The 72089-nt window shown below is 38.1% G+C and overlaps 1 protein-coding gene across 1 annotated transcript; it reads right to left on the bottom strand.

The window, feature by feature from the left end:
- Positions 1 to 27289: 27289 nt before the first annotated feature.
- LOC102237751 (potassium voltage-gated channel subfamily G member 2-like) lies at positions 27290 to 71773 on the bottom strand. The gene is made up of 3 exons (XM_023344414.1): positions 71387 to 71773; positions 59205 to 60082; positions 27290 to 32437 (listed from the first exon to the last, which is right to left on the bottom strand). The coding sequence occupies exons 2-3, from the start codon at positions 59985 to 59987 to the stop codon at positions 31610 to 31612; spliced, it is 1611 nt and encodes a 536-aa protein (XP_023200182.1). The 5' UTR covers positions 59988 to 60082; positions 71387 to 71773; the 3' UTR covers positions 27290 to 31609.
- Between the last annotated feature and the right edge of the window lie 316 nt (positions 71774 to 72089).

Genomic DNA, 72089 nt, shown 5'->3' with positions numbered 1-72089 from the left:
CGCCAAAGAACGCCGCAACGTAACCAGTGGCACGCGGAGAACCACAAGAACGTTAAGCGAGGCGGACGTGCACCATTCAGTACGATTTAAAATGTTGTCAAGGCTTTTATTTTGGAAGTTTTGTTAAACTTCATTTCAAAGGGCCAAACTAATCCCATGCGTAATAGTCCTTGGGTTAAAATAGTTATATAATGCTCAAAACACAAGTAGCTGATGTAAAAATATTCAAGGCTTTTATTTTGAAATTTTCAGTATGCTCCATTTTAAAGTTCCGAACTAATCCCATGTGTAACAGTGCTTTGGATGAAAAAGTCATATACGGCCAAAAAAAGCAATTACGTCATGTAAAATATTCAAGGCTTTTATTTTGAAATTTTCAGTATGCTTAATTTTAAAGTTCCAAACTAATCCCATGTGTAACAGTGCTTTGGATGAAAAAGTCACATAAAGCCACAAACAGCAATTACGTCATGTAAAAATATTCAAGGCTTTTATTTTAAAATTTTCAGTATGCTTCATTTCAAAGGGCCAAACTAATCCCATGTGTAACAGTGCTTTGGATGAAAAAGTCAAATAATGCCAAAAAGAGCAATTACATGATGTAAAAATATTCAAGGCTTTTATTTTGAAATTTTCAGTATGCTCCATTTCAAAGGGCCAAACTAATACCACGTGTAACAGTGCTTTGGATGAAAAAGTCAAATAAATCCAAAAAGAGCAATTACGTCATGTAAAATTATTCAAGGCTTTTATTTTGAAATTTTCAGAATGCTTCATTTCAAAGGGCCAAACTAATACCACGTGTAACAGTGCTTTGGATGAAAAAGTCAAATAAAGCCAAAAAGAGCAATTACCTGATGTAAAAATATTCAAGGCTTTTATTTTGAAATTATTATTATGCTCCATTTTAACGTTCCAAACTAATCCCATGTGTAACAGTGCTTTGGATGAAAAAGTCATATAAAGCCAAAAACAGCAATTACCTGATGTAAAAATATTCAAGGCTTTTATTTTGAAATTATTATTATTCTCCATTTTAAAGTTCCAAAGTAATCCCATGTGTAACAGTGCTTTGGATGAAAACGTCAAATAAAGCCAAAAACAGCAATTACCTGATGTAAAAATATTCAAGGCTTTTATTTTGAAATTATTATTCTCCATTTTAAAGTTCCAAACTAATCCCATGTGTAACATTGCTTTGGATGAAAAAGTCATATACGGCCAAAAAAAGCAATTACCTGATGTAAAAATATTCAAGGCTTTTATTTTGAAATTATTATTATTCTCCATTTTAAAGTTCCAAAGTAATCCCATGTGTAACAGTGCTTTGGATTAAAACGTCAAATAAAGCCAAAAACAGCAATTACCTGATGTAAAAATATTCAAGGCTTTTATTTTGAAAATATTATTCTCCATTTTAAAGTTCCAAACTAATCCCATGTGTAACATTGCTTTGGATGAAAAAGTCATATACGGCCAAAAAAAGCAATTACCTGATGTGAAAATATTCAAGGCTTTTATTTTGAAATTATTATTCTCCATTTTAAAGTTCCAAAGTAATCCCATGTGTAACAGTGCTTTGGATGAAAAAGTCATATAAAGCCAAAAACAGCAATTACCTGATGTAAAAATATTCAAGGCTTTTATTTTGAAATTATTATTATGCTCCATTTTAAAGTTCCAAACTAATCCCATGTGTAACAGTTACTGAGTTAAATCAGTTATATACAGCCCATAGCAGCAGTAGTTCTAAAGGCCAGTTCTCAGTCCTGATCTGTTTCAACTGAGTATTCCACTATAGATAGAACTACAGTGATGCGTATTCGTAGTCCTAACCAGCAGCCAATAGCCTCTTGAGGTCCGTTGCTATGGCAAATAATGGTCTCAGCAGGTGTGAGCTCTGAGCTGTGAGCTCTCAAACACACAAGTGTGTTTGAGCAAACACACTTTACTGAAAAAAAGCATTGGAAACAAATCCTTCTTGTTCGGGAACCGTAATACATATTCGAAAAGCGTTTTAAGCGTATGACAGTTCAATGTGTCTTCTGCGATAGTCCCGAGATTCATATCTGTACCTCACTCAGAGCATTTACAGTGATGAGAGAAAGAAATGTTGTGCCCAGATATGAACCGAGATGGGCTGTCACTCTAATTTGAAGAAAAATGAGAAACTTTGGGTCGCTTAGAGGCAAATTGTGGACAAACCGTAACTGTTATCGACGAGCCGTCTTCACTTTCGAAGAGATCACAGACGTATCTACAAAATGAAATTTGAATGGCATTTCTACGTGAATTAGTGACGACACAGAAAATCCTCAAAAATAGGGTATTTCCAGGATTTTTCCCATTGACTTATAATGGGGTTTTTTTCGTAGTTTTTTGCGAATTATGTCGCCACGTTAAGCCCAAATCCCACCAAAAGTAATAGCAACAATGGCGTGAATTTTCTGCACGTTTTGATACCTCATTTGTAGGTGTGCACCCAGCGGTATGAGCCGCATTAACGGTTACGGAAGAAAAATAAAGAACTATAATAATAAAGAGACGCTTGTTGGGTGTAGAGTAATAGGTTCCTGCCATTGCTTTGCATGGCAGGCCCCAATAATACTTAAAGAGACGCTTCTCTCCGACAATAGTAATAGGTTCCTGCCATTGCTTTGCATGGCAGGCCCCAATAAAAAATTTCGGAAGAAATTTAGCCGGGGCCTGCCAAGGCGCGCCCGTCGGGCATGGGCCCGGCGTCGTCGCGCCACAAATCGGCGTCGACGCCAAAGGACGCCGCGACGTGATCAGTGGCACGCGGAGAACCGCAAGAACGTTAAGCGAGGCGGACGTGCACCGTTCGGTACGATTTAAAATGTTGTCGAGGCTTTTATTTTGGAAGTTTTGTTAACCTTCATTTCAAAGGGCCAAACTAATCCCATGCGTAATAGTCCTTGGGTTAAAATAGTTATATAATGCTCAAAACACAAGTAGCTGATGTAAAAATATTCAAGGCTTTTATTTTGAAATTTTCAGTATGCTTAATTTCAAAGGGCCAAACTAATACCACGTGTAACAGTGCTTTGGATGAAAAAGTCAAATAAAGCCAAAAAGAGCAATTACGTCATGTAAAATTATTCAAGGCTTTTATTTTGAAATTTTCAGAATGCTTCATTTCAAAGGGCCAAACTAATACCACGTGTAACAGTGCTTTGGATGAAAAAGTCAAATAAAGCCAAAAAGAGCAATTACCTGATGTAAAAATATTCAAGGCTTTTATTTTGAAATTATTATTATGCTCCATTTTAAAGTTCCAAACTAATCCCATGTGTAACAGTGCTTTGGATGAAAAAGTCAAATAAAGCCAAAAACAGCAATTACCTGATGTAAAAATATTCAAGGCTTTTATTTTGAAATTATTATTATGCTCCATTTTAAAGTTCCGAACTAATCCCATGTGTAACATTGCTTTGGATGAAAAAGTCATATACGGCCAAAAAGAGCAATTACTTCATGTAAAATATTCAAGGCTTTTATTTTGAAATTTTCAGTATGCTTCATTTTAAAGTTCTGAACTAATACCACGTGTAAGAGTGCTTTGGATGAAAAAGTCAAATAAAGCCAAAAAGAGCAATTACGTCATGTAAAAATATTCAAGGCTTTTATTTTGAAACTTTTGTTAAGCTTCATTTCAAAGGGCCAAACTAATACCACGTGTAACAGTGCTTTGGATGAAAAAGTCAAATAAAGCCAAAAAGAGCAATTACATGATGTAAAAATATTCAAGGCTTTTATTTTGAAATTTTTGTTAATATTCATTTCAAAGGGCCAAACTAATACCATGTGTAACAGTGCTTTGGATGAAAAAGTCAAATAAAGCCAAAAAGAGCAATTACGTCATGTAAAAATATTCAAGGCTTTTATTTTGAAATTTGCAGGATGCTTCATTTCAAAGGGCCAAACTAATCCCATGCGTAATAGTCCTTCGGTTAAAATAGTTATATAATGCTCAAAACACAAGTAGCTGATGTAAAAATATTCAAGGCTTTTATTTTGAAATTTTTGTTAAGCTTCATTTTAAAGGGCCAAACTAATACCATGTGTAACAGTGCTTTGGATGAAAAAGTCAAATAAAGCCAAAAAAGAGCAATTACGTCATGTAAAAATATTCAGGGCTTTTATTGTGAAATTTTCAATATGCTTAATTTTAAAGTGTAAAACTAATCCCATGTGTAACAGTTACTGAGTTAAATCAGTTATATACAGCCCAAAGCAGCAAGTAGTTGTAAAGGCCAGTTCTCAGTCCTGATCTGTTTCAACTGAGGATAGATAGAACTACAACGATGCGTATTCGTAGTCCTAACCAGCAGCCAATAGCCTCTTGAGTTCCGTTGCTATGGCAAATAATGGTCTCAGCAGGTGTGAGCTCTGAGCTGTGAGCTCTCAAACACACAAGTGTGTTTGAGCAAACACACTTTACTGAAAAAAAGCATTGGAAACAAATCCTTCTTGTTCGGGAACCGTAATACATATTCGAAAAGCGTTTTAAGCGTATGACAGTTCAATGTGTCTTCTGCGATAGTCCCGAGATTCATATCTGTACCTCACTCAGAGCATTTACAGTGATGAGAGAAAGAAATGTTGTGCCCAGATATGAACCGAGGTCGGCTGTCACTCTAATATGAGCAAAAATGAGAAACTTTGGGTCGCTTAGAGGCAAATTGTGGACAAACCATAACTGGTATCGACGAGCCGTCTTCACTTTCGAAGAGATCACAGACGTATCTACAAAATGAAATTTGAATGGCATTTCTAGGTGAATTTGTGACGACACAGCAAATCCTCAAAAATAGGGTATTTCTAGGATTTTTCCCATTGAGTTATAATGGGGTTTTTTTCGTAGTTTTTTGCGAATTATGTCGCCACGTTAAGCCCAAATCCCACCACAAGTAATAGCTCCAATGGCGTGAATTTTCTGCACGTTTTGATACCTCATTTGTAGGTGTGCACCCAGCGGTACGAGCCGCATTAACGGTTACGGAAGAAAAATAAAGAATAATAATACTTAAAGAGACGCTTCTCTCCGACAATAGTAATAGGTTCCTGCCATTGCTTTGCATGGCAGGCCCCAATAAAGAGACGCTTCTCTCCGACAATAGTAATAGGTTCCTGCCATTGCTTTGCATGGCAGGCCCCAACTAGAAAATTTCGGAAGAAATTTAGCCGGGGCCTGCCGAGGCGCGCCCGTCGGGCATGGGCCCGGCGTCGTCGCGCCACAAATCGGCGTCGACGCCAAAGAACGCCGCGACGTAAGCAGTGGCACGCGGAGAACCGCAAGAACGTTAAGCGAGGCGGACGTGCACCGTTCGGTACGATTTAAAATGTTGTCGAGGCTTTTATTTTGGAAGTTTTGTTAAACTTCATTTCAAAGGGCCAAACTAATCCCATGCGTAATAGTCCTTGGGTTAAAATAGTTATATAATGCTCAAAACACAAGTAGCTGATGTAAAAATATTCAAGGCTTTTATTTTGAAATTTTCAGTATGCTTCATTTCAAAGGGCCGAACTAATACCACGTGTAACAGTGCTTTGGATGAAAAAGTCAAATAAAGCCAAAAAGAGCAATTACCTGATGTAAAATTATTCAAGGCTTTTATTTTGAAATTTTCAGAATGCTTCATTTCAAAGGGCCAAACTAATACCACGTGTAACAGTGCTTTGGATGAAAAAGTCAAATAAAGCCAAAAAGAGCAATTACCTGATGTAAAAATATTCAAGGCTTTTATTTTGAAATTATTATTATGCTCCATTTTAAAGTTCCAAACTAATCCCATGTGTAACAGTGCTTTGGATGAAAAAGTCATATAAAGCCAAAAACAGCAATTACCTGATGTAAAAATATTCAAGGCTTTTATTTTGAAATTATTATTATTCTCCATTTTAAAGTTCCAAAGTAATCCCATGTGTAACAGTGCTTTGGATGAAAACGTCAAATAAAGCCAAAAACAGCAATTACCTGATGTAAAAATATTCAAGGCTTTTATTTTGAAATTATTATTATGCTCCATTTTAAAGTTCCAAACTAATCCCATGTGTAACAGTGCTTTGGATGAAAAAGTCATATAAAGCCAAAAACAGCAATTACCTGATGTAAAAATATTCAAGGCTTTTATTTTGAAATTATTATTATTCTCCATTTTAAAGTTCCAAAGTAATCCCATGTGTAACAGTGCTTTGGATGAAAACGTCAAATAAAGCCAAAAACAGCAATTACCTGATGTAAAAATATTCAAGGCTTTTATTTTGAAATTATTATTCTCCATTTTAAAGTTCCAAACTAATCCCATGTGTAACATTGCTTTGGATGAAAAAGTCATATACGGCCAAAAAAAGCAATTACCTGATGTAAAAATATTCAAGGCTTTTATTTTGAAATTATTATTATTTTCCATTTTAAAGTTCCAAAGTAATCCCATGTGTAACAGTGCTTTGGATGAAAACGTCAAATAAAGCCAAAAACAGCAATTACCTGATGTAAAACTATTCAAGGCTTTTATTTTGAAATTATTATTATGCTCCATTTTAAAGTTCCAAACTAATCCCATGTGTAACATTGCTTTGGATGAAAAAGTCATATACGGCCAAAAAGAGCAATTACCTGATGTAAAAATATTCAAGGCTTTTATTTTGAAATTATCATTATTCTCCATTTTAAAGTTCCAAAGTAATCCCATGTGTAACAGTGCTTTGGATGAAAACGTCAAATAAAGCCAAAAACAGCAATTACCTGATGTAAAACTATTCAAGGCTTTTATTTTGAAATTATTATTATGCTCCATTTTAAAGTTCCAAACTAATCCCATGTGTAACAGTTACTGAGTTAAATCAGTTATATACAGCCCATAGCAGCAGTAGTTCTAAAGGCCAGTTCTCAGTCCTGATCTGTTTGAACTGAGGATAGATAGAACTACAGCGATGCGTATTCGTAGTCCAAATCAGCAGCCAATAGCCTCTTGAGTTCCGTTGCTATGGCAAATAATGGTCTCAGCAGGTGTGAGCTCTGAGCTGTGAGCTCTCAAACACACAAGTGTGTTTGAGCAAACACACTTTACTGAAAAAAAGCATTGGAAACAAATCCTTCTTGTTCGGGAACCGTAATACATATTCGAAAAGCGTTTCGAGCGTATGACAGTTCAATGTGTCTTCTGCGATAGTCCCGAGATTCATATCTGTACCTCACTCAGAGCATTTACAGCGATGAGAGAAAGAAATGTTGTGCCCATATCTGATCCGAGAGCGGCTGTCACTGTAATTTCAGCAAAAATGAGAAAGTTTGGGTCGCTTAGAGGCAAATTGTGGACAAACCGTAACTGGTATCGACGAGCCGTCTTCACTTTCGAAGAGATCACAGACGTATCTACAAAATGAAATTTGAATGGCATTTCTAGGTGAATTTGTGACGACACAGCAAATCCTCAAAAATAGGGTATTTCTAGGATTTTTCCCATTGAGTTATAATGGGGTTTTTTTCGTAGTTTTTTGCGAATTATGTCGCCACGTTAAGCCCAAATCCCACCACAAGTAATAGCTCCAATGGCGTGAATTTTCTGCACGTTTTGATACTTCATTTGTAGGTGTGCACCCAGCGGTACGAGCCGCATTAACGGTTACGGAAGAAAAATAAAGTTCTATAACTAGAAAATTTCGGAAGAAATTTAGCCGGGGCCTGCCAAGGCGCGCCCGTGGGGTTCGGGCCCGGCGTCGTCACGCCACAAATCGGCATCGACGCTAAAGAACGCCGCAACGTAATCAATGGCACGCGGAGAACCGCAAGAACGTTAAGCGAGGCGGACGTGCACCATTCAGTACGATTTAAAATTTTTGTCAAGGCTTTTATTTTGGAAGTTTTGTTAAACTTCATTTTAAAGTTCCGAACTAATACCATGTGTAACAGTGCTTTGGATGAAAAAGTCATACAAAGCCAAAAACAGCAATTGCATGATGTAAAAATATTCAAGGCTTTTATTTTGAAATTTTCAGTATGCTCCATTTTAAAGTTCTGAACGAATCCCATGTGTAACAGTGCTTTGGATAAAAAAGTCACATAAAGCCAAAAAGCGCAATTACCTGATGTAAAAATATGCAAGGCTTTTATTTTGAAATTATTATTATGCTCCATTTTAAAGTTCCGAACTAATCCCATGTGTAACAGTGCTTTGGATGAAAAAGTCACATAAAGCCAAAAAGCGCAATTACCTGATGTAAAAATATTCAAGGCTTTTATTTTGAAATTATTATTATGCTCCATTTTAAAGTTCCGAACAAATCCCATGTGTAACAGTGCTTTGGATGAAAAAGTCATATGCGGCCAAAAAGAGCAATTACATGACGTAAAAATATTCAAGGCTTTTATTTTGAAATTTTCAGTATGCTTCATTTCAGAGGGCCAAACTATTCCATTGTGTAACAGTGCTTTGGATAAAAAAGTCACATAAAGCCAAAAAGCGCAATTACCTGATGTAAAAATATTCAAGGCTTTTATTTTGAAATTATTATTATGCTCCATTTTAAAGTTCCGAACTAATCCCATGTGTAACATTGCTTTGGATGAAAAAGTCAAATAAAGCTCAAAAGAGCAATTACATGATGTAAAAATATTCAAGGCGTTTATTTTGAAATTTTTGTTAAGCTTCATTTTAAAGTTCAAAACTAATCCCATGTGTAACAGTGCTTTGGATGAAAACGTCATATACGGCCAAAAAAAGCAATTACATTATGTAAAAATATTCAAGGCTTTTATTTTGAAATTATTATTATGCTCCATTTTAAAGTTCCGAACTAATCCCATGTGTAACATTGCTTTGGATGAAAAAGTCATATACGGCCAATAAGAGGAATTACGTCATGTAAAATATTCAAGGCTTTTATTTTGAAATTATTATTATGCTCCATTTTAAAGTTCCAAACTAATCCCATGTGTAACAGTTACTGAGTTCAATCAGTTATATACAGCCCATAGCAGCAGGTAGTTCTAAAGGCCAGTTCTCAGTCCTGATCTGTTTCAACTGAGGATAGATAGAACTACAGCGATGCGTATCTGTAGTCCAAATCAGCAGCCAATAGCCTCTTGAGTTCCGTTGCTATGGTAAATAATGGTCTCAGCAGGTGTGAGCTCTGAGCGCTGAGCTCTCAAACACACAATTGTGTGTTTGAGCAAACACATTTTACTGACAAAAAAGCATTGGAAACAAATCCTTCTTGTTCGGGAACCGTAATACATATTCGAAAAGCGTTTGCAGCGTATGACAGTTCAATGTGTCTTCTGCGATAGTCCCGAGATTCATATCTGTACCTCACTCAGAACATTTACAGCGATGAGAGAAAGAAATGTTGTGCCCAGATCTGAAATTCTATTCAAATACATGGGAGAGAGCCTCAGACAGCCTCAGAAAATCCTGTCGCATGACTTTGCTCTGAAGCACCGTGACAGAAAACCGTACGGTCTAGATAAATTTCGAAAACATTTTACCGGAGCAGACAGGCGTATCAATGTCAGGACCGATTTTGATACTAATCGTGCGATATTTGTGGGCGTGATGGCGATTTCAAAAATGATTTGGGTTGAAAAAGTTGTCTTCATCTCTCACTCTAAGCAGCCAGAAACGCACTCTAACTTGAGCAAAAATGAGAAAGTTTGGGTCGCTTAGAGGCAAATTGTGGACAAACCGTAACTGGTATCGACGAGCCGTCTTCACTTTCGAAGAGATCACAGACGTATCTACAAAATGAAATTTGAATGGCATTTCTAGGTGAATTTGTGACGACACAGCAAATCCTCAAAAATAGGGTATTTCTAGGATTTTTCCCATTGAGTTATAATGGGGTTTTTTTCGTAGTTTTTTGCGAATTATGTCGCCACGTTAAGCCCAAATCCCACCAGAAGTAATAGCTCCAATGGCGTGAATTTTCTGCACGTTTTGATACCTCATTTGTAGGTGTGCACCCAGCGGTACGAGCCGCATTAACGGTTACGGAAGAAAAATAAAGAATAACTAGAAAATTTCGGAAGAAATTTAGCCGGGGCCTGCCGAGGCGCGCCCGGGGGGCATGGGCCCGGCGTCGTCGCGCCAGAAATCGGCGTCGACGCCAAAGGACGCCGCGACGCGATCAGCGGCACGCGGAGAACCGCAAGAACGTCGAGCGAGGCGGACGCGCACCGTTCGGTACGATTTAAAATGTTGTCGAGGCTTTTATTTTGGAAGTTTTGTTAAACTTCATTTCAAAGGGCCAAACTAATCCCATGCGTAATAGTCCTTGGGTTAAAATAGTTATATAATGCTCAAAACGCAAGTAGCTGATGTAAAAATATTCAAGGCTTTTATTTTGAAATTTTCAGTATGCTTCATTTTAAAGTTCTGAACTAATACCACGTGTAAGAGTGCTTTGGATGAAAAAGTCAAATAAAGCCAAAAAGAGCAATTACGTCATGTAAAAATCTTCAAGGCTTTTATTTTGAAATTTTCAGTATGCTTCATTTCAAAGGGACAAACTAATTCCATGTGTAACAGTGCTTTGGATGAAAAAGTCAAATAAAGCCAAAAAGAGCAATTACGTCATGTAAAAATATTCAAGGCTTTTATTTTGAAATTTTCAGTATGCTTCATTTTAAAGTTCCGAACTAATACCACGTGTAACAGTGCTTTGGATGAAAAAGTCAAATAAAGCCAAAAAGAGCAATTACGTCATGTAAAAATATTCAAGGCTTTTATTTTGACATTTTCAGTATGCTTCATTTCAAAGGGCCAAACTAATACCATGTGTAACAGTGCTTTGGATGAAAAAGTCACATAAAGCCAAAAACAGCAATTACCTGATTTAAAAATATTCAAGGCTTTTATTTTGAAATTTTCATTACGCTTCATTTTAAAGTTCTGAACTAATACCATGTGTAACAGTGCTTTGGATGAAAAAGTCAAATAAAGCCAAAAAAGAGCAATTACATGATGTAAAAATATTCAAGGCTTTTATTTTGAAATTTTCAGTATGCTTCATTTCAATGGGCCAACCTAATCCCATGAATAACAGTCATTGGATAAAATCAGTTATATAATGCTCAAAACACAAGTAGTTGATGTAACAATATTCAAGGCTTTTAATTTGAAATTATTATTATGCTCCATTTTAAAGTTCCGAACTAATCCCATGTGTAACAGTGCTTTGGATGAAAAAGTCATATACGGCCAAAAAGAGCAATTACATGATGTAAAAATATTCAAGGCTTTTATTTTGAAATTTTCAGTATGCTTCATTTTAAAGGGCCAAACTAATCCCATGTGTAATAGTCATTGGGTTAAATCAGTTATATAATGCTCAAAACAAAAGTAGTTGATGTAAAAATATTCAAGGCTTTTATTTTGAAATTATTATTATGCTCCATTTGAAAGTTCCGAACTAATCCCATGTGTAACAGTGCTTTGGATGAAAAAGTCATATACGGCCAAAAAGAGCAATTACGTCATGTAAAATATTCAAGGCTTTTATTTTGAAATTTTCAGTATGCTTAATTTTAAAGTTCCAAACTAATCCCATGTGTAACAGTTACTGAGTTAAATCAGTTATATACAGCCCATAGCAGTTCTAAAGGCCAGTTCAGTCCTCCTCTGTTTCAACTGAGTATTCCACTATAGATAGAACTACAGTGATGCGTATTCGTAGTCCTAACCAGCAGCCAATAGCCTCTTGAGATCCGTTGCTATGGCAAATAATGGTCTCAGCAGGTGTGAGCTCTGAGCTCTGAGCGCTCAAACACACAAGTGTGTTTGAGCAAACACACTTTACTGAAAAAAAGCATTGGAAACAAATCCTTCTTGTTCGGGAACCGTAATACATATTCGAAAAGCGTTTTAAGCGTATGACAGTTCAATGTGTCTTCTGCGATAGTCCCGAGATTCATATCTGTACCTCACTCAGAGCATTTACAGCGATGAGAGAAAGAAATGTTGTGCCCAGATATGAACCGAGGTCTGCTGTCACTCTAATTTGAAGAAAAATGAGAAACTTTGGGTCGCTTAGAGGCAAATTGTGGACAAACCGTAACTGGTATCGACGAGCCGTCTTCACTTTCGAAGAGATCACAGACGTATCTACAAAATGAAATTTGAATGGCATTTCTAGGTGAATTTGTGACGACACAGAAAATCCTCAAAAATAGGGTAAAATAGGGTATTTCTAGGATTTTTCCCATTGACTTATAATGGGATTTTTTTCGTAGTTTTTTGCGAATTATGTCGCCACGTTAAGCCCAAATCCCACCAAAAGTAATAGCAATCATGGCGTGAATTTTCTGCACGTTTTGATACCTCATTTGTAGGTGTGCACCCAGCGGTATGAGCCGCATTAACGGTTACGGAAGAAAAATAAATAAAGAGACACTTCTCTCCGACAATAGTAATAGGTTCCTGCCATTTGCATGGCAGGCCCCAACTAGAAAATTTCGGAAGAAATTTAGCCGGGGCCTGCCAAGGCGCGGCCGTGGGGTTCGGGCCCGGCGTCGTCGCGCCACAAATCGGCGTCGACGCCAAAGAACGCCGCGACGTAAGCAGTGGCACGCGGAGAACCGCAAGAACGTTAAGCGAGGCGGACGTGCACCGTTCGGTACGATTTAAAATGTTGTCGAGGCTTTTATTTTGGAAGTTTTGTTAAACTTCATTTCAAAGGGCCAAACTAATCCCATGCGTAATAGTCCTTGGGTTAAAATAGTTATATAATGCTCAAAACACAAGTAGCTGATGTAAAAATATTCAAGGCTTTTATTTTGAAATTTTCAGTATGCTTCATTTCAAAGGGCCAAACTAATCCCATGTGTAACAGTGCTTTGGATGAAAAAGTCATATAAAGCCAAAAACAGCAATTACCTGATGTAAAAATATTCAAGGCTTTTATTTTGAAATTATTATTATTCTCCATTTTAAAGTTCCAAAGTAATCCCATGTGTAACAGTGCTTTGGATGAAAATGTCAAATAAAGCCAAAAACAGCAATTACCTGATGTAAAAATATTCAAGGCTTTTATTTTGAAATTATTATTCTCCATTTTAAAGTTCCAAACTAATCCCATGTGTAACATTGCTTTGGATGAAAAAGTCATATACGGCCAAAAAAAGCAATTACCTGATGTAAAAATATTCAAGGCTTTTATTTTGAAATTATTATTATTCTCCATTTTAAAGTTCCAAAGTAATCCCATGTGTAACAGTGATTTGGATGAAAACGTCAAATAAAGCCAAAAACAGCAATTACCTGATGTAAAAATATTCAAGGCTTTTATTTTGAAATTATTATTCTCCATTTTAAAGTTCCAAACTAATCCCATGTGTAACATTGCTTTGGATGAAAAAGTCATTTACGGCCAAAAAAAGCAATTACCTGATGTGAAAATATTCAAGGCTTTTATTTTGAAATTATTATTCTCCATTTTAAAGTTCCAAAGTAATCCCATGTGTAACAGTGCTTTGGATGAAAACGTCAAATAAAGCCAAAAACAGCAATTACCTGATGTAAAAATATTCAAGGCTTTTATTTTGAAATTATTATTATGCTCCATTTTAAAGTTCCAAACTAATCCCATGTGTAACAGTTACTGAGTTAAATCAGTTATATACAGCCCATAGCAGCAGTAGTTCTAAAGGCCAGTTCTCAGTCCTGATCTGTTTCAACTGAGGATAGATAGAACTACAGTGATGCGTATTCGTAGTCCTAACCAGCAGCCAATAGCCTCTTGAGTTCCGTTGCTATGGCAAATAATGGTCTCAGCAGGTGTGAGCTCTGAGCTGTGAGCTCTCAAACACACAAGTGTGTTTGAGCAAACACACTTTACTGAAAAAAAGCATTGGAAACAAATCCTTCTTGTTCGGGAACCGTAATACATATTCGAAAAGCGTTTCGAGCGTATGACAGTTCAATGTGTCTTCTGCGATAGTCCCGAGATTCATATCTGTACCTCACTCAGAGCATTTACAGCGATGAGAGAAAGAAATGTTGTGCCCAGATATGAACCGAGATGGGCTGTCACTGTAATTTCAGCAAAAATGAGAAAGTTTGGGTCGCTTAGAGGCAAATTGTGGACAAACCGTAACTGGTATCGACGAGCCGTCTTCACTTTCGAAGAGATCACAGACGTATCTACAAAATGAAATTTGAATGGCATTTCTAGGTGAATTTGTGACGACACAGCAAATCCTCAAAAATAGGGTATTTCTAGGATTTTTCCCATTGAGTTATAATGGGGTTTTTTTCGTAGTTTTTTGCGAATTATGTCGCCACGTTAAGCCCAAATCCCACCAAAAATAATAGCTCCAATGGCGTGAATTTTCTGCACGTTTTGATACCTCATTTGTAGGTGTGCACCCAGCGGTATGAGCCGCATTAACGGTTACGGAAGAAAAATAAAGTTCTATAATAATAATAATAATATTAAAGAGACGCTTCTCTCCGACAATAGTAATAGGTTCCTGCCATTGCTTTGCATGGCAGGCCCCAACTAGAAAAACAAAATTTCTGAAGAAATTTAGCCGGGGCCTGCCAAGGCGCGCCCGTCTGGTTTGTGCCCGGCGTCGTCACGCTACAAATTGGCATCCGCAACGTAATCAAGTTCAGATTTCTTTAGCCGAAATCTCTTTGCTTCCTTGTCTTTCGTTAGGCGATGAAATACGTTCATGTTTGGTTCGGTTCAGTTCTACTCTAGTGGGCAGACTGTACCGCAGCTGCTGCGCTACAGATATTTCTCCGCTGATTTTCAGTAAAACTCTACAACGGAGAACCTGGAGGTTCTGGTTCGGATGAACAAAATAAACCCAGATATTTTATGTTTTATTATTTGAAATTATTGATAGGCCAAACATAATGAAAAAAACTCAGATCATGAAGTTATTTTATGTAATTCAAACAAAAATTATAATTTACATCATACCAAGCTAATATTATGTAGTTCTGCTGTTTTTCACTGTCGGCACAAGACGGCAGCTGAGAGTATCTGTATCCGAAGCAACTGAGTCAGTGAAGTAGCTTAATATGCTAGTTCCGGTTATTTGTGACAATTTCTGCAAGTCACAATAGCTCTAGGTTGAGGTAAAACAAAATTGCCTTATTTCAGCTGATCAGATTGATGTTAACAGCGATTTTATAGCCTAACAGGTTTCACGAAAGCCAGTTAGCAAAGTGCTAACATGTGAACAAATTGCGGTTCCATCAAGCTAGCAGCTACGCTATCAGAGCCACAACAAAATATCCCACAGCAGTCAAACTTTTAAAATCGATCACATTTCTTAAAGAACACATTACATTTAACAACTGTAAGCAGTTCTAATAATACTTACCTTAACCAAGCAGTCGGAAGCAGAAAGCTCTTCTTCTTCTTTTTGTTTTTAATGGCGGTTGGCAAGCAACTTAATGGTGTGCATTACCGCCACCTACTGGTATGGAGTGTGGATCAGGGCGCAACTTAAAAAAAAAAAACACTAAATCCTTTCTATCAGTTTAGTTTTCTTAAGAAATTTTATGAAATAACATAAATATTCATGGGGCGTGCTGTGGTGGCGCAGGGGGTTAGCACGCCCCACGTTTCAGTTAACCGCTCCCCAATCTAAAGTCTTACATATAATCCTGTTACCTTCAAAAATGTAATAACCGCTTTATTTATTTTGTGTTTAATTAATATCTTATTAAGTTTAAATGTCTCTATATCATATTTCCTAATTTATTGTACTTGCTTTATATTTTCCACAATTAATTATTACATGTTCTACTGTTTCCATATCCATACCACACTCACATCTACCTGTTGGATGTTTACCAATCAAATTTAAAGTTTTGTTTAATCCAGTATATCCAAGGCACAATCTTTTTTTTTTTTCATACTTGCTCTTTTCGCTTTTCAGACTTACAATACTTCATTTGAGCCAGCTGGGGGAGACAATTCTCTGTTTTAGCCAGTAGGGTATTAGGGCGTTTGTAGGAGTTTTCCCATTGAATTATAATGGGGTTTTTTTCGTAGTTTTTTGCGAATTATGTCGCCATGTTCATCCCGAATCCCACCAAAAGTAATAGCTGGAATGGCGTGAATTTTCTGCAGGTTTTGATACCTCTTTTGTAGGTGTGCACGCAGCGGTATGAGCCGCATTAACGGTTACGGATGAAAAATAAAGAATTATAATAATAATAATAAAGAAACTTTTCTTGGGAGAATAGCAATAGGTTCCTGCCATTGCTTTGCATGGCAGGCCCCAATAATACTTAAAGAGACGCTTCTCTCCGACAATAGTAATAGGTTCCTGCCATTGCTTTGCATGGCAGGCCCCAATAATAATATTAAAGAGACGCTTCTCTCCGACAATAGTAATAGGTTCCTGCCATTGCTTTGCATGGCAGGCCCCAACTAGAAAATTTCGGAAGAAATTTAGCCGGGGCCTGCCAAGGCGCGGCCGTGGGGTTCGGGCCCGGCGTCGTCGCGCCACAAATCGGCGTCGACGCCAAAGAACGCCGCGACGTAAGCACTGGCACGCGGAGAACCGCAAGAACGTTAAGCGAGGCGGACGTGCACCGTTCGGTACGATTTAAAATGTTGTCAAGGCTTTTATTTTGGAAGTTTTGTTAAACTTCATTTCAAAGGGCCAAACTAATCCCATGCGTAATAGTCCTTGGGTTAAAATAGTTATATAATGCTCAAAACACAAGTAGCTGATGTAAAAATATTCAAGGCTTTTATTTTGAAATTTTCAGTATGCTTCATTTCAAAGGGCCAAACTAATACCACGTGTAACAGTGCTTTGGATGAAAAAGTCAAATAAAGCCAAAAAGAGCAATTACGTCATGTAAAATTATTCAAGGCTTTTATTTTGAAATTTTCAGAATGCTTCATTTCAAAGGGCCAAACTAATACCACGTGTAACAGTGCTTTGGATGAAAAAGTCAAATAAAGTCAAAAAGAGCAATGACCTGATGTAAAAATATTCAAGGCTTTTATTTTGAAATTATTATTATGCTCCATTTTAAAGTTCCAAACTAATCCCATGTGTAACAGTGCTTTGGATGAAAACGTCAAATAAAGCCAAAAACAGCAATTACCTGATGTGAAAATATTCAAGGCTTTTATTTTGAAATTATTATTCTCCATTTTAAAGTTCCAAACTAATCCCATGTGTAACATTGCTTTGGATGAAAAAGTCATATACGGCCAAAAAAAGCAATTACCTGATGTAAAAATATTCAAGGCTTTTATTTTGAAATTATTATTATTCTCCATTTTAAAGTTCCAAAGTAATCCCATGTGTAACAGTGCTTTGGATGAAAACGTCAAATAAAGCCAAAAACAGCAATTACCTGATGTAAAACTATTCAAGGCTTTTATTTTGAAATTATTATTATGCTCCATTTTAAAGTTCCAAACTAATCCCATGTGTAACAGTGCTTTGGATGAAAAAGTCATATACGGCCAAAAAAAGCAATTACATGATGTAAAAATATTCAAGGCTTTTATTTTGAAATTTTCAGAATGCTTCATTTCAAAGGGCCAAACTAATCCCATGCGCAATAGTCCTTGGGTTAAAATAGTTATATAATGCTCAAAACACAAGTAGCTGATGTAAAAATATTCAAGGCTTTTATTTTGGAATTTTCAGAATGCTTCATTTCAAAGGGCCAAACTAATACCACGTGTAACAGTGCTTTGGATGAAAAAGTCAAATAAAGCCAAAAAGAGCAATTACCTGATGTAAAAATATTCAAGGCTTTTATTTTGAAATTATTATTATGCTCCATTTTAAAGTTCCAAACTAATCCCATGTGTAACAGTGCTTTGGATGAAAAAGTCAAATAAAGCCAAAAACAGCAATTACCTGATGTAAAAATATTCAAGGCTTTTATTTTGAAATTATTATTCTCCATTTTAAAGTTCCAAACTAATCCCATGTGTAACATTGCTTTGGATGAAAAAGTCATATACGGCCAAAAAAAGCAATTACCTGATGTAAAAATATTCAAGGCTTTTATTTTGAAATTATTATTATTCTCCATTTTAAAGTTCCAAAGTAATCCCATGTGTAACAGTGCTTTGGATGAAAACGTCAAATAAAGCCAAAAACAGCAATTACCTGATGTAAAACTATTCAAGGCTTTTATTTTGAAATTATTATTATGCTCCATTTTAAAGTTCCAAACTAATCCCATGTGTAACAGTGCTTTGGATGAAAAAGTCATATACGGCCAAAAAAAGCAATTACATGATGTAAAAATATTCAAGGCTTTTATTTTGAAATTTTCAGAATGCTTCATTTCAAAGGGCCAAACTAATCCCATGCGTAATAGTCCTTGGGTTAAAATAGTTATATAATGCTCAAAACACAAGTAGCTGATGTAAAAATATTCAAGGCTTTTATTTTGAAATTTTCAGAATGCTTCATTTCAAAGGGCCAAACTAATACCACGTGTAACAGTGCTTTGGATGAAAAAGTCAAATAAAGCCAAAAAGAGCAATTACCTGATGTAAAAATATTCAAGGCTTTTATTTTGAAATTATTATTATGCTCCATTTTAAAGTTCCAAACTAATCCCATGTGTAACAGTGCTTTGGATGAAAAAGTCAAATAAAGCCAAAAACAGCAATTACCTGATGTAAAAATATTCAAGGCTTTTATTTTGAAATTATTATTCTCCATTTTAAAGTTCCAAACTAATCCCATGTGTAACATTGCTTTGGATGAAAAAGTCATATACGGCCAAAAAAAGCAATTACCTGATGTAAAAATATTCAAGGCTTTTATTTTGAAATTATTATTATTCTCCATTTTAAAGTTCCAAAGTAATCCCATGTGTAACAGTGCTTTGGATGAAAACGTCAAATAAAGCCAAAAACAGCAATTACCTGATGTAAAACTATTCAAGGCTTTTATTTTGAAATTATTATTATGCTCCATTTTAAAGTTCCAAACTAATCCCATGTGTAACAGTGCTTTGGATGAAAAAGTCATATACGGCCAAAAAAAGCAATTACATGATGTAAAAATATTCAAGGCTTTTATTTTGAAATTTTCAGAATGCTTCATTTCAAAGGGCCAAACTAATACCATGCGTAATAGTCCTTGGGTTAAAATAGTTATATAATGCTCAAAACACAAGTAGCTGATGTAAAAATATTCAAGGCTTTTATTTTGAAATTTTCAGAATGCTTCATTTCAAAGGGCCAAACTAATACCACGTGTAACAGTGCTTTGGATGAAAAAGTCAAATAAAGCCAAAAAGAGCAATTACCTGATGTAAAAATATTCAAGGCTTTTATTTTGAAATTATTATTATGCTCCATTTTAAAGTTCCAAACTAATCCCATGTGTAACAGTGCTTTGGATGAAAAAGTCAAATAAAGCCAAAAACAGCAATTACCTGATGTAAAAATATTCAAGGCTTTTATTTTGAAATTATTATTCTCCATTTTAAAGTTCCAAACTAATCCCATGTGTAACATTGCTTTGGATGAAAAAGTCATATACGGCCAAAAAAAGCAATTACCTGATGTAAAAATATTCAAGGCTTTTATTTTGAAATTATTATTATTCTCCATTTTAAAGTTCCAAAGTAATCCCATGTGTAACAGTGCTTTGGATGAAAACGTCAAATAAAGCCAAAAACAGCAATTACCTGATGTAAAACTATTCAAGGCTTTTATTTTGAAATTATTATTATGCTCCATTTTAAAGTTCCAAACTAATCCCATGTGTAACAGTTACTGAGTTAAATCAGTTATATACAGCCCATAGCAGCAGTAGTTCTAAAGGCCAGTTCTCAGTCCTGATCTGTTTCAACTGAGGATAGATAGAACTACAGCGATGCGTATTCGTAGTCCAAATCAGCAGCCAATAGCCTCTTGAGTTCCGTTGCTATGGCAAATAATGGTCTCAGCAGGTGTGAGCTCTGAGCTGTGAGCTCTCAAACACACAATTGTGTTTGAGCAAACACACTTTACTGACAAAAAGCATTGGAAACAAATCCTTCTTGTTCGGGAACCGTAATACATATTCGAAAAGCGTTTTAAGCGTATGACAGTTCAATGTGTCTTCTGCGATAGTCCCGAGATTCATATCTGTACCTCACTCAGAGCATTTACAGTGATGAGAGAAAGAAATGTTGTGCCCAGATATGAACCGAGATGGGCTGTCACTCTAATTTGAAGAAAAATGAGAAACTTTGGGTCGCTTAGAGGCAAATTGTGGACAAACCGTAACTGGTATCGACGAGCCGTCTTCACTTTCGAAGAGATCACAGACGTATCTACAAAATGAAATTTGAATGGCATTTCTAGGTGAATTTGTGACGACACAGCAAATCCTCAAAAATAGTGTATTTCTAGGATTTTTCCCATTGAGTTATAATGGGGTTTTTTTCGTAGTTTTTTGCGAATTATGTCGCCACGTTAAGCCCAAATCCCACCAGAAGTAATAGCTCCAATGGCGTGAATTTTCTGCACGTTTTGATACCTCATTTGTAGGTGTGCACCCAGCGGTACGAGCCGCATTAACGGTTACGGAAGAAAAATAAAGAATAATACTTAAAGAGACGCTTCTCTCCGACAATAGTAATAGGTTCCTGCCATTGCTTTGCATGGCAGGCCCCAACTAGAAAATTTCGGAAGAAATTTAGCCGGGGCCTGCCAAGGCGCGCCCGTGGGTCTGGGCCCGGCGTCGTCACGCTACAAATCGGCATCGACGCTAAAGAACGCCGTGACGTAATCAGTGGCACGCGGAGAATCGCAAGAACGTTAAGCGAGGCGGACGTGCACCATTCAGTATTATAAAGTAAGTATATCAGCTAAAATCAGCAGAAACGCTAATGTTAGCGTCATTGCTTTCATCAGTATGTGGGAAATCACTAGGATATTTTCTGTAATTGATTTACTCCATTCAGTATACTAAACATTGCTAAAAAGTAAAATAAATAGCTAATAGCTTATTGAAGCTAAAATGCTAACGCTAATGAACCTTGCATTGAACTGTTTAGTAACAGTTCAATGCTCATAAACTGCAGGAAGGCAGTTCATTAGCATTTACCTAATGATTGTCACAAATATAAATTTTCAATAACGCACACACACAACATATTACAGTTTAAAAATATATATTGACCTTATGTTAAAGATTTCTACAAACTTTTTACAGGTAAAGTTTACAATGAACCAAAATTACAACATTTAAAGAATACCATAAATTTAAGAATCTAATGTCTCTGCAATAAAAAGAAATTGCTATCTTTTTTATTTTTAAACAACACCTCATATTGTTAAATAACTGATTTTATGTATTCAAGTTTTAAATATTACATTTGAGTTTGCATGGATGTAAAATTACTGCTCAGTTTAAAAATTACAGTATTTTTAAACTGAGCAGTTTAAAAATATGCTCAGTATTTTTAAACTGCTCAGCTAAACTTCGCTCTTTAGCTCGTTAGCTTGTCGATGTTTCAGTTTTATTCGCTGGGAAAATTACTCTTTGTCTGCTTTGAAGATAAGCAGACAAATAATAAAAAACAAGTTTTGATATTAACTCTCAACTTCATTCACAAAACTTTTTCGTTATTTATTACACAACGAACATGCATTTCACATAAGAACAAAACAATGAGGTGACGTTGCCTGTCCTTGAACACAACGCTGATCCCTCTTCACCCTGTCACCAACTCACACACATCCTCATTGTGTTGTGTTCTGTAAATAAACACAACACAAGCAAAATCAATAAACTATATGCATATTCCAGTATACTGAGTTTTGGTTTTACATTCATTCTATTTAAATGTAGTTTGTTTGTGCTTACCAATGTTTTCTGGCCGGATGTCAGGCACCGTTTTCCCCTGGTCAGTTCGTCGATGTCTGGTTTTAGTTCTATTCTGTGGCAATCCGCAAAACGGCGTGTAGGTTTTCGTCAGTAATGCGCGATCTGTGCTTGGTCTTGTTTAAAGTCATTATTGAAAACATCTGTTCGCACAGATAGGTGCTTCCAAACGTGGACAAAACACAGGAGCTGCATGGAGTCGAAGCTGTGGCATCAAATCAGGGGGCAGTAGACGGTAAAAGTCCTCGATTGAAACATCACGGGACTTCGCTCTTTAGCTTGTTAGCTTGTCGATGTTTCAGTTTTATTCGCTGGGAAAATTAATAATCAGCTTGAGGTGACTCTGCTGCACTCTAGTGGCGAGAAGCCGTAATGTTGGTTGGTAAGAATCGGAAGGCATTATGGGATATGTAGTTTGTAGTCAATTCGTGCTCAAAACCTATTTTAAGTCAATCAATGGGGCTGTAAAACGGTGGTAGGGGGGAGAGGGCCACATAAAATGACGTAGCGGGCCACATGTGGCCCGCGGGCCTTGAGTTTGACACATGTGCAATAGAGGATCTATCTGCTGCTCATGCAAAACAGTCTATTTTAATCCCATGTGTAATAGTCATTGGGTTAAATCAGTTATATAATGCTGAAAACGCAAGTAGTTGATGTAAAAATATTCAAGGCTTTTATTTTGAAATTTTCAGTATGCTTCATTTCAAAGGGCCAAACTAATACCATGTGTAACAGTGCTTTGGATGAAAAAGTCAAATAAAGCCAAAAAGAGCAATTACATAATGTAAAAATATTCAAGGCTTTTATTTTGAAATTTTCAGTATGCTTCATTTCAAAGGGCCAAACTAATACCATGTGTAACAGTGCTTTGGATGAAAAAGTCAAATAAAGCCAAAAAGAGCAATGACATGATGTAAAAATATTCAAGGCTTTTATTTTGAAATTTTTGTTAAGCTTCATTTCAAAGGGCCAAACTAATACCATGTGTAACAGTGCTTTGGATGAAAAAGTGAAATAAAGCCAAAAACAGCAATTACCTGATGTAAAAATATTCAAGGCTTTTATTTTGAAATTTTCATCAAGCTTAATTTTAAATTGCCACACTAATCCCATGTGTAACAATTGCTGGGTTAAATCAGTTATATACAGCTCAAAAGAGCAATTTTCTGATGTAAAAATATTCAAGGCTTTTATTTTGAAATTTTTGTTAAGCTTCATTTCAAAGGGCCAAACTAATCCCATGTGTAACAGTGCTTTGGATGAAAAAGTCAAATAAAGCCAAAAAGAGCAATTACATGATGTAAAAATATTCAAGGCTTTTATTGTGAAATTTTTGTTAAGCTTCATTTTAAAGTTCCAAACTAATCCCATGTGTAACAGTTACTGAGTTAAATCAGTTATATACAGCCCATAGCAGCAATTAGTTATAAAGGCCAGTTCAGTCCTGATCTGTTTCAACTGAGGATAGATAGAACTACAATGATGCGTATTTGTAGTCCAAACCAGCAGCCAATAGCCTCTTGAGCTCCGTTGCTATGTTAAATAAGTTTCACACCAAGGTGTGAAGTGTTAGTGAAAGAGCCTGAGAGCCTCAGAAAATCCTGTCGCATGACTTTGCTCTGAAGCACCGTGACAGAAAACCGTACGGTCTAGATAAATTTCGAAAACATTTTACCGGAGCAGACAGGCGTATCAATGTGAGGACCGATTTTGATACTAATCGTGCGATATTTGTGGCCGTGATGGCGATTTCAAAAATGATTTGGGTGGAAAAAGTTGTCTTGATCTCTCACTCTAATCAGCGAGAGAAGCACTCTAACTTTAGGAAAAATGAGAAACTTTGGGTCGCTTAGAGGCAAATTGTGGACAAACCGTAACTGGTATCGACAAGCCGTCTTCACTTTCGAAGAGATCACAGACGTATCTACAAAATGAAATTTGAATGGCATTTCTAGGTGAATTTGTGACGACACAGAAAATCCTCAAAAATAGGGTATTTCCAGGATTTTTCCCATTGAGTTATAATGGGGTTTTTTTCGCAGTTTTTTGCGAATTATGTCGCCACGTTAAGCCCAAATCCCACCAGAAGTAATAGCTCCAATGGCGTGAATTTTCTGCACGTTTTGATACCTCATTTGTAGGTGTGCACCCAGCGGTATGAGCCGCATTAACGGTTACGGAAGAAAAATAAAGAATAATACTTAAAGAGACGCTTCTCTCCGACAATAGTAATAGGTTCCTGCCATTGCTTTGCATGGCAGGCCCCAATAAAGAAACACTTTCTCCGACAATAACAATAGGTTCCTGCCATTGCTTTGCATGGCAGGCCCCAAAAATGTATCCACCTTGAGTGACTCTGTGGCAGGAGCTGAAGTGTACATTTTGTACGACTATTTTATTACATGCTTTTTGTACTATCTTTTAATGCCAATGTAAAGCGGTGAACGGCTGTTATTTAAAGTCTGTCGTCTGGATCAGATCAAGTTGAGCTCAGAGTGGGACTGTTTTTGACTGTTTCAATGTATCACCTTTTTTCTGTTTTCTCTCTAAACCTAGAAACCATTGGCTTTTTTTCCTTTTTCTTTTTGTATGTACCAAAAATATCAGTACCAACTGTTTGTTTTTATTGATCCTACTGTTGCTTCGTTTTTCCATGAAACTTTCGGTCCAGTTCGACGGCTCACGGACACTCTGGGCTGTTTACAGAGTGTTATCAAATGCATTACCACCCAATAAAGAAGACACTGCTGAACCTTGACTTTATTTTTTCCCCTCAACATGACGGAGATGCTTTTATTGTTTGTTTGTTTTCTGCCAGACATGCACAGTTACTCTGGGAACCATCAGCTGTCAAAGGTCGGAAGGAGCCCACCAGCTTTGGGCATCTGAAGCAGTGAGCAGCACAGAGATTAAAACGAACACAGCGGAGACGATAACAGGAAAATAACACAGCAGAGTCACCAGACATAAAAAGGTTTTGAAAGGACGTTTTCCAAATAGAGAGACATTTTTTTCATATACTGAATTCTTTTCAAAACTTTCAGGGCTCCATTTACCGAGATGCATTGGCTCTTTATGCGAGCACACATTAACTACTCAGTCTGAGTTGGTTGTTGACTCCATTATTCTGTCAGTTATTTAATGTAAAAAAAAACAACAAAAAAAGAAGCGTCAGTCAAAAACTGTCTATGACTGACATAGAAGTGGAGGAGAAACTAAATTGCAGGCTGAAGGGAAAATTCATAAAAAATGTAATTCATAAAATAGTTCTGATCTATCTGCTCTTCAGTGTTTGTGATAAAAAAAAAACACCTCGTCTGTCTCATTACTAATTTGTAGAGCTGAAACGATTAACCCAACTAATCTGATTAATCGCGATAATTCGATTATTGAATTAATTGTCAACTAATATAATCGATTAATCGTTTGTGACAAAGCGTTTTTTTTGCCTTATTTAAAACAGAAATTGAGTTATTTATTGGTGTCATTTAATTTATTTCTAGTGTTGCTTATAAAAAGTTGAGTGGTTAATTGAAAAATCAGTAGAATGTCAAAAGACATTATTTGATTAATCATCAAAATAATTACTAAAAAGAACATTAGCTACAGTTCTACTGTTTTGTCTTTTTTTTGTTTCTTTTTTTTGCCCCCTGATTCTTAAAAGGATGCTTTGTTTTTTGGAAACTTTGTGTTGTTTCTCTTGTTTGTTTTTTTGGATTGGTTTTCTCTCAGGCTGGCAGCTGGCAGCTTTTATTTACTGAAGTCATAAAACCACTATTCCTTACAGTGGAGGTCGAGTAGGAAATGGAAATAACTTTAAATCTCCATCTGTCAGAGCAGCAGGTACAAACTGGACCTGCACACGGTCGGTATAAACGATCTCCTGACGTTTGGCTCTTTCTTTCTCAATCAGTTACAAAATGACCTGAACCCCTTTGTGAGGGGACAGGTGGTTCTGATTTTAACTCTGACTTGGATTGCTTGTGAGCTGCATGTGAGAATTTGCTCCGATGTTCACATGCCACCAACATTCTGTCAGGAGAAAATGAACAACCCAATCCTGGAAGTACACAAGATTTTCTTATTTTCTATTTTAATAAGTATAATTCATTATTCTCCTTCCACTTCAACCACTTTGTGTTGGTCTGTCACATAAAATCCTAATCGAATTTATTGAAGTAAGGGTGTACTGATCCCAATTTTCTGGAAAACCGCTGATTACCAATCTTTAAAAAACCTGACCTGCTGGTACCACTTTTTGTCTGAAATGTTGCTAATTATAAAGAAAGTCACTGAGTTGGTAGCAGTAGAGTGACTATTGTTAACTGCTAATGTCCAGACATGACCTGGTGGGCCGGTCTGTCAGTCAAACCTCTCTCACTGGAGAGCAGAAGAAGACAGTGGTTGATTTTTAGACCTTTGCTGAGGTAGAAAAGATCGGCTTCACATGTATCTGTCGATCACCGATCTCCCAAAGTTAGGTAAATTGGCCCCGATAAATTGTCTGGCCGATAAATCGGTGCACTCCTCGTATGAAGACCTTCATGGGACAGGATTAGCAAGAAAATATATTTAATAAACCAGACACTCTGAAAACGTCTTCAAACGACTCGGACCACGTAGCCCCATGGTTATGTAGCTTAATAAAACGAAAACTTTTTATCTGCTACATCTGTGATACTGGATGATCAAATTTACTGCGGCAACTTTTCACATGAAACGCTGCGACCGCAGAGACTCTTTGTGAGACAGCAGCGATTTGCTGGTAGCAAATGAGAGGAATTCACTGGACCCCGGTGAATTCCTCTCATTTGGAATTCACCGGGGTCCAGTTCACCAGGGATCCTTTGGTGAACTCTGTTGGATCCCTGGTGAACTCCTCATCCCCGTCGTCCTCTGAACTGTTGAGACGTTTCTGACAGAACAGAGCACGGAGGTCTCACTCTGCTTGGAAAGTCGTGCAATAATCCTGTCGCTGTTATTTTTTATGACTTATAAAAATCCAGGAGACAGAATATATTCATTATTGATGACGTTCGCTTTAAATCTGCATGAAGCTTGTGCCGATTTCAGAAGCTCATAATGGAGAAGTACGGCGCGTAATCTCCTGACAGTTTGAGTGCATCCTTGTGTATAATACATTGCTAAATCAAAGCCCCATTCACACAGGAATGTGTTTATTATAGTCTTTATTACATTTTCCAAAAGAAGAAAAAAAAAACGCACACCACCGTTCCTCAGGCTGGTGGATTTATGATGCAAACTGCAAATTCATTTCAGTTTAATGTTCATGCCAACACCTCCTCATCCCAGCTTAAAACGTTTCATGTTGTACAGAACAGTTTCTGTGTGTGTTCAAGCTATTTTCCCTTTGGTCCTGCATTTAATCCAGAGATTCAGTCTGCAAGTGCAACATGTTGGGGGTTTTGCTCCCCCCCCCCCCCCCCCCAACAGCCTACAAAGTGGTGCTTTGGACGGTTTCACCATCAACAGTTTTTGGAGAGGTTTCGATTTTGTTATGCATTCACTCGAAGTTGAAGACGTTGGAGAACGAGATTTATGTGAAGATTCTGGGAATTACTTTGAATCTTTGAGACCGTTTTAGAGAGCAGAGCACTTTGATTCACAGGCTGCAGTATAAACTGTCAGCCGCTTGCAAAGCAAAACATTTACAAGACAAGATTTTGTTTGTCTGACTGATGTCATTTATGTACTTATAAAAATCTAATATAGATAAAACCTCACCTATAAACAGGTTAAAAACATAAAGAAAAGTTACCATAATAGAAAAGCTATATTATTATTATTATTATTTTATTATTTATTATTATTATTATCGGGGGAGGAAATCAAAGATTTAGACAAATGAGTTTTCTGGTCTCAACCAGGAAAGAACTCCCCTGGTGGGCAGGACAGTTACTGCAAGACAAGAGGTGAAGTTTGTTTTTTTTAGTGGGGTTGTCAGCAGATCAGCAGTAGAGTATCAGCAGCAGAAAAGAGTAACATAAAATATGTTACTCTTTTACCATAATAACTTTGATAAAATACAATTAATTTTCTGTCTTTTCTATGTGAATGCCAAGGTTTTCCACTAATGTCACTGTTGGATTAAATTATTTTGTTGTGATCTGTTGTCTCACGGTAAGTAAGTGTGAATTATGTCTGGTGTCCCAAGTTGCGTTTGCATTCTCCACCTGTTCAGGTGTGGGTTCAAAAACCAAGCGTCAAGAAAAATCCAAACTATCCCTCTGATGGAATCAACAAATAAATATTTCTTATAAACAGATCTGTAAGTCATTGCTGTTCAAATTCAAGTAAATATTAAAGAGAATTATTTATATCTATTTTTGGTGAACTTTAACATTTTCTATGTAGCCCATCTGATGCAGAATTGGACAAAAAGGATCAATGAAAGTCATACGTAGCTGATAATATCATGTCTTCTTAGTCTAAAAACGAGTTACCAGGAAGAATCTGTTGAGATAGAGGTTTGCTTCCTTTCGGTTGTTTTCTCCCATTGTAAAAATGTCTGCATTACAACAGGTTGTCTAGTCCACCGCTCTGTTTTATTTACAAATAGTAAAATGAGTAAAAATTGTGTAAAACAAAAATCTATTGGTGAGCATTTCCAAAATGCTGCAAAATTAGCTGTTTATATCACATTCTTGAAATATTTATGCTGCTGCTTTTTTTTTTTTTTAAGGAAGATACCTCTATTTGTTTTTATTACCATCCCATAATTTCTAGTGCTCTACTTGCTACCTGCTGGACAGCTAAACCCATGCGACATAAAAATTGTAATGAGCAAAGTCTAGACTCTCTGTGTTCATCCAAGTGCAGCCCAGACTTTTGGTCACAAAATGGTGGCTGTGTACCAGCAGGGACAATGTTACTCCGAGTCAACAGGTGTTAAACAGCAGTTACAGCAAAAAAAAAAAAGAGGGTCAGATCAAAACATCAATCAACTTTGTTACATTTCCTCCCCCCCGAAGAAGTCATGTTGAAAACGTAACATCTATGAGCAGAACAGGGTAAAAACAGTCGAATATTAAGCCCTTTGAACTTCATGTTTGAGATCTGATTATGCTAAATTAAAAAGTAGCAGGTGGGTTTATACTAATGTCTTCAAAAAATATTTGTGCTCTTAGTGCGAACAGTCTAAACTTTCATTATATTAAATTTGATCTTCCTTCAGCCATACTCAAATTTGTTTAGAGATCATACTTTAAACCCATTCTGGAAGATGCTAACAGCTCCTCTGATATTTAGCTAGGTGCTACCATGCTATGAAATATTTTGTTGTGAATTTTGTACCAGTAGAGGAAACTAGTTAGTTGTTAGGTCAGAGCTCAGTGCAGTTTTCTCCACATGAAAACAATATTGTACCAAGAAGGTTTGACATGCCATAGAGGAGCAGCAACGTGGCTAATCAATGTTAGCATAAATATTCTCAGTGATGTAACAGGGTTTGGTGAAACATGAAATAGGCACAAGTTGATTTAGAGGAAATGTGCTGGATACATTATACATCATGCAGCTGGAGAGGTAAAAACCTGGAATAAAGTCCCATCAAGTTTTCAGCTTAGCTTTGAGTTTTTTAAGGGTTACCACCGCTCAACTGAAAGGCCACTGTTATTTTAACTCTAAAACTGAACAATGTTGAAATTAAATTAGGCACACAGATGAACAACTTCAGGCTGAGTTTTACGGTCTGACAGTAAGTTTATCGGAAAGGTCAGAATTTTTTTTTTTTTTTTTTTGCAATTTCACGAAATACAGTTTTCCAAAAATAAAAGTTTTTCCTTTGCATCACAGTTTGCATTTTGTAATGCGCTTACAGAGTAAAGTTCAAGGGGTGTAAATATTTTTGGAAACTCTTAACTGTATTTTTTAAAATGATTATTTTAATACACACCCTCACACTGATTAATGTAATAAAATATCATTTGGTTTACCTGTCGAGTCTCAATTTTGAAAATGTCACGTTTGCAGATTTGTCTGCTTGGTGGTTGGGATGTAACTAACTCATTCAGCCAGAACTTTATGAGATCACTGCAGTGGATCTGACCTCATTTCTGTGCCTAATAAACAACGACTGTTTTAGCTACGATGTATTTAAGGGAACAGGAAAGTGGCATCTTTAAAAAGGGTCTGCATGAGGTTCAGTCATCCCATCGTTCTCTATAATAAATTACATTTTTTAACACCACTTTTTAGATGTAAATTGTGTTTCTTTGTTTTACGTGCGCATAATTTATTCCAACCTCGCCTCTAACAACTGGTTTAGTCAAAGACCAAAATGAAAATGTGAAGTCGAAACCAGATATTTACATGCACTCTATGTACGACATCAAATCCAACCAAACAAAATATTTCTATTTTCTCTATGCCAAAATTATGAGAGGATTGTTTTAGACAATCATTTTCTTTAAAGCTGCCTCTCCATTTCATATTTGGTATAATTTTTTATTTTTTGAAAGCTTCCCTCTTTTTCCCACCAAATGTCCTGAATATGGCCAAACATACAGAAAATTTAAGAAGACATTGGAATGTGTCTACAAACACGAAGGTCTATGTCGATTTCATTGCATTTGTAGACTTTTTTTTGGCTTCTTCCATGTCAACTGGTCAGAATCTTTCCCTTTGCCTTTGGTGTCGATACACATTTAGCAGCAAAACACATGAATCCCTATTATACATCCATACATAAGTGTGTATCCAGGTAACTCAAATGGGTTACAATCAGATGACATCTAAGGCTTTCTAATACTGTTCAAAGGATGTTAGTGGAGATTTCAGTAATTCTAACTCAGTGGTTCCCAAACTTTTTCTTGTCAGGGCGCCCCAAACAGCATTAGCTTCTAGGTGGTGAACCTCTATAAGCTAACGCTACAGGAAATGCTACAAAATATTTAAAGAAGCATCAACTTTTAGAATGTTTTTTCTCACATTTATTCTTCAGGGTGTTTCTTCTGTCTAGGTTTTATTCAAAATCTACCAGACTACCAGCTAGCATAGCTTTGCTAGTTATGCTAGCAAAGCTATGCTTAAGGACCTAAGCTTAAGGACCAAAGCAGCTTGACAAAGTTGACTGGCAGCAAATCAGAAAGATACACATGGAAAATAACATTTCAATAAAATATTTTAATTTATATTTTATAATAACAAAAAACTATGTTATGATTTTAAAAAAGTGATTAAAAATTTTATTTTAAAAAAATAGATTTTTCTTTTTTTTCCAGTTTCGGTTTTCTGAAGATTCTCATCCGCCACCTGGTGGCCCCCACTTTAAACAACACTCTGCCAACTGACATCAAACTGGAAACGTTTGTCTAAGAAATAGATGTATGTACATATCTGGTTTCTGCTGTATGCATCTTCACATAATGCACGACTGACAAATGAGCAAACACCTTCACTTCAGAATAAAAACACCGTGTGCGTTTCAGTCCAGGTTCTGAAGAACAGAATGTGATGCTGTGGTGTTAGATTTCCTTTTCACAAGCTTCCAGGCCATCAGTCTTATGTTGCTAAAGGTGTTTCATCTAGGATATTGTGCTGTTTCTGAAAAGTTGAAGTAAGATTTGTGCAAAGAAAAAAAAAAGATTTCTGGCAACCCGCAGATATAATCTGATGCACAGGGACGTCCTGCAGTCAAAGCAGGGAAATCTCCCCCTTCTCTTCAGCTTGTCGTCTTTGAATTCTCATGACGGGTGTCACAGCTTCCACAGAATAGTCACTCAACCGTCGCGTCTAAGTCTTCATGGACGCTCTAATCTCGGCTGCCCTCTGAGCAGCCATGGACTTCCTCCTGTGCGCTGCCGCCGCAGTGGCCTCCGCCATGCCACGGTAGCTGTCCGTCTCCTGCGAGTCCTCACTGTTCTGCGACTTGGTGCTGTCCTGCGAGTCGGGCTTCTGCCTCAGTGCCCGGTTCTGCTCCTCTTTCAGCTCCACGTAGGAGCGGGAGAAGGTGTGAAAGATGGAGGTGACGGGGAAGGCCATGAGCAGGATGCCGCTCAGGATGCTGCTGAGCGCCACCACCTGCCCCGGGATGCTCCTGGGGACCATGTCGCCGTAGCCGACAGTGGTCATGGAGATGACGGCCCACCAGTAGCTGCCGGGGATGCTGGTGAACTCCTGCTTGGCGCCCATCTCGCTCTCGGCGAGAAACACCAGCGGCGCGAAGAGGGCCATGGCCACGCAGAGGAAGAGCAGCAGCAGGCCGAACTCGCGCGTGCACCTCTTCACCGTCAGGCCCAGCGTCTGCAGGCCCAGCGAGTGGCGGGCCAGCCTCATCACGTAGAAGATCCGCAGGGCCCGCAGGACCCGGAGGACCAAGCCCACCTTCTCCAGGTAGTTGTTCCCCGAGCCCGCGGGCTTGTCCCCCACAGACAGAGAGTCCACGATCAGGGTGATGTAGTAGGGGAGGATGGCCACCACGTCAATGACGTTGAGCGGCGTGCGCAGGAACGTGCACTTGCTCTGAGTCTGAATGAAGCGCAGCAGGAACTCCAGGGAGAACCAGGCGACGCAGACCGTTTCCAGGACGAAGATGTTGTAGCACCTCTGGAAGCACTCACCCTGCAGACGGAGAGAGCAAAAGAAGACCAATGTTAGGGTTCGACGTAAGGACGTACACCGCTTTGCTAAAGTAGAGAGAAGAAACAGAAGAAAGTAGGCTGGTCCAAGAACAGACTAATGGTAAATGGGCTATACTTGAATGGGCACTTTATCAAATCCAGAGGACTCCAAAGCACTTCACTCGTTCACGCACACATTCCCATGCAGATGGCTGTGAGCTACCATAAATAACACATTTCCTAAAGCAGACATTATTCAAAAATGAGACGTTGTCTTTTTCAATAGAAAAAGTTTTCTTGTTTTTTTTTTACTGAAATGAAGGCAAAATGACTCTTTGGACTGTAACAGTTCCAGACCCTTGACATAACATGACAAGAGTCATGTTATGTTATTTGCTATATTACTATATTATTTCCTTCTAAACTCACCAACAGGTGGTACAACAATAAATTCTTTCCATTGTCATCTGTAAAGGACAAATTTAGAGAATGCGACATAATATCAGAAGCCAGATTTAAACGCCTCCACAGTTTTCTGCTGTTGTTCATGATGCTGTTAGTTCACTAATGTGCTCTAACAACCTATGAGGCCTTCCCAGTACAGATGGATTTGTACAGACAGGTGTTCTTATTAAGAAAGTGACTTCTAAAAACAAGCTGCTAACTGGATTTTATTTAAGAGGAGTGCAGTAAAGAACATGCCACATTTTTTTTTATTTTCCTTTAGAAAAACCTGACCATGTATATTCCTTTGTGCTCTATCACATAATCCACATCAGATACACTTCCCGGTTGCAGCATGACAAATGGGGGGAAAAGGAACCACAAGGAGTTTCCAAGCTTTTGATCCGATTCTTGAATTCATTTGTAGACAAAGAAGATTAGACGTCGCAACAAAGACGGGGAGCCGGTTCTCTCGCGCACAACAAAACGCAACGCAGAAGGTGCTGAAAGATTCATGAAATGTAAAAGCAAAAGGCTTTGATTGCCAAGTCTTGAAACCCGGCCTGACCCACACATCAAAACCTGGGTGATCCAGAGGTGAGAGCTGGGAAAGGTGTAAAATGTGCAGATGTTGGAAGTTAACTGTCAAATGAGGCCAAGCACTGCTTCCCCCCGCGCCCTTATCGCTCTCTCCTCTTTGCGGTGACTGACACGGCGTTCGTGGATATTTGAGTTTGTGATCATAAGGGATTTATTGTGCGTAAAAGTCACACTGCAGATTGAAAGTGAGCGTATTTCTGTTGTCTCAATCATTAATCATATTAAAGGTTAAACAAATTTTTCTTCCTGTTAATATTAATGGACTAGACTAAGATTTGTGGAACCCGATGAGCCAATGAAACTTCCTGTGATTTTGAAGCGTTGTTAATTTTGCAAACAGATGCAGTTGTGACTCATACAGCTGCTTCTACAACAATTTTTATGCTAATTTGATTAATCCAAGAAGATTTCAAAACACAAAACATTCGTACAAAGTCAGAGGGGCACCAGCCTGAAATTTGGACCAATATTAATATTGCCACAATGGCCGATAACCAATGGTGACCATTTTTTTGATACCTTAGGGGGGAAAAACGACCGGAAACAGACGGCAACAAGATGGAAATAAAGTTCAGTTATTGATTTCTGTCCAGTTTAATCTTTCGGGCTGATACCGATATATTAAAAAAATGACTAATATCGGCCGAAAGCGATGCTAGCGTGCATGCCTACGATGTGGTATTATGACTATGCTGAGAAAAATAAAAAATAGAAGAATATAGTCTACGACTTTCTTCTCTAAATATTATGATTATATTCACGTATTAGTTTGACTTTATTTTTGTAATTTAATGACTTTATTCTCATCATTTTGTTTTCTTTTATCTTTTAGTAAGAAGTGTGGCACCTATGAAGGAACAGATGCTTCCAGGGACTTACTTTTTTTGGGGGGGACAAAAAAACAACAAAAAACATTAGCCACTGACAAACTCAAGATGGTCGTCCAGTAAAGTGCATTTTTGCAGAAAATTTGCAAATATTTATCACAGCTGACTCCTTCTAGTGTCAAATCATACACAATTGGAACCACAGAAATCATATTTACTAATAAGTTTTCGATTGTTCTAGATCGCGACTGTGGTTGTCATGGACAATTTATTTTTTGAGCTAGTTAGATGAACTGGTGGTGTTTGCTGCGTATCATGAGCCGTAGAAATCACATAGATTTTCTTGATCTTGTGCTTCCCTTTTTGGTGGACTTTTTTTTTTTTAAATGGCCGCCATTGCTGTTATGGAGAATATACATATGTGTGCAGTGAAATTGGCTGTGGTTGCTGCTGGTGGTGGTGGGCACATAATAGTTGGTGCGGCTATGAGAAAAACAGGAGGTCAATTCAAGTTAAAAAAGAGATAGAAACAAAAATACTTGCTTTCTGAAAAATGAGTAGTTTAAACAAAAACATGTGGCACCTACTCCCATTTAGGTTCTTTCACTGAAATATTTAATTATCTGCTGCACTATATTGGTTTAAACCAACACATCAACGCAATTGGTTTGCACAAAACAGTCATTTTGAAAAACAGGCATACCAACATCAATTCTTGCACATAAACCATTTTCTCATGAACTTGCTCAGTCAGCCTCATGCAGTTTTCAAAAGCAGACACTCAGCTCAGCATATGGCATGTGTTCCTTTTTCTCTTTTTTGCCCCCAGAGACCTGGAACTTGCAAAACCCATTAAGGAGCATGTAAATGACTGATCGGCAGAGCCGGAGCTGCAGTTTTCTCCTGCAGTCACGGCGGCGGCAATAAACTACTTAAGTGACAAGTTCGCACCAAAAGTAAGACGAGGCAGTAATTGAGTTGAATTTAGAGAAATGAGGGAGTAGCAGCTCTAATAAAACGTGGCACAGGCTAATTTATCAAACGGTGGATATTCCGCCTCAACCGAAAACGTCCAGGTTTCAATATTTGGATGGATATTAGCTGGAATGGAGGTAATTTCACGCCCTCACTTCAGGGAGCGCTTGTAGTCTTAGGAAGTTTGCCTAATGTTGCTTCTGACACAAGATGGACGAAAACACAATAAAATGTGGCACTTTTCATTCGGCCTGGATACATTAGCATCACACTCCCACTTTTCTTTGAAAACTTAATGGCCTTTCAAGCCAAAATTGTCGACTGCAGGCGCAGAAATAACATATTTAATTGATCGCATTAAGTTTTGGCAATTGAATCGCGGCTGTCGCGCGTTGAGCTGAGTGCAGAACAGTGGCAGTAAACGCCGGTGACTTTGTGAACGTTTCCTTCTGCTTTTCCTGCCGACATTGTTCAGTTGTCAAACGAGGCAGCCCTGATGATATGGGGCATCCGTCTTTGTGTTCTCTACACCCGTTAACAGTCTGAATCCTGTCCCAGCAGGTGATGTACGCCCTGGACAGGCCGTCAGTCCATCACAAAGCTAACACAAACCCTTCACTGGTAAGGGCAATCAGGAGAAAGCAACCAGGCCAACAGGCAACAAGAATCCCTGGAAGAAAGTCACTAATATAGAGATCAAGCAGAGAGGCTTTGACAGAGATCTGAACCCTTGACCCACAGCAGACTTTACAGAGAAAGATACAATGCCAAGATGTCAGTATCTGGTAAAACAAAGAAATGTTAGAAACCTGAAAAGCCTTCCACCGTGTTAGCCACGTGGTTCTGTGGGTGGCAGAAAAATCTCAAAAGAGGGTTAGTCCTTCAAATGTACAATTATATAAAAATACTTATTTTCTCTCACTGGCTGACAAATTTGATCTTCTAAGTGCCAGGAAGATGAAAGAGAGAAAGATAAGATGATTTTTAAAATTCATTTTCCCTTTAGAATTTGTTTGTTTCCAGATCCTCTCCATTTAAAAAAATAACAAAAAATAAAAACTATTTCTAAACACCATTAATCCAAGATGGCTGGCAGCTTCTCCTCTTTCAGCTGTCACCAATTTCCATCAATTGTACAACCTGCCATCTCTACAGATCCAGTCACATCACTTGCAGCTCCAGCCTGTAGCATCAGAATTAGCACCAACTACTTAGCTCTGATGCTAATTCTGGCGCTACAGGAGTGTAGTCAATGACATTCCTGTCCTAACAATATTTACTTTTGTTTTGTCGCTGTGCAAATCGGATTAAATGTGACATGACAGGACGTGTCTGATTTGGTAGCGCCTGTGGAAGTGGCACAGATCTGATATTTTCTTTAGGTGAAAATATCAGAATCTGGTCATTCAGTCGACCGTGAAAAAGTTGGATTTGGCCCACATTTGTCTGCGCCAAAAAAATCTCTGAAAACACATGGAAATTTCAGAGTTTCGAAAGTCAAAAGATTTTGCACTTTTGAAATTCAAAAATCTTGTAGTTCTTTTCTCGAAAAGTTTTGAGTTCAATCTCAAATTTTCAGATTTCTTTCTTGTAAATCTTCGAACTTTTCATACTCAAAAATGTCCTTTTTTTCCTGTTTTTTGTTTTTTTGAGGAAATTCACATTTTTCTTTTTCTAAATACAATGACCCTTATTTGCCATTGATGTATGGAAAAATAAAAGTAAATAAAGTGCAATCCAAATAAAGTGCATAATCCGACAATGTGTTGGATTATGTGTTGGATATGCAAAATTCATTTTAGGATGTTTTGAAAGCTACATATAATTTTTTTACCCACTTCACAATTTCTCATACAATGAAAAATTGTATGAAATCTTTCATACAAAAAATTCATTCAAACAAACAAGCAAAAAAACAAAACATTTTTGCAATTCCAACAAAAAATAGCAACTTTTTTTGTTTTCTCTTTTTGTAATGTAGTAAAAAGAGGAAAAGCCTAGGCTTTCTACCTTGCGAAAGTGTGAATACTTTCATAAGTCACTGTATGCCGTCAGCGTTTGCTTCCCTTTCGTTGCACAGCGCAGACAAAAGAAACTGTGACTTCTGCAGAGACGCTCATGGATGTTCCTGAATAAATGCACACAGTTGAGTCATAAACACGGCTTGCACAGAGGAGTCAAGGTGCAGGCTTTTAAACATCTGAGCTGGTGATGGAACATCCCCACTGCGGCTGTAAAGGTTGCACGAAAGCTGAAAAGCAACTTTAGCAAAACATGGAAATAGTTCTCTCCAGATGTAGACCCTACATTAGAGCTAAAAGATGTACAAACCCTGAACTTGGAAAACAGATTTGACGGGAATTCAAGCGACAAACTCTCACGTCAAAAGTCAACAGATAACGTTGCCTCCGAAGCCAGAGAGTCTATATTTGGATGCTTGACTGTAAATCAGAAAGGTCCTGCACATCACAGAAGGCAGAGCATTTTATCACCCATTAGTCAGCTTTACCACAGACTATCTACTGGCCAAAATCCACACTTGAATTAAAATGACCAGTCCTGTGCAGCTGCTGGGAGGCTGCAGGCTCGGCTCTCTCGTGTACAAATGTGGGGAAGCTCTGTTACTACGAGGTTAAAAGCAAACATGCTTTATTTGGAGGGAATTTTCTGCCAAATTGGATCAGAAATCTCAAAACAAAAGCAATCTTTGTTCACGCTCCCGCTACTGAGAAACATTTGGACACCTTACAAATTCCAAAAACTCTAGCAACATAAATACACTCTCTCTCTCTCGCTCTCAAAAAAAAAGTTAAACACCCAGAAGGAGGAGTGTAATTTGGATATTATTTGGTGAAAAGCATGCAGTAATTCATGCAAGAGGAGACATGACCAAGCAATCACAATCAGAATCAATCTTCTACAGAAGCACGACGACTTTCGTTTCAGTGCAGCCCTTCCTCAGAAAACAGAAACAATCAACATGAGACATGTCGACAGGTGCCTCTCTTCATCTCACCCCACAAGTTTACTATCAACTTTAGGTCTGGTGGTTGAATGTTTGTTTGCTGAATCATTTCCATGTTGAAATATACAATCAGACTGAAAGAACCACTTTTGAATGTTGCTTTCTGAGCCCCCTGCAGCACAGATCCACCACCATCCTTGACAGAGTCCTTTTTCATTTGTTCATCCTTTGTGTCACACCAAATCATAGAAATCTCAGTATTAGTCCCACATAAAACACATAGGGGCTGATCTGCTGTTCACTGACCGAAATTAAACTGAAGGTCGAGCAAAATTATGCAAAGAAAGATTTAGTTAGATAGATAGATAGATAGATAGATAGATAGATAGATAGATAGATAGATAGATAGATAGATAGATAGATAGATAGATAGATAGATAGATAGATAGATAGATAGATAGATAGATAGATAGATAGATAGATAGATAGATAGATAGATAGATAGATAGATAGATCTTTATTGTCATTGTCACAAGAACAACGAAATTTTAAAATGCCATCAGTCAGTGCATATGCTTAAAAACAAACAAACAAACAAAAAAACTGTCTCACAATTCATACACAATGTAAGAAATAACAAATAACTGGAAAAAAAACAAAACAAAACAAAAAAAAACTAGTAAATAAGAGTAGCCACATTCTCACATACATCATTCATGATGATTAATGGTTGTTTTTGATTGCATTTTTGCCCTAGTTAAAGTCCGAACCCAAATCAGATGTTGTTGCGTGACCTTAATGAAACGATTCTTGCTCAAAAACCCTTCAGGGTGGCTGAGTAAAAGAGACGGATTTAAATTAGTTTGATGATGTGAGACATAAGTGTGACAAACAAGGAAATACATAAGAAGTCACAACATATCAGGTTTTATTAGTGGGATGTAAATATCACAAAGAAGTGCTCAGATTGCAATAAATATTTGATTATCATGTAAATGATATGCTATATGGGTTCTATTACTACAATAAACCCAAAGCCGGCCAACAGTAACACTGTTAGTCAAACTGTTTGCTGAGGGAGGTATTTATCGTATTTTTTTATCATTTATACATTTCTTATGATAAGAGTTTTGATTTATTTGTCACATAAAATTCCAATGAATGACATTTAAAACTCCTCTAAAACTGTGTAATTTATCAGGATTTTACTATTTTCGACGCTCTTTGTTCAATGAAAGCATGAATAGTTACCAATAAGATTGAAAATATGGTTACCATGGGCAGGTTAGTGATACCAGTCTGTGACTGGTGTCCTCAAAAAATCACATTACAAGTAGGAATGTTTTTCAGAGGAATGCCTTTTGAAAAACATTCCAGTTATTTGTGTCTGTGGGGCTATAATTGTTGTGCCACATAGTCACAGTCATAAAGTTACCTAAAAATATTTGTTATTGTCACATTTATCGTTATCACAACAGTATTGCCAAATATTATGATACAACTTGAAGTCCATATCCCTACTGTTTTCCTATTAATTTTAAGTCATGTTGTCAATAAGAAACATTCATCAACGAAAATATCCCCTTTCTGGCACATTTTCCAAGTATAGGCAACATTTGCACCTTTTCTATACACTGCCAGCAAATGTCGACTAATAAGCCATTTAAATAACATTTCAATAGCTTCATGCGGCGTTTAAAGCTAAATAATTCAAATTTGAGATCCACCCTCTAACCACATGCTGCCATTTCAGATCCAAAATAATACGAGTCTGGCGCCGAAACAAGTCCAAGTTCTGAACAAATTCCCCGGTCTTCACACTCCGAGCAATATGCTTTCACACTTCCTCCGTTACCGGCCGTCCTCCAGGGAATCTGTCTGTTTGTAACACAAACGCAACTCGTAGCGTCCCCGCCTTTCATCCACTCTGACCGGAGTATTTGTTTTTGTTGGGTTTTTTTGTTTTCTGGCTGAGTGCGTTCCCCCCCCGCTCCCTTTAGTATGCACATTTACCACAGAGGATCAAATTAAAAACGTGCAATTATCCATCTGAGCAATGGAGGTACTCTGACCCCGTCACAATGGAAGACAAGCGTGGAAAACAAACAGTCCAGGAAGGGAAACGCCCCTTTCTCCGATTCAACGAGTGGCGAGGTGTTTGTGACTTTGGCACACCCATGCTTTTAATGGATCTTTATGTTTATTCACCCCATTGAGCTTCGCTGAGTGTGTGTGTCTGTGGGCGTGTTTGTGTGTGTATTTGCTCAGGCCCTCGGATTGAGTTTTCACTTTCCACTGCTCTTCCAGGAACTGTCTTAATAAGCTTTATCACGAATCAAATCTCAGGCCAGAAGGATTTTATGACTGCGTACGAACAGACAAATAAACAAAAAAAAACAACCAAAACATTTTTGGCTGCTTGTTTCTTACTCCTTTTGTGACGAACAACCAAAGCTCAGAACAACACTGGAGGATTTTGAATGCAAAAAAATATACTTGGAGGATGAAAAGTATAAATAAGCTTGTTTGTTATTGATCACTGTTTCCAGCATAAGTTACAACACAAAGAAATGTCTCGTTAAAGTAAAGTAGGGCTGCAACTAACCATTATTTTAGTCATCAATTAATCAATCCCTTGATGTGACAATTAATCAATTAATTGGATTTTTAAAAATTGGCACATTCTGCAAAATTTTCACTTAACCACATTAGCCTTTTTAATATAAAATATTAGAAATACATTCAAAGATGCAAGTGAACAAATAATTCAATTCCTTTTTTCAAAAAAGGAAAATGAACATTTTATTGTGTAAAATGCAATTACAGCATTTCCTTCGTAAACCTTTAATCATTTATAGTAAAGGATGTATCTGCAGCTAAGAAATACTTTAACATCAAAACGGGAAAAGCTCTGCTTTTTCTGACCGACTTAACGTCAATACAGCGTAGGCAGGATAATCTGTTGATTATTTTTCGATCAACCGATCAATAATTAGACAGCATAACGTGATTAATAAAGAGATTTTTTTTTAAATCTCTTTTAAAAAAAGAGATGTTTTTTTAAAAAGTGTTCTACCCAGAACACTTGAGGAGTTCTGGGTAGAACAAGCTCAGAGAAGAAAACACTTTACATTTGTTTATCTCAAATGCAAAATGTTTACTTTTTTTGTACAGTTTTAGCTTAATTGCTGCTCTGACTGTGTTGTTCTTTCAGCAGATGGCCTCTTTTTTTAAGTCTGTATAGTCCAAGTAATGATTAATCGGTTGCTTAATTAGTTGTCGATTACTTCAGTAATCGATTAATCACCCAGTTTCTTTATGACTTTGTCTGATAAAGTAACTTAACCCTTGAAAATGGCCAACTGGACCACCATGCAGAACCCTGTTCTGAACCAGCTAAATTTTATCTGCCATTATTTATCTTGTATTATATTATATACATATATAATCCATTCCCTAACATTCTTGTATATTCTGTATAATCTGTGCATATACTGTAGCTCCCATATTTATATTTATACACAATATCTATATCTCTTTGCTATAACCCCTTATAGTCCATACATACATAGTCTTGTACATCTGTAAATAAATATTTATATCTCTTGGAGCACTTCTGGATAGATGCTAACTACATCTCGTTGCTTGTACTTGTGACAATATGTGCAATGACAATAAAGTTGAATTGTATTCTATTCTATTCTAAAATCTGATCACAAACTCATAACTGCTGCCGGCGCGTCGGGGAACAAACACTGCATATTTATTTCCTTCGTAAGCTGAGCTGTGGATGCTCACGGACCATTTCCAGTCCGGGTGGGATGTGAACAACATGACACGAAGAGTGGAATATTTTCATTTGTCTATTTTTAGTTTTGACTGACAACCTGACCAACTGCACTTTCAGTGTGTTCTGGCGAGAGAACACTGCAATGGGAAAATGTGTCACCGTGTAACAAACATCAGCGCTCATTTAATCTGCTACATCTCCCTGACACAGATGTATGTTGTGAGGATATGTTTTTTTTTTAACCTCATCTCTATTCCTCCACAACCTATAAACAACTTTCATGTCACTGAGTGCACAGTTTGAGATTATTCCTGGTAACCAGGTTGGCTGAAGAGCTGCAGGCAGAAATTGAGAAGCTGGATGATACGAAAGCACCTGCTCACACTGCAGAAACACGACGTCTTACCAAGAGTTTTTGGTTTCTAGTTTCTAGTTCAAATATCTGGAATAGACTTGAAATCAGACAAAACTAACTTACAAGCAACTTTTCAGGACAATATAGGAGCTTGTTTATGGCAATAATTTCTTTAAGGGGCAGTATTATGTGTTTTCCAGGTACAATCAAATAACTGTTACCTTCAGTTGTTAAATAAAAATCTACATGATATATATATAATATGACTTAAAAGAATTTTGACTTTGTAATTTAACACTTTGAAATTGGGTCACTGTCTATTTAAGAAGCTTCTGCTCATTCTGAAACTCCTGATAACTTCAGGAAGTCATCACAACATGGTTCCTCTATTAACCCTTTAACAACGTTTTTAATCAGCACTGCATTGAGAAGCAGCTCCTATAATGAGATCAGCTGATTCACAGTTCCACCAGGTGTTTGTTAATTGCCACTGACTAGCAGTGGTGGGAAGTAACGAAGTACTTACTGTACTTAAGTACAATTTTCATGTATCTGTACTTAAGTAGATTTAATCATGGATACTTTCTACTTTTACTCCACTACATTTTACAGTAAGTATCTGTACTTTCTACTTCACTACAAGTTACTCGTTACATCCGAAGACGCATTGCGCTTTTTTTTTTTTAAATGTATAGTTCAGAGACTTGACGTGTAAAATCAAAGCAATGACGTGACTTACTAATTACGTGTGTCTGTTGTCACCCATCGACTCCCCCTTTCACTCGCATGAGGAGCTCCAAGACACGCGCACTGGTTTTCTCTGAGAGGGAGATGATGTTGGTCTAATCGTCAGAAATAGAATCCCGCTACGTAATTCATAAGAAATCCAATGGCGACAGCTAATTCAGCAGCGCTTCGCTTTCAGAGATGGTGGGGACTTTGGCTAAATTTTATCGGCACTTGGAAAGAAAGCTTAAAGAAAGGTATTCTCTGTGGACGTGATGTCAGCAAAGCTAGCTGTACAGGGATAAATATCGTCGCTCATGCGCTGAATTATTGTGTTGAGATGTTGACTGAGTGTCGCACATATGGGACAACACTGTGACCAAATATTATATCGTTCGTGATATAATATTCACGAACAATCCGATTCTTCTGGACAGATCTTTACTAAGTCCTAGAGGACTGAAGCCTCACCACGAGCCGATCTTTGTTCTTGTGATGCTCTGCATACACTGTAGTCGCTATTATTATTTTGTTTAATAATAAAAAAATATAAATTTATTTAATTGTCGAATAAACAAAACAAGAATGTAAGAACGCAGAGCTCATTGCTCTTTGTTGTCACCTGTCATGGTGGCAGACAGTCATGGTGCTCCTTCTGCTTGGTTACTTCTTGCTCCTTGGTCAGTGTTCATAGTTGAGCGTTGTTTATTGTTAATGCATTGCCTTAATTGCTGTTTAATAGTGCAGACAGTTGTGGTTTCTGACATGGGCAATATGGGCAGCCGCCCAGGGCGTTTTCTTTTTAGGGATGGCAGGAGACCTCTGCGGATTGTAGCAGAGATGGAAGCAAAGCAGAATGAAGAAGAGTTTGAATTGATAATGATTCTGGTTAAAGTTATTTCAGCTCTAAGTATTTAATATCTTGGTGTTTTTATGGGAATGTGGATTTTTCAGATCAATTTGAGAAGCAATTTTGATCATATTCTACATTTTATTGTGTCATGTAGTGCGGGGCGCTGGTCTTGACTTGGTCTTGGGTTAGGTGGTCTTGACTACAACACTGCTACATGGCTGTCCTAATGCCTCTTCCTTGGTTGCATGTCCTCCCCCTCCCACCTTCTTTCCATCCCCTTTCTGTTGGATTCTTTCAAAATAAATGCCACTATTTATTCTGTGATGTTCATGCTATGTTAGGACAGGAGACAAAATGTTTCCGTCCCTGAAATTATGATGCATAGAATCACATTTCTAAGTCTAAACTGTGTCACAGAGAGTAAACACAATGAAAACATGCTTTATCTGCGGCATTGTTCATTAAAATAGCACACTACTAATGTATTAAAATAAATACGATAGGTACACTTAATGATATTGTATTAGCAATTAGGTAATGCATTCAGCAAGTACGTTTACTTTTCATATTTAAGTATTTTTAAAAGCCAGTACTTTTTTACTTTTACTCAAGTAAAATGTTGATGTGGTACTTTTACTTTTACTAGAGTACATATTTGTCTGTGTATTTGTACTTTTTCTTAAGTACATTGTTTGAGTACTTTCTCCATCACTGCTGACTAGTCTGGAGGAGATGATTGGGGTAGTCAAAGGAGAGAATGAAAGAATTCAAAACAACAGTCCAGGTATGTTTTTGACAAGCAAATAACATAACATGATACAAAGATCAAAAAAGTTAATTTTACATGATACTGCCCCTTTAATATTGATGGAAAAGTTCTCGATATAAATGAATTAATCTGTCCATGGAACAAGATGCTTTAACTTACATGGGGAAAAAGTCTTGTTACTTGGAGAGATTATTGTACTTATAAGTACTAAGTAATTATTTAATTACAGAAGCTCCTATATTTTGCTTAAAAGTTGCTTGTAAGACATTTGTCTTATTTTAAGTGTATTAATGATATCTGCACTATGTTTTTGCAATGCAATGCTCTTATTGTAATAAGTACATTTACAACTACCGTGTTTCCCCAAGCTGTTAGCCTACTGCATGTTTAATATGATCTCACACTGACTAAATATTAATGTGTCGTCCGTCATTTCCGCTCTTCTCCCCCCACAAGGCAAAACCAAATACGTTTTGGTTTGGCTCAGTTCCTCAATTGTTTTGATTTTCAATTTGTAAAGCAATTACTCAGACTGAACTCATATCCAGTAATAACAGAATTTGGATTGCATTGCCATAATCTTTTTCAATGTTTTTAAATGTGTGGAACCAAGCCCAGCGACATCACAAGTAAATTAGTTTTTCATCGCCTGAAACACTAAAAATCATGTCTTAGCTCTGCATCGCAAAGCGAACACTGCCACTTTACTAATAGGATGTAAATCTCACTTGATATTTATGAGGGTTGATTCTGTCCTAGAACAACAAATGAAAACTTGATTAAAATTATATTTCCTAAATAGTGGCTCACTTTATGTTAGTTTTAAGCTAATTACATCCCCTGTAATATCACCTACTTGGACCTACAGGGTGAATGATATGCACTTCAAGTTTTATCAAAATATTTATTATGATAAGGAGAAAAGTGATGATAGCCGCTATTTATTACCTCTTTTTTAGGTAACTGTTTTGCTGTGACTGAATGATATGACACACCGATCCCACAAACACAAATCCTGCTCTTGAAAAACATATATGTAATACGGTTCTTTAGCTCTACAGTAACATAAAGAAGTGTGATTTGTGTCACTAAGCTGCACACGGTAACTGTATTTAATTATATTTTCAAATTCCATGACATGTATTCATACTTTTATTGAATAAACTGTGAAAATAAAATGGTAAAGCCAACAATGCGGACAATTTTAAGGGATTTTAAACATCATTAATTGGAATTTATTGTGACAATAGTAAACAAAAAATTCTTATAATAAATTTATTGCGATATGATAAATGCCCAACTGTGCAGTAAACACTTTACACATTTAAACCAAATTTGTCCCTATTGGGTATTATGTTCTTTTAAGGAAAAGCTAATTAAGCCCATTAGAGAATAAAAGTGGAACAAAACAAAATGTAAATGGTGTATTTACTCTGTGCAGCTAATGCTAGCAGCTAGCAATAAGTCTTTGCACTTGCACACATCAAGCCACTAGTTCTTATTTACATCGGCTTAAGGGTTAGCTAAATGGCTGTCCATCTGCTTCAGTCTGCAGCAATAAGTGGACTGTGTCTGCACACTGCATGCACTTGGACTGTTATTTATGTGTTTATCTGCTGCTGGAACAAACTTAATTCCCTATGAGCATCATTATGGTTACATCTAATCTACCCTAACCTGATGGAGGTTTCCAATCAAATGTTACGCCATCACTGATGGGCTAAAAACACAGGAAATCAAGCAATAAAAAAGGCATACAGGCTTTACTTTACTGTATTTTGAAAGTTGTGCACTTTTTTTTTTTTACATACTTTACTCATGTGTACACAGAGTGATACAGAGTACCATGAGGGTCTAGAATAATGTAAAGAAACATTGGTGTGTTGTATGGTCTAGAGGTCCTAATGCCACATTGGTGACACCATCAATGGTGGTGGAGAATGACATGCCAAAGATCCCGTAGGGCAGGGGTGGGCAACTCCAGGCCTCGAGGGCCGGTCTCCTGCAACTTTTAGATGTATCCCTACTTCAACACACCTGAGTCAAATAATGAGGTCATTAGCAGGACTCTGGAGAACTTGACTCCACTTAGGAGGTGATTCAGCTATTGGATTCAAGTGTGTTGGACCAGGGAGACATCTAAGAGTTGCAGGACACCGGCCCTCGAGGACTGGGATTCCCCACCCCTGCTGTAGGGTGAACCAAATCGATAGAAAGTACACGACTAGCCACTGTGGTTTTGGACAAACTCAAATTGGCAGAAGTAATACAGATAATGATCCCAACTCTTAAAAACATCAAGAAGGAAGAAGACGGAAAAGTGAAGAAATTCCAAGGGATAAAAGAGGAAATGTAGAAATCTTGGAAAATCTAGGCAAACATTTTGGACTGTGATTCCTAAATTTGGGGGAAAGGCTGCAGCAGATTTCAGGAATAAAATTGAAATATAAGAAAACACCAATTTCAACAGCATTAAACACTGATGGTGTTTGGCTGTATTTTCTTACACTGCTTACACCAGTGATCTCAAACTGCATTCCTCAAGATCCAGAGTCCTGCAACTTTTAGATGTGTCCCTTGTCCTACACAATTGATCAGATAGCAAAACTGTCTCACCAGCAAACAGTCAAGCTCTACCGAGCTCTGCTAATGAGCTAATAAAAGAGCCAGGTGTGACGTAGCAGACAAGTATCTAAAGCCCTTGAGGGCTGCATTTTGAGACCACTGGCCTACACTGTGCAATGGAAATGGGATTCGACTCCCTTCTGACCAGACTGAATCCATGGTCTGGGACACAGCCTGGATATCACACTCTGGAATAATCAGTCAATGGCCAGGCAGCAAAGTGTTTCCTTTATGGGAAACAGCAGATAAGACCACTTTACCTGAAAGTGTTTACAAAAGTAAAAGCTTCTATGGTAACAGCAGAAGCATTTTGACAACACTTAACAAAGTGTCAATTTGTCAATGGCTTTTCTGGCACAAGCGTAGAGAGACTGTTCAGCCGGGCATGCTTGAAGCTCCGCAGGGAAGAGCAATTAAAGAGACGGGCAGCTGGAGAATCCGCATCGCAAAATGTAACCAAAGGAGAAGATAACTATATTTTTCTCCTTCCTTCTGTTTGGTCCTGTTGCTTCCCGAATTCAAATGACGAATGCCCGGTTGGATGAAGGTATGGACTGTTTTTAGGCTACAAGTAATAAAAGATGCTTGCTTACCCAGTTAAAACAGTCTGACAAAGCTCCTTGTTGGTGATGGAGTGAGACTCACCAGGCGCAGTGGGTGAAAAGAGTGGAGCGCCTCCTTGATTAAAGTGCCCATTTTAACCAACACTGTCAATAAAACCCATCATGAAAAATACAGGGAGTTTACCAGATTCTACCATGATTCCTGAACACAAAGATACATGCAATGATCCTGCATAACATTATGACCACCAGTCTTGTGTGTTTGTCCCCCTTTTGCAGTCAAACCAGCAATGACACATCCAGGCATAAACTTCCATTACACCACTGAAGATATGCAGAGGTACCAGATACCAAGAAATTACAGATCCTCTAAGTCGGTGGTGTCCGATTTTTTTTTTTTTTTTTTTGCACCAAGGGCCAAAATCCCAAAGTTGAATGCCCATAAGGCCAAAATGTGCTTTTCTTCCCCAATTAAAAATGCAAAAATGTAATTATTGTGAAAGTCAAAGAAAATGTGAGTACTCAATGTTGCTTTTGCTGTCAGACAGGTCAGCGTCTGAACTCTCCTCAGTTACGTAGCAGATTCAGATCACTTCTTAGTGGTCATAATATTATGCCTGATTTGTGTATAATAATAACAAAGCTGCATCTGAACACAACATTCTGCAGCCTACAGTGGCATGATTTGCTGAAGAAAGTTCTAAACAAAAACTTTTCAGTTAAGCAAAAATTATTTGCCATCCCATCTATGATGGATTGCACGTTTCTCCAAGCCGGAACAGCAGTACGTCTAACTCACAGTCAGCAGGAATGAGTAATGCCTTCCTCCGTTATCCAGCTTTTGACTAAAGCTAAAGAAGAAAAAAAAAAGAAATCTGTTTTCCTGCAGCAGTTCCACACATTCCCACTCTATGCAGTCCAACCGTGAGCTGCCCGCTCCCCGGTAATATGTGGCCCTGGTAAGAGTGCGCTTTAAAGTGCCACGGATTTACATCACAATGAGGGCATGAGGGGCATGAGCGGAGTCACTCTCACTGGAGAAACAGGTGTTTTTAAAGATGCTTTATGAGAATAGTCAGAAAAACTGAAAGAAATCTTTTTGTGTGATGGCTCAAACACAATCCATCGGCTACTGATGTCCTAATCCAATCCCAGTCGTCTACAGTGGTAATTCTCTAATTAATTTCCAAAAATGTGCTCAATTTGTAGGTGAAAGAAAGATTATACTGTATTTTGCGGGGATGAATTTGGATCATTTTGTGCAAAAAATAGCTGCAACAATTTTCTATTAAGGAGAGCTTAATGACAGAGTGTGGGTGTGTGTGTGTGTTCTGGTTTTCACACAGTCTTAGGAACGTCAATCCGTTTACACACTCATGTCATGAGGACCTCATGTTTGTGTGTGTGTGTGTGTGTGTGTGTGTGTGTGTGTGTGCGCGTGCATGTGTGGGGGGGGTGCATGTGTGTATTTGGCTCAGCTGTGACAAACACACACACTTTACCAGCTTTGTGGGGACCTGATGTTGATTCTTATTCCCTCACTTTAAACAAAATAAATCCTTAAGCTTTGCTTTCAAACACAAGAATATTAACTTACGACTAATGTCCTAACCATCAAAACTAAAAGATAATGTTTTTGTTAATGAGTATGAGATACAGCAGAGATGAGCTGAAAAAGGTCCAGCTTAAAACCTCAGTTATGTTTTCTCAGTAGCCAAAATAACAGCAAAGATATTGTGCTTAAAACTCAGATTGTCCCCGTATGACAATTGTTGATAATTGTTGACATCATAAACCTGACGTTTTAGATGGAAAAAATGGTCGAGGAACAAGAACTACTGTAGTTTAGATCTTTAAAATTATGGTGCGTTCCATTTGTAGGTGAAACTCGATCTGCCCCCAAAGACAGAATGCAAAATTAAATTTAGCTTTTATTCAAAAGAAAAGTGTACAGAAGTCGTAGAAAGTGGCTCTCTTTTCTTTCAGCTGGAACACTACTACTTAATGCTTTAGGCCTATTTGTCTGGAGGATTTTTGAGGATGAAGTTCAATCTAGAGCTACTGAAATTTATCTCAAAGCTTTAGTGAGAATTTCTTTTTTGTTATGGTTCCAGGAGGGGGTAGTTGCTTTCAAACATGCACTAATTGATTTGTCTGACTGCGAAGTTGGAATTTCTCAATTCCAACTACAAAAGACAGTGTTTGTAAAATGGACTTTTTTGAGCTTTACGTCACGCTATAATGTCATCAAAAACATAACCCTAACCCCTGCCCCACTACTCACCCACCCAGTTCCTTCAGACTAGCCAGCAGCAATTAGCAAACACCTGGTGGAACTGTTCATCAGCTGAGCCCATTATAGGAGCTACTGCTCAGTGAAACGTTGGTAAAAACATTGCTAAAGGGTTGATAGAGGAGCCATGTTGTGGTGACTTTCTGAAGGTGGAGTTTTTTTTAAGAGCAAGAGCTTTTAAAGAAACAGAGGCCCAATTTCAAGGCGTTAAACTGCTAAGTCAAATATCTTTTAAGACATATTTGTTATTTATAGCTATGAAGTTAACATAGTTACTTGATTGTGACATAAAATGTCACAATGTGCCTGGAACACACACAATACTGCCTCTTTAAGGACCTGGGAAATGCAGTGCAGCAAAAATGTCTCTTAGTGAGGCGATTGTGTTCATGCTCACAGCTTCCACATATAAAACGAAAATGTTGACCTAAACACATTTTGGTGGAAGAAGGAGTGGGGAAGAAGTAAATGTGTGACTTTTGAAGCTAACAAATACAAGGAGTCTGTGTCACAGATTAAATTAGCAGATGAAAGAGAGCTGATGGTTAGCAAAAAAACAATGGGCTGAGATATTAGAACTCGTTGAAAAATACTTAGTGAGTGAATGCTTCCCTGATTGTTGCTGTGAATAAAAATTAAGCAGGAACAAACACACTGAATAATGATGGACACACAGGTCAGTTTGAAACTTTTACAAACAAGAAAGGTCTGTTTGATGTCCTCATTTCTGGGTTATAGGTCATTTATTTAATATTGTGGTCACCATCAGATGTGTGTAGCCCAACAAAGATCATTGGACATCAGCTCAATTCAAATCACTGTCGTTACTTATCACTGCCATAAAGTAGCAGGGGTTTCTGAATGTTTTCAATGTTTGCCTGGTTCAATAACCCTAAATCAAATGAAAATGTAATTACCAGACCTCTGCAGAACGTGTTGTGATGTTGACAGGGTAATTCAACCATTATTTCAGTTTTAATTTGTTCTACAACTCTGGTGTAGATAATTCATCCATGTTTTTAAAGCCAAGACGGTAGAAGTTTGAGTTAGGCACCAAGGCTACATAGCCATTCTCCCCAACATTTCATGAAGTCATGAGCTCATCTCAAACCCTGAGCATGTCTTCCACATGTCAGGAACTGAGGAGAGGGTCTCTGACCTGGGAGTCCACGGGGGAGGACGGGGTGGCAGAGGGGCAGAAGAGAACAAAACAAAAGCTGGAAACTGGAAGCAGTGCCAGGAGGCTGACTGCTCACACCACTATACACTATATGCCACGCTTGAAATATTCGGCAGAGTGTGAGAACAATCACATAGAAATAAGTTTGAACAAGTTTGTTTTTATGCGCTTAATACATGCTTCCACTCAACTTCTCTTCTGCTGCCATTATTATTAAGTACGATTGCTCTCTCAATACAGACATCTTGAGTTTAATTAAGTGACTGTACTAACTATGGGAGCATTCAAACCAGCCCTGTTTAGTCCGCTTTAATCTAGTTCATTTGTCTATTAAATCCGGTTTGTTTGGGGAGGTGTGAACGGACAATCGAACTGTGATTCGAACCAAAAAAGCAAACTCTGCTCCATCTAAAAACGTAAAATTGGGTTTTATTGAAGTGAACTCTGGTGCAGTTTAAATCCATATGCAAACGGCGAGAGGACTGGAGACCGCTCCTAAAGCAGGAAGTGGATTACAGTGTAGGGCATTCGGGGTAAATACAACCACCGCTAGCGGGAGAAATGCCTTGTTGTCTTTTAACAAAGACAAAAGAGAAGCTCGTTGTCTTTGTGTTGTTTCCTTTAACGGTTCTTGATCCACCTCAGACAAAGGGGGTAACCAGGTTATTCAAATGGTTTGCTTCGTTTGACACAGTGCAGTGTGAAAGCAAACCGCAGCGGATGAAAATGTAACAAATGCTAGAATTTTGATCCCCAATCGAACCGAGTCTACTGGACTATTTCCCAGCCACTCTTCCATGTTGATGCTATAATTTACCACTAGTTTTCTGAATTAGTTTTCTAATGAACCATTCAACTATAGTATATTGTAATGTATTTGTATAGTACACAAAACAACCACAGCCCATCTCTTCATTTCTTATTTATTTTACGACAAAGGTTTTAACAATTCAAATTTATTATTTTTTAATTCAAATTTATTTATTTATTTCGTCAAGGTAAATTCCATATTTGAAGATGAGTGCTTGAAGCACTTAATAAATAAAGATGTTCTTGAATTGTTGTTTTGTGTTGCTTAAAAAAAGCTAATTTGCAAGTACTATACGTTTCTACATTCTTAAGGTAAAAAAAATTACTTTATTTTAAAGCTCAACAGTGTTCTAACAATAACCTGCATATTTTTGGTGAAAATAAAAGAAAGTTGATTTAATTGACAAGTATATGTTGTTGGATTTACAGCCCTTGCAAAGTGAAGAGCAGAAGGAAACGGCTCTACATAAAAACACAGCAAACATAAACAGGAAGCAGCTGGCAGGTGAATACTTTAATGGCAGCAGAAGGACAAAGAACAAGAATGACAAGATGTTGGTGAGTGTAAGTGTACTATCACTTTATGACTTTCTTTTTTTCAGTGCTTATCTATCTAGCTTTGTTCTTTATTTGCTAAAAAAACAGTTATTTTTTTCTTTAGTCTAAGAAAGTAATATTAAAATGTATCAAAAGTCTAGGAGGAATGTAACAGAAAGCCCTAAGGATGTTAAAACAGATGTGACATAACTCGATTAATGACTTGAAAGGCTGTGATTTCAATATTTTCTGGTGTCTTTAACGGCTACAAATACGTGAAAAGAAGGTCACCTCATTATTCTACTAACACTTTCCTTTTTGGTTTGATTTCCACCTAAAGTTTCCAGTCCTAATGACCCGCTGCCATAATTCACACAGTGGAAGATCTGGAGCTCTCACCGATCTTTGGGAGGCTAATTGGCACTTCAGTGAAATACGTCTGGCCGTCTTTGCATTTGAAATATGAATTTTCCAAATTAAATATTGCTATCTTTGGAGGGGTTGTTGCCAGTGTTGTATAGTAACGAAGTAAAAATACTTCACTACTTTACTTAAGTATATTTTGGAGTACTTCATACTTTCCTCGAGTATGAAAATTTTTGATGACTTTCACTTTTACTTCACTATATTTCCGAACTTAATTGCGTACTTTTACTCCGATACATTTTCAATGTGTGGTTTAGTTACTCGTTACAAAAAAGCGAGAGAGAAACGCAAGTGTTTTGACCCCACCTACTGATTAGCAAGTAGCAAGTAGGCTACCGAACAAAGTCCGTAGCCTACTTGCCTGGGCTTGTTCATCACCACCAATAGGATACACCTGTTTCGCTTCTCCCATTAAACACAAAGCAAGTCTCGCAATCAGCAGCAGTCACATGGAGGAGGAGACGGAGACCACAACGACTGCAACTACGTCGGACACGGCTCCAGGGGAACCACCAGCTGGTGATGAGAGCCCATGGCCTTATTTAAACACAATATACTCTTTCGTGGGTGTTAAAGATTCGTCGTACCACATGCAGTTTATGTTATTCCTGCCCAAAGATGTTGAAATTCTATCTTACAAAAACTCCCCGTCCAACTTGAAGAAACACATCGAGGTAACGTCTTATGATATGGATATAATCCTCCTGTTTCAGTAACTATAGCTTGGTCACTAGGCACTACTGTATTGTGAAACGTTGACCATAAATGAACTTTGTTTGGCATTGTTTCAGTTCCACACGTGGTGTATTTAGCTGAGCCCTAATGTTGACTGTAGCAGGCTACCTAGACTCCTCTGTTCAAGGGGGGGTAGAAGCCATAGCGATAGCAATTTAGACTAAATTTAACGAATATAGGAAAGGCATGCAAGTTCAAAACCAGGTTTACAGATGCCAATAAGCTGCATTTCCCTCCCAATTCTTTTTTTCTTTTGCATAATGACCAGTTGTGTGCACCACCTACTAACTGTAGGATTGACTGATTCACTGATTTGTGAAGTAGAGTAATCGTAACAGCTCTTTTTCTTCATGTTGGCCGCATTTTCTGTACTATTTATTTTTCTCATTTTCAGCACTGACCTTACTTGAAGGGAAAACTTAAGGCTTACAAAAACTTTGTATTTTCTGTCCTGGAAGGTATACTAAGAAGCTGGTTCAGTTGTAAAGCAGGTTAAGTTAACCTTGTGCTATAGGTAAAGCACCTAATTTTCTTAACTAAATGATGCCTGCAGGTATATCTATTAGCAGGTTTAATTTTGCCTGCACTTGGTTGTGTACATTATTTTAAGTGTATTTGACAAGTTTACCAAAATATAAAAAATGTCATTCAAACTGCATTTGCTTTGTTTTACTTTTTACTTGTACTTTTCATTACATTACTTGAGTACATCCATTTTTACAGTAATTTCCATACTTAAGTACAAGAAGTTTCAGATACTTTAAGACTTTAACTCAAGTAACATTTCAGTCAGTGACTTGGACTTTTACCAAAGTCATATTTTGGAGAGGTACTTATACTTTTACTTGACTCTGAGAATTCAGTACTTTATACAACACTGGTTGTTGCTGCCACATTGGGAGAGGTAATGTTTAGTTGTAGGTAAAACTGAAAACATCTTCATCACTGTCTGTATTTTTATTTCCTCCCTCGACTTCATTGATTTCTCTTTTTTGAAGCTAACACTCTTCAAGCTCGCTGATGAAAACCGTAACTTTGACAGAGGGAGGAACTGCAGGGCTCTGCTGTGATTATACTCCAGTCCACTGATGCCAATCAAAAGATGAATTAGAGTGATACATGCACACCCTGCAGGCAGATCTCTGAGGCTTTCTGAAACCTTGTGGGCCGAGGCGGAACATGAAAAGTCTCAGGAATGAAACATTCCAAGCTTTAATGTGTCTTTTTGCTGTTCTTGTCATGGGCAACCGCAACACAACTAGTTAGTTGGAACAAAAACCCGAGATTGCAATGCTTCTCTTTCTGCGAGATGAAAGCCAAACTCGGCAACAAGTGGATGTGGCTCTACTGTGACTTTCAGGCCTAATTAAAGAGCAGAGTGTGATAGATGTGAGCGTCACAAAACATGAGCCTGGCAGAATCCAACCTTTGATTATTATCAGCTGAGGATTGTTTTAAACATTTTCCTAATTACCTCTTAGACGTCACAGAGGAACCAACAGATTATGGGATCACTCTTTCGACAGGGAGTAGACCTTTCTGCAATTTGAATTGTTAAAACCTTTGTCGTAAAATAAATAAGAAATGAAGAGATGGGCTGTGGTTGTTTTGTGTACTATACAAATACATTACAATATACTATAGTTGAATGGTTCATTAGAAAACTAATTCAGAAAACTAGTTCAGCACAAGCACACAATAACAAGTTGCCAGTTAGAGCCGGAGTCTTCCAGCTAGGAAAAGTTAGAAAGACAGAACAACAGAGGTCCAGAAGTAGAGGATAAACCAGAACCAGCAGTAGCACTGCCATCTTTCAATAGCACTTTGAGCTATAATTGGTAAATAGCTGTGGTAAATTGGTGGGTGTTGATCATTTGAGAAAATACAGGCATTTTTGACTTGTAAAAGCTAGGTTTGTAACTTCAGTACACTAACAAGGTGTATCATTTTTCGTCAAGGTAAATTCCATATCTGAAGATGAGTGCTTGAAGCACTTAATAAATAAAGATGTTCTTGAATTGTTGTTTTGTGTTGCTTAAAAAAAAGCTAATTTGCAAGTACTATACGTTTCTACATTCTTAAGGTAAAAAAAATTCCTTTATTTTTAAGTTTTCGTCTGTTTTACTGTTTTGTTTAGTAATGTCTGCCGCTTAGCGCAACATTTTGATTTGCTAGTTATGATTGGTTGTCTAGTTGTCTGATTGGATGAAAAAGAGCTGTCTGTGATTGGCTGGTGGTGTGGCTCACTGACCAAGAGTCTGGCAAAGCCGCAGAATCAAAAGCTTGCCTGAACGCACACCGAGCGAGCGTGTGTGAGATGGAAATGGAGACGCCATATATTATTCTTTGTTCAGGATATATGCGCTCACATCAGTCTCACTGAACACCAACCTTCTGTGTATATAACGTCATGCACAGAGGGTTGCTTTTACGACGTAGTAACATCTATGATAGCTAGCTTTATCTTTATATGTGACTTGTCCCTTTATTTGATGAAGGCGTTAGCTTGTAGACAGGCAGAGGTTATGGATTTTTGGCAATAAACAACAATAACAAAAAACACCAGACTTCAAACTCTTTATGCCTGACCTGGCAGCCTGCCAGGATAATAATGCGCTGAGGGAAACCCTGCTGGTGTCTTAATAATCCCTTCAAGGGTTATTAAGAGGAACATTAACCTCATTGTGCTGTCAAAGTGATCTTGATTACAAACATAACCTTCATATACTGCTTTTTAGTGTAAGAGCAAACTCTGTCTCCATGTGCCTGCAATGAAAGAAGCTTTTTTGGGGTCTATGGCCGTACAACATACAATTTATGTGAGCAAAGAGAAAAGAAGAGAATTAAAGACGATACAGCGCAATGACATCCTTGACACGCTAATTAATGAATGACATCATGACCCATAAGTTGATGAATTAATGAGAACTACTGCATGTCGGAGCTCAGAACTTCATTTTGAATGTTTGGGTAGTGAACTATGAACATAAATTATTTCCACTAAAGATGGATGGACTGAATTTAGAAGTAGTGAACTGGCACAGCAACGGGCAAATATGGGCAATATATAGACAGATGAATTTGGGTCCTCTGGCATCCCTGGAGATTAGGTTATTTATGATAAAGGTTAAAATTCACAACATAACAATGGTGGCTTATTGTTCATCCAAGGCACGTTTTTACATGATTGACATGAAGTAATAGCTTGATGGGGGGATTAGTGTGGAAGTCCCAAAGCAATTAATTAAGAAATATTTACTCATAGCTTCATTTTTAGTGGTCATCTGCTTTTGGGAGGATTTGCATAAACAAGCTTTTACATGGTTATAATTTTTATAATCACACAGTTACATAATTATAATGAGCTCACTCTGTATTTCATCGCAGCTTTTATTATTTTCATTTGTGAAAGCAGGTCAAGTAAAATGTGCGGTATGTGAAACATATCTGAGGCTTTTTTGCAAAGACAACGTACAAAACCAATTCTACCCGTCGTTTAAAGCTGTGGGGAAAACATAGCTGGTGTTTGCTGTCCTCAATCTCATGTATGGAGGAAAAAGCAAAAACAAAAAAAGTTGGAATTTGTGTTGCTGCAGAAGACAGACTGCAGAAACAGGAGGAAGTGTCGCACAATAATCTGGCACTCAAGTGAAGGGTGAGTAGGCCTGTTGTTCCTGAGCCGTCGCCTTGGTTTATTTCACAGTGATTTACAATAAAGCCCGGAAAGTCTTTGTATGTGGGCCGCTGCATCAACATATTCTGAATGCCTGCTGTAGATGCTCCACTGCACACACAGCCCAAAGGCGATGAGAAAGAAATAAAAAACAGAAGGAGGCCTGAGAACGGATTCCCTGTCCCCTCTGTGAGCTGTTTAAAGGCCATCATGGTGTTCCCTCTGAACGTCTGTTTTGTATTTAACTCTTCAAATACACAAGTGAGGCCATTTATAAGACGCAATACTGTTTTTTATGCACAAAAAATAATATGAGTATCCACAAAATGGGATTACTGTCTGCTTCCATACTTCACTGAAATTAGAAAATCAATGTGCTCTAATCTAATTTCTATTTGAGAAATCTCAGGTTGTGTTGGAACGCCAAGGGCTGGGGGAAAAAGAAAGTTATTTTAAATAACTGTATGCATAGGAAGCGTAAAAGAAGCTTAAATCTTCTGAGGAAAACTTCAGTGGCATAGAGTGCCTCATAAAAGTAATTATACTTTGAAGTCTTGCTTATTTTGTTACACCACGACCACAGTCTTAAAAGTATTCAAATTGGATTTGGTGTGATACGCCGACACAAAACAAAGAATATTGGTGAAGTGAAATGAAGAGAAATGGTTTTCAAAACAGTTCTGAAAATATGAAAAGTATGATTACTAGTTGTTTCTATATGAGTCAACTTTTGTTGTAATTCCAGAAGCAAATCTTTTTTATGTCTCAGTTGCTGTGATTCACTTTCACACTGAACTCTGTCAAACGAAGCAAACACTTTAAAAAACCTGCTCCCCTCCTCGCCTGTGGTGGCGCCACAAACCACTGAAGGAAATAACAGAAACATCTGAAGAAAACGCTTCAGATGTTTCTTCAGGAAAATGTTAACAAAAATGGAGTAGAATCAGATTTTAGCGGTAGTAGGATTTCCTCTTTTGTCTTTGGTAAAAGATTACGAGCCATTTCTCCTGCTAGAATTAGACAAGCCTTTGGTTAGGTCGGATTTACCCAGAATGCCCTACGCTATAGCCCTTTTTTCCTGCAGACCGACTTTGCGTTCACATATTCAATCAAACTGCATCGGAGTTCGCTTTAACCAAACTGAGACCTATGTTTGTAGGCGGACCAGTTAACTTTTTGTTTTGCATCAGAGTTAAATTGCATGTTCACACTCCCTCAAATGAACCAGACTTTTAGATCAAATCAACAGGAGTTTGATGAAAGCAGACTAAACAGGGTTAGTGTGAATGCACTCAAAGACATTTGCACCTATCCTATCAGAGACAGGTAGCATCTCTGAACATCCATTTTGAACAGGTTCTCAGTTGGATTCAGGTCTGAACTTTGGCTGGGTCACCACTTAAATCGTGGTTCTATAGGTTTATGGCTGAACCTCTGCCCTAGTCTCTAATCATTTGCAGCCTCCAACATATTTCTTCCAGGACTTGCTCTGTGTTTAACGTCATCGATCTAAGTCTGAATAAATCTATAGGGAACCAGTTCTTTTCTTGTTGTGTCTCACAGGTGCTAAATTAATTTAGAACTAGAATCTGTGGAAAAAAATCGTGTGGACATGAACTCACCCTCTCCTCCTCCTCTCTGAGGTCCGGCATGGTGCTAACGCACAGCGTCACCGCGGTGATGGCTACAAACAGCACAGACAGGCAAGCAAAGATCTTGCCAGGAAGGCCCGAGTGCGGGTTCTCCACCATGTCCCTGAGCCTCCGCATGCAGCCCCCCGAGAGGGTCTCCTCCGGCCCGCCCGGAGGCAGCTGGCTCTCCTCGCAGGACTGCGGGGAGGTGAGCTCGGCCTCCTCCTCCTCCAGCCTTTGCAGCTCCTTGTACTCCTCCTGCCTGAGGCGCAGCTTGCGGAGGCAGCACCACTCCAGGTTGTCATCCTCCAGGCCCCAGTAGAGCAGCTCCTCCTGGAAGGAAAGGGCGCACATCTCCCTCAGCAGCCTCAGCTTCCCTGCCGCCAGGAAGGTCACTATGATGCGGAAGGCAGACGGGTTCCGGTCGAAAAAGTACTCGTTGCGGCTGACGTCGTAGTCGTCGCACACGTCCATGATCTCGGCCTCGTTGCTGCAGCTGCGCAGCTTGCCCAGTCGGGTCAGCGGGAACTCATCCAGCGTGGACCAGGGGATGTGATACTTGATCCCCCCGACGTTGATAATGGCCGCTCTGTCGGCCACGCCCGCCTCGTCTCTGTCCTGCTGGTTCGGCTGAGGCTGGAGCAGAACCTGGGCTCTCTTGTAGAACAAGCCCTTCTTGGATGTGACTTCCTGTGGATTTTCCACACGGTTAAAGCGGAAAGGGGTGAACTGGTGGTCAGTGTTGCCTGCCAAGAAGGCCACCTCCTGGTACATCACTGCGACCCGGCTGGGGGAACCTGTCCTGCACAATGCGTCGAGTGTATGAAGCGACTGGAAGCTCGTCACCCATTCAGCAACAAAGATCGCATCTGTGAAATAATAATAATAAAACAAAACAAAGTAAATAGTTTTCTTTAAACAAACTTATTTTAAAAAAATTTTATGAAAATCCCTGAAAATGTTTGCTATTGCTAATCTTTAAACCCTTTAAAGCATCACCGGTCCAAGAATGGAACCCTGGGGAACTCCACCAGAGATAAGGGCAAAAAAGGATACAGAAGTAAGGAAAGCAACAAAGCATGGTCTTAACCGACGGGGTGGCACTGACCCAGAGTGCGCTTTTATGGGGGGGGGCTGTGTGTGTGTGTGTGTGTTTGCGGTTTGATGGTCTGATAGGACATCCATATCACTTCCCCAATGTCCGACCGTGATGTCTGATGCGCTCCTCCTGAGCGTCGTGCTAAGACCATGAGAGGGTTAAAGCTTCTCTTAAAGCGTTAAGATCTGAATTGCCCTGTTGACAAGCTTAGAATATCCACATTGCCTCAGATGGGCAATCAGAATACTGTGGTCTACAGTATAAAAAGCAACCATGAGGTCAAAATCACAAAGAATGGCAGAACATGAAGCTAAAACCATATCATTCTTTGTGTTTTTTTGTCTGACAAAGAGTTTTACAACCAGACTGAAAGAAGATTCATAGACTTAAAAATTAAAATGTTAACTAACAAAGGATTGGAACGTTACCATATTTAAAGCTTTAAAATACACCATTGGTACGAACAAAATACAGCCTTTTTTCTAATTGAGTTTACATATGAGGAGGTAATAAAAATGATTTGTTCTTTGTATCAGGTTCTCAAATTATTCAAATCTGACTTCAAATGTACATAAACACACACATTGCTGCCGTCTATTAATGTGCAAATGGTTATCAGATCTTTTCCAATCTGTTTGACGTTCATCATTTTATGGTGAAAAGAGAAAAAACACTGCCAGCTTTCACAGGAATGAAAATCCAAGCAAATTCAACACAACTTTCAATAATAACAATATTAATGATATTGAAAAGCTCCATGGTTCGTCTTCATCAGAGGAGTGAAGTGAACAGACATGAGAGCCAAGGTAAGACTGTATATTCATCCATCCATCCGTTTTCTGTTCACCCTTGTCCCTAATGGGATCGGGAGGGTTGCCGGTGTCTATCTCCAGCTACGTTCTGGGCAAGAGGCAGGGTCACCCTGGACAGGTTGCCAGTCTGTCGCAGGGCAACACAGAGACAAACAACCATTCACACACACACTCACACCTAGGGAGAATTTTAGATAGACCAATTAACCTAACAGTCATGTTTTTGGACTGTGGGAGGAAGCCGGAGAGAACCCACGCATGCACAGGGAGAACATGCAAACTCCATGCAGAAAATCCCCGGGCCGGGAATCGAACCCAGGACCTTCTTGCTGCAAGGCAACAGTGCTACCAACTGTGCCACTGTGCAGCCCTCCTGTATATTCATGTCATAACTTACTGTAAAAAAAAAATCCAGTTAGCATGTTAACTCAATGTTCATCAATAAAAATTGGATCGATGAGCTGGAAGCAGACATGTTTACCCACAACCCACAGCAAATTAAAACCCATAATGTCAGCGCAAACATTCATCACTAACCGCCAAACACGATCATACGATGGTAGAGTGATGATTTGTGCTTTTATTGTTGCAGCCATTCCATAAGCTCCTGATTAATGGGTTGTACTTAGTTTTTTATACTCTTTTTTTTTTTTTGCCTGATTTGTGTTCATTCAACAATGACACATTGCCTCTTATTGTGTTTCTTGATGTGAGACCTTGAAAAGCTTTTTTTTTTTAAGTTGGACCAACCTGTGCTATTTTGAAAAGCCATTTGATCTTAACTTATGTAAGACATAGTCTGACTCATCAGCTGACATGTATATTTCAGACTCTGAATGTCTGACTTTCCCCCCCAATGCTGTGACAGGAAAGTGAGTAATCGGACTATGTTTCTTTCTCGACAGAAAAAAAGAAGAGCAAAGTTTTGTTTTAAGACGACATGATGACTTTTCTTTTTACATCCAAAAAGAGCATGTTTCCTGTGCTTAAATTGCAACAACGCCTCAAAGCGCAGCATGCGGACGCCATGCTGCGCTTTGAACTCACTCGGCTTTAATTAAATTTGTTGCTTTTCCATTTTACCGCATCGACGGCCTGTTCTGTTGAACATACCGCAGGAAATGCACTTCATCGCATCGACCTCGCCGCCGCACACCGAGGCGAATGTGAAAACAAAAGAGCCTCTGCTGCCGCATTTAACAAATAATGCTTGAACACTGGATGCTCAATGTTTAATCTTGTGCAGCAGGGTTATATGCATTTTTTAGAATTACACTGATGCACAATCTATGATTTGATGCTGACTTTTTTCTGTGATTAACAGTAACTTGTGTAGATGCGGTTTTTCTGAAATGACGTAGGCATTTCACAAGGTATAAACAATGTACGTTTATAATGACACGTAGATCTGGGAGCCATATCCTTATCTAATACCTGGAAAAAAAAAGGATGGGAATTTTGTTTCAAGTCGTAAAAAGAGTTTTAGGCACAAAAGGAACTTGGGGGTGCGGGGGAGGAGTAAAAAATAGAAGAATTAACTGCACAAAATCACAAACAAGCTCTTCAAAATGATTTTGGCCCAATATATATTTAAAGAGAGTGCCAAGACTATTTTTTTCATGGACACACACAATGAGTTCTTTGTCTTTCTGGGTGGAAAATTACTTTTGATCTTCCAAAACATTTGTAAGAAAGGCAGATTTTATTTTTAAAGTCTATTTTCAGTGCTTTAATTGAGAAATGTTAAAGTGTTTTCCACGCACATATTGCGAGTTTGTTCCTCTGTCATGAGGCCGATAGTTTGGAAACGGCTCGTTTTGCTCCGGGGCAGAGGGTCAGAGGGTCAGAGAGCGCCACCTTTACAGCAAGTCTGCAAAGTGCTTCTGACAAGAGTGGCTTATTGAGCATGACGCGCAGCCCTGGGGGGGGGAATAAACTGAATCCAACCCAAAACAGAGAAATGAAGAGTCATGGAGGGCTTGTTAGGTCATGGGAATGTCTGTTTTTTAAAATGACTTAGAGTGTTTATAGAAAGATTATGTTTTATCTACAGTTAGATCCAAAATGAATCACAGATTTAGATTTTTTGTTTTCAATCAACCATGAAACTTGAAACGAGAAAGCTTTGTTGTGAAAAATGAGTAATGATTTTTTTTTATCTGTCTTTGTGTATTTACTCGCCTTTTTTACATTTACCACTTAGTGCATTCAAAACAAACAATGCGGACAGGTATGGATCTACAAAATAACCAATTTGATAAGCAAAGAGGACAAACAACAATAACAGAGTATACATTTTTTAAACAGTTTTTTTTTTTTAGTAAATAATTCCTTAATATGGATTTTTAAAAAGTACTACTTGAATTGGTAGATTATTTCACTACTTATAACATGGGGAAAGGGTCATTGACATATAAGGATTTCAGCCAGGCTAAATTAAAAAAATTGTAAAATATGTATATCCATTGTAATTATTAAAACATTTGAAATGTTGTGCAAACAAAAATCATAATTTAAAATTAAAATGAGACCTTTTCAGAAGTTTTCTATGAATATGTGTGGGTGTGGTCTTAAAAAATGCCATGTGGTGTGATTGTGATTTATCTTAAAATAAGATATTTCCCATGATGTACTAAACATTATTTTCATAAGTTTTCCATTTATTTATTTTCCATTTATTTAGTGTGTTTAGAAGTTTTTTAATTTGTATGTAACTGTCTGACAGCTTTCCTCCCCCCCCCAAAAATGAACCAGTTCCATTTATAATTGTCTTGTATTTTTCTTCACCATTTCATCAAACTGATAAACACCAGTCACTTGATGATACCAACAACCAGACATTTTTAAATGTCTGGTTGTCTTATTTCATGTGTACTAAGACATTAGCACCAGAAACTAGACCAAAACTAAAGGGTGAGATTTTGTGTTTTTGAGGCGTAGAGACTGAGGTCATACGTCTTTTTATTATCCACTGAAACTCTGTAAGCGCTGCCTGTCTTTACTGGTTTACACACCAACAACAAAGACAACAAAATGACAAGTCATGGAAAAATGGTCAACAAATTTTGGATGCTTTAATTAGGACAAAACAACTGAAGTGCAAAATTGTACTTTTTATGTTTGCCTTTTGTAAAACTTTACAGTTGCTGTTTAGGTATTGTTTAGAATGTCTTCCAATAATACATAATTACTTAGTCAAAGTTTTAAATTTACTGTAATTCTTTTATGTCAGAAAATCTCAGGATGTGTCTTTTCAACATGCAAACTGCTTCTGATTATAGAAATTTGCACAAGCTGCCTATAAGTTACATAGCTACTCATTGTTTTTTACATTTCCAATTGACTTGTGTGTTTGGTTTATGCGGAACTATGTGGCGACAGAGTCAGATAGAATATAAAACCCAAAGTTTCCCTCTTTTTCTCTACTTTATTATACATGACCCTGTACCTGCAGCTCAGGGGACACTTTAAATGCAGGATTGTTCTTTTGCCACCAGTTGCTCATGCAAACCAAATTTGCATGACTCTTTGCATAAATCAGCAATCTGCAAACCACTGATGCCCTCCCACATCCACTCCATCTTCATCTCTGCAAGAGGCCTGAAGGACTCATACAACGAGAGCTTAAATGACACTGAACCATTACCTTTCTGACTGGTCACTTCAGGCCGTTCCTTTTTATTCATACTCCACTCCACATATATTAGGGCATTTAAGTCCTTTGCCTTCAAAACCATGGCAGGAAATGAGACAATAGAAATGTGTCTTGTAATCTAGAAAGATTGAAAATGTCATAGTATGAATTAACAGAGTATGTTTCACAGAATAATGATTCTTAATATGTACGGCTTATCCGCATTGGGAAATGACAGAGGCTCGCCGTTTCATAATGAGTCACAGAGGCTGATGGTAATGTTCAGAAAGTAGCTCGATTATTGATTTGACGTCCAATGTTCGTAGCTGGAAATGGAAAAGCAGCACAGCCGGCTTTTCTTGTATAAATTATAAATGCGCCAAATGGGTTGACGGTCTTTAACCCAATGCTCGTTATTAATGGACTCTGAAAGCCTAACAATGCGGCAGCACTTCTGTGCAGAGTGGAGCCGTTGAACAGAACGAAGACTTGGAGCTTGTCCAGCAATGTGTCCGAGTGGGACGGCTTTCTGCAGGAACAAAGAGCCTGGAGAGGGTGAGGAGTTTCAGTAATACGTGTGGTTACTTCCACAGAGGAGCTGTAAGGCCAGGGAAGTTTTATGGGACGAGTTCCAAGGCTGATGTGCAGTTTCTCTTCTCTTACGGCGTCTTCACACCTGATTGTAAAGTAGACTCGGCTTGATTGGGGACCAAAATTGCAACATCCATTATATTTTCAGCTGGTGCCGCTCACTTTCACACTGCTCTGTGTCAAACACACCGAAACCTTTGACAAAGTTGTTTATCTCCTCGCCTGTGGGGGCGCTGCCCCAAGAACCACTGAAAGAAATGACACAAAAACCTCTGAAGAAGACATGAATGCAACGGAATGTCAGCAAAAATGGGTGTAGCGTCAGATTTCAGTTATAGGATTTCTATTTTGTCTTTGGTAAAGGACCACTAGCCACTTCTACTACTAGCACTAGACTCTCACGTTTGTTTTGGTTGTATTTACCCAGAATTCCCTGTGCTACAGGTCGCAGAGCATCCACATATGAATTCACACCACACCAGAGTTCACTTCAACAGAACCAAGAGCTATGTTTTTAAGCGTACCAGAGTTCACTTTTTGGTTCGCATCAAAGTTTGATTATGAATTCACACTTCCCCAAACAAACCGGACTTTCTAGGCAAACAAACTAGAGAAGTTTGGACTCGAGTCACATGACTTGGAATGGAGATTAATCGACTTTACACTCAATCCGACTCATGACCTCACTTGGACTAGAGCCGTTTGACTTCTATCTTCTAACACCAAAAATAAAGTGTGTGACAGCAGAACTGTGCCTGCTGAACAATCCAGCCCACTGTGTGCCTCTGGCTATTTGCCAATGTTTCCTCCTCATGTTGCTGCAACAAGCACAATGACTCTCCCGTGTTGTTTACCTGCTTTTTCTTCTGCTTCCTCCAATGAAAGCAAAACATAGCCGACAGAGGGGGAGAGGAGCTGTCATCTGCTGCCATCAAAAAGGAGCACAAAGTTGAGAAAAGAAGGAAGAAAGCCGTGCCTGGTATCACCCAGGATGCAACGCAACATCAGTCTGATCAACTGTAACGGTAAGACACTGTTGGGAACATTTTCAATCCAGCAAGCGAGTGTCTCAGGATGGATTCTTAATTGCGAGACTGGAGACAGGTTGGGCTGCCAGCGGTTGTATCAACATGTTGGCTGAACTGAAATCCACCAGACTTTAAACTCAAATGGCAACATTGCCAGTATTTCAAGTATCCAGATTGCAAGATATCCTCTTATTATGTATTCACAGCAGATCTCTGTGTTTTCTGAACCTCAAGACAAGTCATTTCATCCAAGCTGGCCAACAGCAGAACCATGTTCAACAAAGCCATTTAATTGGAAAGTTCACTATTATACCGTTGGTTATTTTTTCTTTATAATACTATTAAAAAAAAGTTGCTCAGAATGGAAATAACAAGGACCGTCTGTCACCTCATTGCACGCCTCCTTCTATCTGGCAGGGTTCGAGCACCAGACAGTTTTATTTGTCAAATTCAAATAAACTTTTTAATAACTACTTTCTCTGTGTGTTAGTCTTTCCAAGTTGAAATGCAGTTATTTTACAGTTTTTTTTGTATCCTGGATTAGTTTGTTCATTCTTGTCATTCTTGTTTGCAAACGCTGGCAGTGTTTTTGGTCATTTCTGAAAAATTAAGCTAAAGTGATTCCTCTCTCTCTCTTTCTCGCTCTCTCTCACATGGCTCTCCTCAAGTAACATTTACTCAAATCTATACCAAAATCAGAAATAATAAAAGAACAATGTTTTTTGCATATCCACTATAATATTTTGTGTCTCCAATGCCAGTGAGGTTTAGTGGTAGAAACACACCATGGAGGAAATCAGTCAGTTTATCTGCACTGGAATCGTCAACTTGCTCATTCACTCAGCTAGTCGGAACATTGATGTAGCTTTACCGTAAGTATTTTTTGATATTTTGTTTGTTGCTAATCGCTTTTATCTTTTCACTTCATGCTACTGCATGTGTGAACAGTGCTATTATTTATTTTTCCATCATTCTGATTACATAAATTAGACGATTGGAAACCTCCAATGTTCCCTCTAACGGGTTTGCAAAGTTTCAAGCAGCACTAAATCCACTCGATCTGATTTCAGAGTTTTCCGGTTTATGCTGACATAAAGGATAAAACTGTCCTGATATTGTCACAAATGAACTAGGTTAGTAAAAAAATAAAATAATGCATAGGCAAGTTTCTGCATATAACCTGCACACTCAGGTTTTTAATAACAGCATCATGCTGCTGAGTCATGAGTAAAGGTGATACTTCATGTTTTGAGCGGCTTTAGAGGCATTTTGCACTGTATGCTCTATTATTCCTGCGTTGTATGCATCTCCAGCCCTCTTTCTGCTTTGACTTCTTCTAATCTGAGACAAAATGTGCAATGTTAAACTTTTCCTTCAGGCCAAGGCTCCTGGAAAACAACTCTGCATGAACTGAGCCATTTGCTTCTATCTTTTTTTTCTTTCCAGTGCATTTATGCCACTGTATATGTCCTTCACTTTATGGCAGCTCCCTTGTGATCTCTGTGTCTGACTCTCTCTCTGCAGGCGTGTTTGCATCCAAGGCTGTCTGTCTCAGTCCTGCTGCTGATCATCTCACCGACCTGTTTGTGTTTTTCATTCCCTTCTTGTTTCCCAGGTCGTTTTAGAGAGGCACCAATCAAGATGTTTTTGTTTTTATCAATTTCAGATTTACGATTTTTGCAACCCCCTGCTCTGCCAATATTGATTATAGCCAATTCTCTTTAAGATTTGTCAATAAAAGAATTCAAAATAGATTGTAGCTTTGCTGGCTTTGGGGTCAGTAGGAGCAGAGGCGACGTCACACTGTGTGTGACAGAACAGAAAGACTCAGAATTCCAAGACTACATTTTAATGTTCTGAATAAAAAGACACAAATCATTACAGTGACACTTTAAAAATTAGCATAGTTAGCATTCCTAACTGTAAACAGAAGTGTCTATGTATAATCACTAGAGAATGTAGATCCTAACCTACAGCCCCATATTTTTCTGCATATTCTACTAACAAGTGAAACAATTATTTTTGCGGTAACAGTTCAACCTGCCTGTTATCTCCTGCAGCATGAAGCATTTAAATATCATTTTACATATTTTATGTGTAAGAAATATTTTCAGTAATACTGAAAGCCAATCTGGGGTAATCTTTCCTCAGTAACCATGACCACACTGAAGAGTGTTGCTGTTAGCGCTCTCTGATAGCACTAAAGATGGGGACGGGGTTTGATGTTTGAGTTTCTGACCCACCAGTGCCCAGTAAGGGCTGGTCAAATTAAAAGTTTCTGATTCTAAATTGACCGCTGCGTTTCTCCTTTCTTTAAGGACAAGGGCACCTTACCCGATTAATCGGATGAAAAAAATCTCCCACGTTCTGCAGATTCTTTTCATTTAACCACTTAAGATTTTTTTATATAATATTAGAAATACATTAAAAGATGGAAATCAATTATTCAATTCCTTTCTTAAATAAAGAAATAAGCATTTTATTGCTTAAAATGCAGTAACACAGCATCAATTTAGTGAGGGCTTGGTCATTTGTACTGCAGGATGAATCTGGAGTTTAAAAAAAATCCTTCTGACATCAACATGTGAAAAACTCAGCCCTTTCTGCTTAACTGAGCATCAGTGGGGTAGGGAAGATATGCTGACTATTAATAACTGAATTGCAAAAAGTGCTTAATAGGAGCTTTTTTTTCCTTTTAACATAATTTGAACCAGGTGGAGCTAAAATAAGGCAACTTGATGAGTTTTGGGCAACATATTTACATAAAAAGAAGATTTTTCATCATGTAAAATGTAAAATTATTTGCACAGTTCTAGCTTAATGATTGTATGCTCCAGTTAATTCACATGCGACTAAATTAATTGCTGATTAATTCACTAATCGATTCATCACGATCAATTGTTTCAGTCCCACTTTCGTCACACCGTGGCTTCCGTTCGGTAATGTGACACTGTGGAAAAATGCAACATTTAGAAATAAACTCACTCGACTTCCCTAACTTCCTATTTTAGCAGTTCCACCATAAACTCATTGTGAACTTTTTAGAGTAACAGCTTCCACACAAAGTCAGCCCACTCCCCCGAGGGAAAGACTTTCTTAACTTCACCCTCTGTCTCTCTCAACGCCTCACATCATTAGGGCTCTTCTGAAGTTTCCTGAGCTCTATGACAATCCGTAATTGAAAATTAAACCTGCGCTCCGACTCTGACGCTACGTGTCAATCAGAGCAGAGAGGGAGCCAGGCAGGAGGAGGAAATGGACCGGATAAAATGCCTGTTTAGTGTCAGAAATGGAGGAGGACGGACTTAATTGTACGGTAATGTAGGAGTGATAGATAGCGTTACAGAGGAGAGTTTTAGAAAGCTCTTTATGTTTAAAACCATATCCGAATTCAAGCGTACATTTGTTCACGCTTGGGCTCTTAGGATTTCTGAAGCCTCCTTTAGATTTTTAAACCCTACAGAACTCACAATATGCAGTAGTAAAACTAAACATTTGAAATCTAAACAGACCAAGACTACAGAGATGCATTGTGAGTCTCCAAAAATGCAGGAAGACAAACCAGATATGTTCCTTGTCTCCTTCCGCTAAAGGCTTCCAAATACTCACTAAACGAGCAACAAAGTTGCTAAGCAGGCAGCAGTGTGCAACATTCACACTCTGTCCAGCAACTAGTCCAAAAGACAATATTTTCAATATAATATGTTATATTTATTTAAATGTTTCCTTGCAGTTCACTTTCAGTATCTGTTCATCAGACTTAAGGTTCTTTGATTGATTTGCATTTCTAATGCTTTTAATATTTGTTATTTTCTCCATCGAGTTGCTGAATGGACAAGAAGTCCATGTTTCATCTTTGTCTATTTGACTTATGTTCATAGTGATTGTATTGGTTCAGAATGTCAGCTTTTTAATGTCTTTATGCTGTTCATATCTGTCTGTGCCGTTTCCTCACTTAATTCCACATTTTTTTATGTTTTATTCTGGATATTAATCTAAGCATTTGGCCACATATTTGTTCAAGTTTTTTTTTGTCAGTTCACTGCCTGGTCGTTGCTGAAACTTCTATAAACCATAAAAGAATAAAGAATAAAACTTTGTCTTGGATTTGAAAGCCTGGAAAATCATCTATTAATAGAAGCGTTCTATTTCAGATCGATACAGACAGCAAGTCATACAGTGTCATGAATTGAATCTGATTGAGGTTTGTCGTGTTTTCAAATCATGTTTGATGTAGAATTAAACCCAAAGTGAATATTATTCAGTAGGTTTTTTTTTCTCAAATATTAATAGTTTAGTTCTTTTCTTCCCTCTTTGGTTGTCTTACCAACAGCCATTAAATACTTCAACCATTTTTGGGGGGAGAGTTAAAAACCTTACGGACTCAAAACTCAACTCTGCCCATTTCTGCCTCTAGTTCAGCTAAATAAAACTCATGCAGAGCTGAAAATGTTTTGAACAAAAGCCAACTTATAATTTTTGATTATAATTTTTGAAATGGAGAATTTGTTGTCTTTTTTATTAAAAGAAGCACAATATTATTTCTTTCTCAATTTTAGGTTTGAAAACAAAGCAAAATAGAAAACTTTAGCATTTTTTTTCTATTATTTATGGCATGTACACATTTCAGGAAATTTGTGAAACGCGCGCAGTTTCCAACCTATTGACGAGAAAACTCGACCAAAAAATGTTAAGAGTTATTCTGTAATGGAATTTCTATTCATTAAAAAACTGTTTATTGTTTTAGACTAACAAGAGCCGCGGATTGCAAACCTCTGCGCTACTGGAACATACACGGCAAAACAAAAAGAAGAGAAACAATGTAATAAATTTTGACAAAGCAGTAAATGGACAGACGGACACAACAGAGAGGAAGATGGCTGTTACAAAGAGCGGCACCTCTGGGAACTTTTTATCATATTACGAATAACTATATATTCAAATATAGACTATCTTATGATTCCAAACTCTTTCGACAGTTCTGCTGGGTCTAAGCCAACAAGACTCACCAGGTGTGCTGCGGGGCGGGAGTCCATCTGCTCCGGCTTGCTTGCACGAACGCGTCCCTCGCCACGCAGCATGCCTTTAAGTTTTCCACGCAGACGGTGCGGGACATCGTAGCGAAGATTTCACGCGGAGCTCTCCGGACTTCCTGCTCTTCCTGAAAGTCCCGCTTTCAGCAGAAGGCGATTGATCAATCTGGAAGTCCGCTTCAGCGACGACCCGCCGGGGGGGGTTCGGCCCCTCTCTCCATCGGAGGCGACGTGGCAGATGTTCCACGAGAGGGTGTGTGTGTGTGTGTGTGTGTGTGTGTGTGTGTGCGTGAGAGAGAGAGAGAGAGACCGTCGTGGTGGTCACACTGCTTCGCGCGGACCGCTCAGGTGCGTCCGGAGCTGCGCGCGCTCCGCTGCGCTCTGACAAACACAGGCTGATCTCAGAGCAGTTTGAGCGCGTCAGAGGGAGGGTCTGTCATCCGCTGCTGCACGCCGAGCTGCGACTTTTGATTCTGACTGAGTGGACCGTCGATGGATGCCCGGGTGAGGATTAGGACCACTGAGAGAGAGAAAAAGAAAGAATTCGGACCTTTTGACAAAAAGTCAAAATTCTGAGAAAAAATTTTAGAATTCTGAAAAAAGTCACAATTCTGAGGATAAAGTCAGAATTCTGAGTATTTGTTTTCTTTTCAGTGGTCCTAATCCTATTATCTTGCAA

Source organism: Xiphophorus maculatus, chromosome 13 (genome assembly GCF_002775205.1).
Source record: "Xiphophorus maculatus strain JP 163 A chromosome 13, X_maculatus-5.0-male, whole genome shotgun sequence".
Lineage (NCBI taxonomy): Eukaryota > Metazoa > Chordata > Actinopteri > Cyprinodontiformes > Poeciliidae > Xiphophorus > Xiphophorus maculatus.
This window is presented reverse-complemented; position numbering and strand designations above follow the sequence as displayed.

What these genes read in the sequence shown, in the direction of transcription:
- LOC102237751 (XM_023344414.1), bottom strand. Translation starts at nt 59,987, where the DNA reads ATGTACCAGGAGGTGGCCTTCTTGGCAGGCAACACTGACCACCAGTTC. An exon ending in TCAGAGAGGAGGAGGAGAGG is followed by an intron (nt 32,438 to 59,204) that starts GTGAGTTCATGT and finishes CTCCGTCTGCAG; the next exon opens with GGTGAGTGCTTCCAGAGGTG.